General features: G+C 34.1%; 5 protein-coding genes across 9 annotated transcripts; 4 read left to right on the plus strand and 1 right to left on the minus strand.

Moving 5' to 3' along the window:
- Positions 1–9807: 9807 nt before the first annotated feature.
- On the plus strand, positions 9808–19751 carry LOC114409977 (poly(A) polymerase I-like). 3 transcript variants are annotated; one of them, XR_003666253.1, is made up of 14 exons: positions 9808–10074; positions 10192–10302; positions 11171–11268; positions 11824–11907; positions 12068–12201; positions 12394–12466; positions 12558–12603; positions 12736–12845; positions 14198–14305; positions 14381–14440; positions 15161–15222; positions 16752–17064; positions 18786–18878; positions 19104–19229. XR_003666253.1 is itself a non-coding variant. In XM_028373682.1 (13 exons), the coding sequence occupies exons 1-13, from the start codon at positions 9891–9893 to the stop codon at positions 19341–19343; spliced, it is 1623 nt and encodes a 540-aa protein (XP_028229483.1). In that variant the 5' UTR covers positions 9808–9890; the 3' UTR covers positions 19344–19751. The 3 variants fall into 3 exon arrangements, 2 of the variants coding, with proteins under 2 accessions (XP_028229483.1, XP_028229485.1); XM_028373682.1 differs by lacking the exon at positions 18786–18878 and having other exon boundaries at positions 19104–19751; XM_028373684.1 differs by lacking the exons at positions 14381–14440; positions 18786–18878 and having other exon boundaries at positions 19104–19751.
- Positions 19752–24976: 5225 nt separating this feature from the next.
- LOC114409978 (coiled-coil domain-containing protein SCD2-like) lies at positions 24977–33856 on the plus strand. 2 transcript variants are annotated; one of them, XM_028373685.1, is made up of 17 exons: positions 24977–25590; positions 25881–26050; positions 26883–26964; positions 27113–27154; positions 27236–27298; positions 28382–28431; positions 28523–28550; positions 28893–28967; positions 29091–29201; positions 29284–29344; positions 29516–29632; positions 29719–29837; positions 30504–30573; positions 30876–30917; positions 31435–31475; positions 31887–32013; positions 33425–33856. In XM_028373685.1, the coding sequence occupies exons 1-17, from the start codon at positions 25198–25200 to the stop codon at positions 33562–33564; spliced, it is 1731 nt and encodes a 576-aa protein (XP_028229486.1). In that variant the 5' UTR covers positions 24977–25197; the 3' UTR covers positions 33565–33856. The 2 variants fall into 2 exon arrangements, with proteins under 2 accessions (XP_028229486.1, XP_028229487.1); XM_028373686.1 differs by having other exon boundaries at positions 25449–25590; positions 25885–26050; positions 33425–33770.
- Positions 33857–37433: 3577 nt separating this feature from the next.
- LOC114409979 (serine carboxypeptidase-like 45) lies at positions 37434–40969 on the plus strand. The gene is made up of 10 exons (XM_028373687.1): positions 37434–37785; positions 37941–38042; positions 38127–38222; positions 38583–38675; positions 38768–38847; positions 38956–39243; positions 39386–39510; positions 39613–39705; positions 39826–39943; positions 40461–40969. The coding sequence occupies exons 1-10, from the start codon at positions 37521–37523 to the stop codon at positions 40608–40610; spliced, it is 1410 nt and encodes a 469-aa protein (XP_028229488.1). The 5' UTR covers positions 37434–37520; the 3' UTR covers positions 40611–40969.
- A 3990-nt stretch (positions 40970–44959) lies between these two features.
- On the plus strand, positions 44960–51685 carry LOC114409980 (dual specificity protein phosphatase PHS1-like). The gene is made up of 11 exons (XM_028373688.1): positions 44960–45149; positions 45350–45424; positions 45489–45622; positions 46022–46214; positions 46588–46764; positions 46873–47033; positions 47472–48528; positions 49359–49505; positions 49596–49823; positions 50589–50746; positions 51060–51685. The coding sequence occupies exons 1-11, from the start codon at positions 45072–45074 to the stop codon at positions 51418–51420; spliced, it is 2769 nt and encodes a 922-aa protein (XP_028229489.1). The 5' UTR covers positions 44960–45071; the 3' UTR covers positions 51421–51685.
- Positions 51686–54850: 3165 nt separating this feature from the next.
- Positions 54851–61961, minus strand: LOC114409981 (chaperone protein ClpC, chloroplastic-like). Of its 2 annotated transcripts, none has more exons than XM_028373690.1 (10): positions 61861–61961; positions 60144–60725; positions 59402–59517; positions 59167–59289; positions 58895–59080; positions 57969–58184; positions 57275–57492; positions 56877–56952; positions 56704–56793; positions 54851–56439 (listed from the first exon to the last, which is right to left on the minus strand). In XM_028373690.1, the coding sequence occupies exons 2-10, from the start codon at positions 60706–60708 to the stop codon at positions 55261–55263; spliced, it is 2769 nt and encodes a 922-aa protein (XP_028229491.1). In that variant the 5' UTR covers positions 60709–60725; positions 61861–61961; the 3' UTR covers positions 54851–55260. The 2 variants fall into 2 exon arrangements, with proteins under 2 accessions (XP_028229491.1, XP_028229490.1); XM_028373689.1 differs by having other exon boundaries at positions 61739–61894.
- Between the last annotated feature and the right edge of the window lie 8901 nt (positions 61962–70862).

A 70862-nucleotide genomic window follows, 5' to 3' on the forward strand; every position in this document is an offset into this window, starting at 1 on the left:
ACTTGAATTGAAAAAGATAAGGGAAAAAAAAAAACAGTCTGACCAATCTAATCAAGAATCGGTCATAAGATTGGTTTGGTTGATTTTTAAATTGAATTTTGTAAAGAACTGGTGTAGATGAATAGTGTTTAGATTGGCAGAATCTAAAATCACGGTGATGTCGTGAAAAATTAAAAGCAACTTTGTGTTGCTTTGTCTTTAAGAATTTAACATGAAAAATTTGAATTAATTGTGACAAAAATAAAATAAAATCAGACATCCTATAAACAGGTATAAAAAGAAGTAAATTAGTACATAACTATTAACCAGGTCAAAGTGATTCGCTGGAAGAAAATTTTATTATTATTTTTAGTTACAAAACTCAATATTATGCTAATTAATACAAATTTTTTATTATAATAATTCACACACCTTCCTCAATCAACCACTTGAGCTAAACCCTCTTAACTAATATAATTTTGTTTCATGCCTTAAAAAAGGCTATTATTATAATAGACATAAATTATATCAATTTAGTTTTTGATAATAGTTATTATTTCCTTAAAAAATTATAGTTATTAATAGATATTATTGTGTGTATCGTCGAATTTAAATGTTGGTATCATTTTTTTATAGTTATGTTTTCTCAAAAGCAAGAAAAACCTTTACACTAAAACATTTATCGAAAAAAGTATTCATATTTATTTGAAATTATTAATTTTATCCTTTATATATTCATGTTTATATAGAGTTTTTGGTTGTAACAAAAAATTATCGATTTTTCGGTTAATTTTTTATCTTCATTTTTCGTTCACTTTTGAAAAAGGAAATGAAAAAGTTTTGCGCATGGGCTCTCAGAAGGAAAAGATTATTCAGTGCAATGGGACCATAGAAAGCCCAGAATCTTCAATGGATTAAGTCCAGTATATATTCTCATTTTCGTTCTTTCGTATATATCATTGTCCAATATAATGGCCAATGCTGTCATGAACAGCATGTTTATGCAATTATGCTTTTGCTAGACTTTGAAAGTTTATAAGTTTATTAAGTTGTATGGCTAGAACAAGAGCAAAAGATAGCAATGGAAAGGGTATTATCAGTGGATATTCGGATGGGTACTGGATTTATCAGTTTTTTGTCAACAATTTGTTGGTGTTATATTGATCATTATAATTAGAAAGTTTACCCATTTATACGAATTGCAATAAAATATTTTGCAATTCATCAAATAAATTAAATTATCTCCAGTTTTGTGGTAAAAAACAGTTTCATATATAATATTTATGGGTTTTTTTATTTTCTTTATATATATTAAAATGGAGTTTAATTATCATGCAATATAAATATTTTTATGCTGTAAATCAATTAAAAATTATCTTTGTGGTGAATTATAAAATAGTTATTATAAAAGTGAATAAATTTATTACATATGATAATTTATGATTAAATGACTTTGTAAATTATATTATTAATATATTTAAATTAAATTCTTAAAAATAAGGTGAGATGTAATTTATGTATTAAAAAAGGAAAACACCAGTGCTAGATAGGCCAATACACCTTTTTAAATAAATCTTAATTAAAAAATTGAAATATAAAATAAAATTTGATGGAACTACAGTTTTACTAAGTGTTTCTTACTGTTTTTCTAGGGAAACACTAGAGATCCCAGGAAAAAAAATGACGGAAGTCTACCATGTCCCAAGTACATGCAGGGAAGCAATACCTTACTCTTTGAATAATTGAATGTAATGCTTTGTTTTGATTTTAGATTAAGAGTACAATATGGAGAAAAGAAATATGAAGAAAAAAAATAAAAAGGATAAAAATAAAAGACAAATGGAGTGAAAAATGAATAAAAAGAAAAAAGAAAAAAGAAAAAAATGGAGATATTCTTCTCAAATTGTTTGGATGAATTGAAAAGATATGATAAATCAATATATGAATTTTTATTTGGAGAGGTGTCTATATTTTTTAAATACGATTGTCTCCCAAGAAAGATATTCGAGAGATGTGTGTGTGAATCAAGTGCTAAAGTTCCAAAACGACAAAATTAGAATCTCAAGAGAAAGCAATTGAAAATACATCCGTCATAAGTGATACATAAATAAAATATAAAGTAAAATAAAAAAATTTACTCGATCCATCTAAATAAAGACCAAACTTTGATAAAGCATCAACGTCCTAATTTGCTTCACGAAATACATGATTCCAAGAGTAGTTCCCCATCTTTATGAATATATGACTTATTGTTGTTCAAATAGGCGGGCAAATATGATGAGGAAAACACTCATTCTTTAACAATTGTATAGCCAACTTTGAATTATACTCAGCCATCAAAGAATAAACCCTTGAGACCAAGTTGTTTGGATGTTAATAAGAATAGCCCAGAGCTATACCATTAGGACTCGGCAATAACCTAAATTATAACCATATGCTAAGACCATACATAGCACCATTGTGATCTCAAATTACTCCACCACAACCAACTTTGTCTCTGACACTTATCAGACCGTCACATTTAAGTTTTAAGCTCCCATTAGGTTGTTCTTTCCAATGGATAAGTTGAATATGTGGTGTGATGTACATGAGCCACAACTATCTTTTCATTAAGACAACTACACCAAATTTGTTGCACCAATTTGGTATCTTCTAAACACAACCCCACATAGATGGTTGAACTTGGTTGAAAACCAACTCATTTCGTTGGTGTCAAATAAGATAAAGTTTCGCTCTAAAATAATATACAACTATAACTTTGTGATGCAGGAGAGCATTTATTAACTGCCCTGAAGGATTTAAGACTAAATTCACCAAAAATTTTAGCCTCACACATCTCATTGTAAGCAACTGTGTGGACTTTCTTGTTACTATCAAACTCACCTCTCACAAAATTCCTACATTTCTTATCAATCTCATAAAAAACAAAAGATGGCAATGCAATTGTTTGCATTACATAGTTGGTAATAGCTCGAAAGGCCAATTTTGCCAAAGTAATACATCCAACCATAAAAAACATACCATTATTCCAATTGCCAAATCTGCTAGATACCTTGTCTAGTAAAAAAAACAAAAACCTTGCTTGGTGGTCCTCTTTTGGAAAATAGGGACACATTTGGAAATCTCTTCCTTAGCCTGACAATTGACATTCTTTGAAAAGAAAATTGTCATTTTATCATGATTAATTTTCTCACTTAAGTTGCCACAAAAAAGCTTTATCACTAATTTAATCTCCTCCATTTGCTCCATGTCGACTTTTGCAAATAAAATTAAATTATCTACGAAAGTCAAATAAGACAATTGAGTGTTTCCCTCTGACCAACTAAATGGGCTTGCATATCCTCTAGTCAACCAATAAATTTTTTAGGTGAAACAAACACTCAATATAGAGGACAAAAATAAAAAGGGAGATAAGATTGCCTTGTCCTATTTCCTTTGTGGTTTAAACTCTTCCAACTTCTCACTGTTCCAAAGCATTCTCATCTTAGGCAATGTGATACAATGCCTAATGAGTTCAACGAAATTTTTGGGACAATGTGCATCAATAAGGGTATTTAGAACTAACTCCACTTGAGATGATCACACACTTTCTCTAGGTCCACTTTAATCACCACCATGTGTTTATGGTGGAAATTTGTTTAGGTAATTAGCATGTAATTTATCATAATTTTTACACTTGATTCTTATCAATCCCAAACAACTTATTTAGTGTGACATGATCCTAATTGTAAGTTCTTTTTTATTTGAACTAGCAGTTAGTATAACTTTTAATTAAAAGAATTATGATATCAATCAAAAACACATGAAATTTTCATATAATCATGTACTATTATCATAAAAAACAATCACTTTGAGGATTAAAATTTGTAACATAAATGATTTTTAATAATCAATAAATTAACATATTATAAATCAAAAATCCATTTTTGATCAATATCACAAAAGTAGTTTCCTAGTAAGTTTATAATTTTTTTATAACACATGCATTATTAAAATACGTAAATGTAATCAAATTCGATTAAAAGAAAAAGTTATAATGAAATTGGAACAAAAGACCTATAAAAATAAAGTGTTTTGAAAGTAAATCAAATTGAAATACAAACAAAAGTAAAATGATAGAAAAATAAAGTGTTGTTGAAATGTAAATTGAATTGAAATACAAGACATTATAAAAGTTGCAGAAAAGTAAAGAATAACAAGTAAATAAGTATAAGTTTAGAGAAGAAATATAGAAGAAGAGAATTGCATGAAAAATAAATTGATCAATGTAAAGAAATTGTAGAAATTGTAAATTGTATTAAGATATGGGTTTGAACATACACTTTGTCTTAATAACTGATAGTCATTCTCCTTGTGCGACATATTTTTTTTAGAAAAAAGGATTGAGACAACACCAAAAGTAGAGGGGAGGCTCCCAACTAGGTTGGCACCCTCCTCCCTAATTATTCATTTGTTGGCTAGACTTGAATTTATTAGATGAAGTAAAAGATGAACACAAAACAACATGAGAGATTAGGCCAAGACCCATGTCAAAATGAGTTAAACCAATACCCAGGTAGACCCAAAAGATTACGTTTGTAATGGCTTGAACAAAAAACAAGGACAAGATCGCGCCAAAAAGATTGCATGTTATGCACAACAAAGTTAGCAATGGCATCTACACACTGGTTGTCTTCTTTATAAATGTGGGAAGCTCTAAAGCGAATTAGCTTAGTAAAAAATAGACAATTAATCCACCTATTATGTAGCTTCCAAGGGACTAAGTGAGGGTTATGTACAACTTGAATAACCAAGAAAGAGTCTCACTCTAGCCAAAGTGACTGCTAATTTCTATTATAAGCTTGCTCAATAACATTTATCACCCCAATAGCTCAACTTCAAAGGCATTGGCAATTCCAACAAAGTCCGCACAGCTCCCTAAAGCCTAGTTTTTGTCATCTCTGAAGATCCCTCTACACCCTACAAGACCAGGGTTACCTCTTATAGCTCCATCTGAGTTGCATTTTATCCACCCAAGAACTAGAGGCTTTTGAGGCACTTGAATGATGGAGGAGGGCTTGGGTGAGGTTTCTTGCAATGGTAAAGGCTTTAAACACGCATAATTCATCAATAGATCTTCCCATGGTTCCCAAATCAGAATTTCCTACCAAAGAAATGAAGGAGGAGATCATAATTTTAATGTTATGTAGAGGGATAACCACATTGTTGAATCTTTGGTTGTCACGACAATGCCAAATACCCCAAATTACAAAAATAATGGCAACAAGCCTAATTGATCGGAGTTGGGGGCTCACATGCTGCTTGAGAATATATAGAAGATTCTCTAGTGAGTGAAGGTTAAGCGGAGTTTGAAGAGTGCTAGAAATTCAATTCCATAGATAAAAAAAACACAAAGACACTTGAGGATGAAGTGGTCAGTGTCTTCAAAAGATCCAAGACAGAGGCCATAGGTGAAAACGAGAATGCATCCCCTTTTCTTCAGGTTAGAGTCCATAGGAAGCTTACCATGAAGGGCCTATTAGAGAAAGAAAAACCTAGAAAAAGGAATCACTTTAGACCATATAAGCTTCCACCATTGGGAGCTCTGGGTCAACTCCGATAGAAAAACATACGCTTCCCTCAAAGATAGGTTGCCATAGGGGTTACTCATCTAAACAAGCTTGTCCAGAATGTTCTGTCTTAGGATATCATTTTGTCTTAATTGTTGCTCGAGGTTAGGAAGAAGATCAACTAATGATTGTGGAACTTTCCAGCTAGCTAGATGAATAATATTTGCCACATTAGCTTGCATCTTGGAGTGAATAGAAGGTGGGATATGTAATTTGTCCACCAACGCTTTCCCTAACCAATTATCATTCCAAAGATGAATTGTAGCCCCATTGCCAACAAGCCACTTGGATTCCCTCCAAACTACTAGGATAAAATGGTTTAAAGCAACAAAAATCGAGGATTCATGGTACCTAACTTTGTTAGTAGAGTTTGTCAGGAATTTGTTCCTTAGGAAATTGGACCATTGGCTATCAATAGACAATGTTTTCCAAGCCAGGGACAACATTATTGCTTTGTTAATCTTCCTAATGGACCTTAACCCTAGATCCCTTTCTTTTACTGGCTCACAAACCTTTTCCAAGCCACTATAACTATTTTCCTGGTGCTACCATCATCAGACCAAATAATTTTTTTTAATAATCTATCAAACTCCTTCAACAAAGTAATGGGTCATTTGTACATATATAAGTTTTATGAAAGAATACCATACATCGCCGAATGCACCAATTGTAGTTTTTCCATGATGGAGAGGTGTTTTCCTTTCCTTGTAGCCAGTTTCTCTTTAATACCGTCGACAATAGGCTAAAGATGACACTGCCTCGAGTAACCTTTGAAAATAGGGACCTTTAGGTACTGAGAAGAGAAAAAGCCTTCTTGGAACCCCAAGATATACTTGATTATTAGAGCTCTAGCAGAAGTTATCTTTGGACCATAAAACCAACATTTGCTAAGGTTTAGTTGTTGCCCCGACACCTCAACATAGTCTTTAAACAACTTAGGAAACACCTTGAAGTTATTAGAGGTACCCTTGCAAAACAATATAATGTCATCCGTATATAAAGAGTGAGAGGGAACTATGTACCCCTTGGGGCTCGAGATAAGGGACAAAGAACTTGAGTCAACTTGCTGACAAATGCCCCTGTTCAGAACCTCTTTAGCCAATCAAAAGAGAATGTGAGATAACAGATCTCCCTGATGGACTCCATGAAGGCAGGAGAAAAACCCCACATGCCTACCATTTACTAGAAAGGAAAGCTTTCCAAAATTTAGGATCACTCTTATCCAATTGTAGAAAGTATAGTTGAATCCAAAAGACTGAAGAACTTGTAGGAGGAATTCCCAATCAATGGTGTTAAAGGCTTTCCAAACATCAAGTTTTAAAGCAAAATTTCCTCCAAACACTTTTATTATCAATCATATTGGCAGTCTTTGAGGTAATTTCAATGCTTTCAAAGATGTTTCTATTTCTGACAAAAGCTCTCTAGTCACTAGAGATCATGCAGGGAGCAATGATAGCAAGCTTATCCGCAAGAATCTTTGTGATTATCTTGAAATGGAAGCTTGCCAAGGCTATGGGCCAATAATCTTGAATCTTGTTAGCTTCTAGAAATTTTGGTATATGGACCACTAAATTTGAATTAGAGTTGGGGAGCAACCAGGCTTGAAGGAAGAATTGCCTTACCGAGTTTAAAACATCATTTTGAACTATATCCTAAAAATTATGATAAAAGCACCCTCCAAAACCATCTGGTCCATGAGCTCCTTTACCATTTATGGAAAAAACTGCAAACTTAACCTCATTAAGAGAAGGAATGACAATGAGCATGCTATTATCCTGTGTAGACACAAGCTGAGAGAACATCAGAGGACTTAGAGGATTCAATCATTTTTTGAATAATGTTAAGAGATTAACGAGCACCTAAAACCTTCTAGTCCGCATCTCAAATAACTATTTTGTTCCATGATCTTAGCTCCTACTTTAAGGCTTTAAGCTTTTCAAAGACAATGAAAATAGAACATCCCTAAATAGGCCTTTGCCAAACCTGTTGAACAATCTTTTTACAGTTCAGATGCTTTAACCACATGTCAAAAAATTTGAAGGAAGCTTGGAAGGAGGCCAAACCTTTTTTCATAGTGAGCAAAAGAGGGTGATGATTTGAGAAACATCTTGTAAGGGTGCAATAGGCTGGAGTGTCCCAAAAATCCAATCAAGAGTCAGTGCAAATAGCTCTATCAAGCCTAAGCTGAATAATATTGCTCGCCCTTCTAGCATTGGACCATGTGAAGTTAGCTCCACGAGTGTCCAAGTAAGTGAGTGAGCAGGTGTCAGCTAAGAATTAAAGTCATCACAAGAGGTCTTGTTAAGGCAATTCCCCTTAATCTTCCCATGGGCACCTCTAGTAGCATTTAAGTCGCCCGTAAAGAGCCATGGCCTAGTATGAGTACTCTGCAAATCAACAAGCTCTAATATGATTAACATAGTTAAAATAGAAAGCAACACATTGAGAAGAAATATAAATGATGTTAGGTTTGACATTAGGCCTACAAAAAACCTAAATGTTAGGAGTAAGTCTTCCCCCATCATTTGTAGCAACCAATTCTAATCCCAAATGATTCCAAAAAAAAGTCTTGGATCAAATCATGATTGATTGTAGGCTTAACAATTATGAAAATATCTGGTTTGTGCTCCTTGTAGAAGCTTTTGATGACTAGACAAGTATCTAGATTGCCTACCCTTCTAACATTCCAGAATATGCACTTCATTTGGTACCTATAGAAAAGCCAATCCTAGGTCATGATTTTTGGTTGTTCTTCTTTACTGTCCTTGCCTTGGCTTTTTTCTTTGTAGCTTTGGTAACTATTGGCTCAAAAGGTTGCTCCTTCTTATCTCGCACATCAATGAGCTCATCCGTCCACAATCTGGAAACTATCTTCAAGTCCTTGGCCACCACTTAGATAGGGTCATTGTTCGAACCTGAGGGGAAGATAGAGTTTGGAACCACTACCATTGGGTTACAATGTAGAAAGTTACCCCAAGACTCTCTTTCAGCCACATGGGTGAGGCTCCTATTCTATTGAGAGTTAGGGACAAGAAAAGTATCTGCCTCGGAGTCTCCCTCTTACTGTGGATTTGGCTCCCTCGGGGTAGTTATTTTAGGCAACACCTTAGAGGGGGATTCGATTAAGGTTGGGTCTTGGGGTTGATCATTCTATTTTTGTTCCAAAACAGGGGCTATGTCTTTTCCAGACTCCGTTTAAGGCATTTTTTTTCCTGGGTTGTTTCTTGGGCACTTTATATTTCTTGTGTGACATTTTGGTGTAAAGGTTTCTGTGTAATCTTCGTAACAAAAAAAAATGACCACCATTGTGCCTATTTATAGTTTAATTCGACTTAATGACCGATTTACAAGATTTGTACAAGTGTGCAATTTATTCAAATTAATTATCTATGATGTTAACACCTGTATCTTTGCGCTCTCTATCAAAAAACCTTTGATAATTGTCTTTATATACTTGATCAAAATAGCATGCCTTTGATGGAACACATATCTTCAATAACTTGTTTTTATAGATAGTTTTCATCTTATAAGTTATGTCTTCTCGATTTATCATCGAACCAAATCAATTTATGTCATTTTCAATGATTATTTGAATATGACCTCAGTATCATGTTCTTTCATTCCATTTGATCTCAATACTTAGAAATTTTTACTTACACCCTTAATACTATGTTTTACCCTTTTACTTCTATGGAATAAAAGACTTCGTATGCTATAGTAATGTTGTCACCATTGTGACAATTAGTAAGGGCTTACCAATTGTTTCATAACAAGTCTCAACCTCCATGTCAGAATTTTTGTAATAAATTTGTAAGATATTTCAAAGGTTTATGAGCCTAAAATCAAAGTTTAGAAACATCCTTAACTTTATGAGTCTATATAATAATAATGTCTTTAAGTTCTTTGACATGTAAGAGTTGACTAAAAAATGATTATACTAAAAAATAGAAAACAAAAATCATCTCTTCATAAAAGAAAAATACAAAAGTGATCTCCCATAATTTTTTATTATGTTTGATAAGAAATTACTTAAAGCCTCTTTAAATTAAGGACTTTGAAACTCTTCGGATTCTTTAGTTAATTTAACATAGATTCTAAAGGATCTACGAAAAAAAATTTAAATTTACGAAAAACAATCTAAAAAAAATGAAGGAGTAAAAATGTAAAATTATATCTTGGAAAAAAGAAATGAAAAATAGATTTTCCTTAAACCCTAAACCTTATGGGATAGGCTGTGTTCAGATTTCAACAACAACTACATTGCAAAACGAGTAGCTTGTAAACCTTTCTCTGCGCCCGCGTATGACTTTCAACTCTGTTCATTCCCTTGCCATGATCGCTAGCTTAAAATTCGCACGCAAACCCACTCTTCATCTTCGTTCCACTCCCTTCCAATGTGTCCCCAAGGTTGTGCCGAGATTTCTCGCTGCGGTTGAGGCTGAGGCCCCGACAAACGAGCAAACCAGTGTCTCAATTCGTGAAGAAGGCAAGTCAAGACTCAACACAGATGTTGTTCAACTTAGGTTTTATTTTTTAGGAAATTTTGAATTGAAGTTTTGCATTGTGTAATTCTGAAATGGATTGTGTTGTTAAATTGATGAAGAAATCGGGAAGGCCCCGGCATGGAAGAGACTGAATTACGAAGAGCTTGGGATTCGCAATTCAATGATTGGAAGCACTACGAAAAAGGTTCTCAACGGGCTGAGGAAAAAGGGTACATACTCCTGTCACTTTTTTAAGCTGGGTTTTATATGGAAGATGAAAGGAAGAGCACTTTAATGATTTTTTGTTAGTTATGAAGTGACATTGTTGATTGCTGTTGTTTAGATTTATATGGTGATTACATCTATGCTTTGTTGAAAAGTGACAGAAGCTAATGCAAATGAAAGACAAAACCAACACAGCTGAAAAATGGGAGGAGTTTTACTCACTTTATTCGTCAACCATTAGCCTTTAAATAGGCGTACATTAGAAACAAACCAGAAAATTAAAATAGGAATATGATACTCGAAAAACCGAGCCACATACAATCTGAACTTCATGCTAAAGAGTTGGCGAAACATAACATGATTAATGTCTAGTGTCTGTGACTTTACATAGAACCATAAATGAATTCTTTTGTCCAGAAAGTAGTTATACTGCACAATGTATATAGTGATTCAGTGTAATTATACTGCAACTAATGATTCAGTGTAACTGTTTGCATTTCGATTACATTCAGGCTAGAAGACTTTTAAATTTCCCGCTTAAGGATTGCAGCATCAACTAAATAAAAGAATTGGCCTGTAATTGTACTTATTGAACATCTCCTCAGACCTTGCAATAATTTGTGTTGCCTTTGGATGTTAAAAAATAACTGTGACTATGCAATACCTTTATTTTTATTCTCATCGATACAATTACAAGCCAAGTTTCAACCAATTATGGTCCTGGAGGGATTATATCTGCATTGCTATGCTATCATGTCTTGATATATTTCTTTTATTTTTATTGTTAATTATGTTTTCCATTTTTGCTTGATTCCTATATTTTGAATGTCCTGCTTTTGAACTGTCTAATATTTGTTTTTCTTCTCCTTGTAGGATATGATGTATACCTTGTAGGAGGTTGTGTGCGGGATCTTATTCTAAAGAAAACACCAAAGGACTTTGATATTATAACTTCAGCTGAGCTTAAAGAGGTTACCTACTTCTATTTTATTATGTTTTTAAAATTTTATGAATTATATTTTTGAAATGAATTAAATTTTATGTTTTTAAACCTCCTTACAACATACGTTTTGGTTTTGGTGGGACACTATCCCTCCTTTTGTTGTTTCTGATTTTCATGGGAACATATTTTGCATGCCTTCCTACAGGTTTACATAGGCTTTGTTTATCATGGGTTTGGTTGTATGTTCCCCTATGATCTTTGTATATGTTTTCTTTTTAATCTATTTGGTGTGCTGCAGATGATAGCTAGCATTGGGGGTGCTGACATAGTTGGGATCCCCTTTCACTATAGTGATGCTTAGCATGCCTTCTTTTGCTTATAAAAATAATAAATGAAATGACAGTTTACTGGACAGTGCTATAGATTAAACATCATGTTTATTAGAAGGACAACAAATGTGTTTACATTGGCATTTAGCTTTGCATAAAAAGTTAATTTATGGAATCTCTCTTGAAAACGTAAATTTTGGGCTCAATCTCTTAAGATCTTAAAATTACATGATGAATATTGATTTACTTTGCAGGTGACGAGAACATTTTCATGGTCTGAGATAGTTGGTAAACGTTTTCCTGTATGCCATGTTCACATGGATGATACCATTGTTGAGGTTTGATATTCCTGTTAACTTTAAAGAATTTTAGTTTTGGTCTAAATTTTCTCCTCTGAAATGCCTGTTTGAATTTATCTGTATTAAGTGCTGAATTTCTTATATTGCTTTTTATTTTTTTATATATTTATATTGATAATCTTATCTCCATTCCGATTAGGTTTCAAGTTTTGATACTACTAAATGCAAGGCGGGTATGGAATTCTCTCATCATATTGAAGCACCTAGTGGATGTGGCAAGAAGGATCATCTTCGTTGGATGAATTGTTTAAACCGAGACTTTACAATTAATGGGTTGCGCACCAGTCCCTGCAACTTAAAAGATTGAAAATCTCTTTCTCTACTGCTCTATTTGAAGGAGAGAGGGGGGGGGGGGGGGTGCATGTCTGCAATTGGCTTCTCTATAACCGCTCTGCTTTGTTTAAAATTCACATATACTTAGTTTGTACAGCTCTTATGCTGTTAACGAACTTCATGCTCTTGCAGGTTGATGCTTGATCCATATGCAAGAATTGCCTATGATTATTTTGGAGGAATAGAAGATATTAGAAAAGCTAAAGTGTGCATGTATCTCACAACATCTGTGGTTTCTTATATTACTTTTGCTAAGCAGCAGTTTGAGACTTTGTAACAATTTTCTGTGTGAATAGGTGCGAACAGTAATCCCTGCCGAAACTTCATTTCAGGAAGATTGTGGTGAGTTTCCATGATCGATTACTTCATTCTACTTTTCTGTATTTTGTGCATTTTTAGGTGTAAACTGCTTTGAACTCAGCATCTCTCTGGATTCCTTAGGTTTATCTGACAGCATATTTTTTTTTTCTGCAGCTCGCATTCTACGTGCAATTAGAATTGCTGCTCGCTTAGGATTTAGTATTTCAAAGGAAACAGCTCATTTTATTAAAAATCTGTCTTCTTCAGTATTAAGCCTTGATAAGGTATTTGTTAGAACACAAATTTTTTTTCCAATAGTATCTTAATTATTTCTTTAATCAATTTAGGGTATCATATTTTATCTCCTAGGATTGGTTTTAGTTAGGATCATGATATGATATATTAATATAAATAAGGGTTAGTGATTTATGTTCTGTACACATTATAACATATAATATAACATATCATAATACACTGGAGAATATCATTTGAAGTCTCTATTCTCTCAATTTCCCCCTTCAACCCCTAAAATCCTATAATTTAAATGTTATCAGAGTGAAACCATTCTTTGTTGGCTATCACAATTAGTACTCTGTTTCTGAGATCCTTAAAAAATCTGGAGCTTTATTTTGTTACGATGTTTTTTCCGTATGGCAATCTATGCTAAAAGTCAGTATGAAATGGAGCAAGGCTATGAAAAGATAGACTGAAGCATAGCCAGTTTGTGGAAAGATAGGATAAAGTGGAGTCATTAAGCTAAAATGGAGCTAATCTGCTGAAAGATAGGCTCAAACATACCAATTTTTTGAAAGACATGTTGAAATGATAGCAAGGCCTCTCAACTGAACAAGAGCTTGAGGCTAGAACTCAATATGGCAAAACTCACAAAGGAGAGCTTGGGAGCAAATAAAGAATAGAAAAACAAGAAAATGAAATATAGGTTTAGTGGTATGAATCCCACAAGACAAAAGGAAGAAATTATCCATGAATACCATGTCGAAATAATAATTTAAGCAAAGAAGGAATAAAAGAGATAATTTATTTGAATGATATTCTCTTGTGTACAAAGAGAAGATAGAATACATAATGACTATATATGAGCAAAGATTGGTGTGGCACTCATTGAGGAAAAGATGACAAAAAACCGGTTAAGGTGGTTTGGGCATATACAAAAAAGGCCACAAGAGGCACTGGTTGAAAGAATAGATTGCATGATTTTTAGTCGATGAAAAGGAGAAGAGGGAGATCAAAAAGGACAATGGAGGAAATCATTAAGGGAGATCTCAGGCTAAATAATATTTTGAAACTTTGGTTTTTAACCATGCCAAATGATGTCTGTGATCCATGTAACCGATCTCATCTAGTGGGATAAGGCTTTGTTGTTGTTGTTATTCTCTTGTGTACAATGACATGATATAAACGATAAAATACTAATTCTTAGTTTCTTACAAAGAAATAAAGAAATCAATAAACATGATAAAATAGCAAAACCATCCTCCACAAGATCAATCAAGATACTTTAAGATATTCTAAAATACAATAATAATATTGCGAGATGTTTTATAGATATTCTAATTTCTAACAATATGTATACCAATGTCCTGGCTAATTTGTTTTCCTTCTTTAATTGTTTCAGGGCAGGCTCTTGATGGAAATGAATTATATGCTAGCATTTGGTTCTGGGGAAGCTTCTTTGAGGCTATTATGGAAATTCGGTCTTCTAGATATACTTCTTCCCTTTCAGGTAGATGTTGATTTTTCCTTTAATTTCTGAATCCCAATCATGGAATGCAAGTTTAATTTAGGTTTAGTATTACAGGCTGCTTATTTTGCTCAACATGGATTTCAAAGACGGGATAGAAGAACCAATATGCTTCTGGTAACCCCAAACCAACCTCTTTGTGGAGTTTAGACTTATGACATTTGCAGGATATAGATTAACTTACCGGCATTAATCTACATGGAATAGCATACTAGAGATCAAGTTTCCTAAGCTAACTCAGTAACTTGTTTGTTATCCTGTCTGTCAAGTTGTGCATTAAAAACATGTACGTGTTAGGAAATTAATTCAAGCCCTCCCCCAATTTCACATAATCCTTGCATATGCTATATAAACTAGACTGTGCAATATGATGAGTTCCTTGGTTACTGAGGACATGGATTTTTTTTTCTGGGGGTGGGGTGGGGAGGGGGTATTTAACTCAGTTTGAATACCTTGACTAAGAATTAGCACAATTAGGAATTCATTCTTATTTTAATCATTAAAGTCTACCAAATCCTTCTTGCATATAAGAATGGGCTGCATACTGTGTGTACCTTATTTTCCTACATATTCATTAAAGCTTTTCATACTAGTCTTATAATATAAACATATGACCGAAGTCTAAGAATTCCAACTTTCGTGTGGCTTAGACTTATCTCAGCATAATAATATTTGTTTCTTGGGTATTATTTTAAAATGCATAAGATAATATCACCACTTTGACATTTTACTTGTTTGATCTTTTGTAATTTCATTGCAGTCTTTCTTCTCCAATTTGGATAAACTTTTGACACCTAATTGACCTTTCTTGTTGGATCTTTTGTAATTTCATTGCAGTCTTTGTTCTCCAATTTGGATAAACTTTTGGCACCTAATCGACCATGTCATAATAGCTTATGGTAAGATCTATTATGCAACAACAATGCCTTTATCTCCCTTGTTTTACTTTTTTAGCCATATGTCATAAACATAATTGTAATGCTGGCATTGCTGCGTGAAAAAAAATGCATTAGAATACTTCTGTAGTTAGCGGAAGAACTGCAGTTAAGCCTTCTTTGAGGATCATGCTATACACCAACATATGTTTGAAGACATGAATTAAGATTATTTGTCTTTGCCCATCAAAAAAAAAAGTTTGTCTTTTCTCTCTTCCTGTTTTAGAGTGAATGTCTCACAAAGAACCTCTATTTCCTGATTCATTTATCATCAATTGAAGCCCATGGTTTACTTTAATTTTTTTTCTTTTATGAAGCAGTTTATATAACAATCCATTTGGGCTTTAAACTTTTTTTTGATCCTTGCAAATATATCTGTTTTTGTTTTTAGTCTCTGTAATTGCTTTTTTGTTTTTGTTTTTGATGCCTTGACGTCACCTGTTTTTCTCCTTGCCGGTTACTTTCCATTAGCAACATGTTTTACATCCCTGCAAATATAGTAGTTTTAATTTTATATCCTTGTAAAATATTGCAATTTTTGTTTTTAGTCATTGTAAATATAGCGCGATTTTTTTAGTCCATGCCATTACGTTGCTGCAAAATACAATAGTTTCTGTTTTTAGTCCTTGTTGTCACGGCACAGACCAAAACAAGTGATGACAAATATTGCAGGGATAAAAAACCACAATTTTTCTTATAGGGTCTAAGTACAAAAATCATTGTAATTTGCAGGGACATAATGGCATGAAGGCAAGGACGATTCAATGCATGATGCTCCCACCTAGTGGGCTTGGGGTGGGTATATGTAAGCAACCTTACCCCTGCAAGTGGAGGAAGTGTTTTTAAAATTTGAATCCATGACCTCGAAGTCACAAGGCAGCAACCTTATTGTTGTGCCAAGTCTCGCACTCTTTCAGTGCCTGTCACTGGTCTATGGACAATTCATTTTTCTTTTTTGGGATCTAGAACTAGAACCTGAGAATGGGTCGGGGGAATGGGAATAAAGATTCTTTCCTCTGAAAAGGAGAGGTGGGGAGGGGGATCTTGTTATCAGTCCTAAATAAGATAGAATTGAAGACCTCATAATCGTACCAAAGACACGGTCTATGACTATTTAAAGAAAATGCCATGCTCACAGTCTTCTATGCTAATCTTGTCTTGGGTGAAACTATAATCTAAACTCAGAGTTGCCTTAGGTGAAATCAAGTGCCCCACACCAGTGTGTCTGGGAAACATCTATATCATTTCTGATTTTTTTTTTAATTTTCTTTGTAACAGTTTTTGTTCATAAAAAACAAAAATCTCATACTTTTGGAGCCCTTGTATATTTAATTTGATCATTTAGCAACCTTCACACTTTGAGTATGTTTGAAGTTTTCTTTTCTTAATTTTCTTCGATGGTTAAAATTATTTATAAACATTGTTTTTATTTCTACCCATTATTCTGAGGCTGGGTGGACAAAGCTAAGTACATCTGGAATCTATGTTTTCAGGGTTGGTATCCTAGCATTACATAAAGCATTGAGTGATCGACCAAGGAACCCTTTGGCTGTTGCTGCATTTAGCCTTGCAGTTCATAATGGTGGAAATTTGTTGGAAGCGGTAAGCATGGCAGGGATGATCAACAAACCACATGATGTCAGATTTCCTGAATTATTAGATCCTTCAGGTCTGGATGCTGAGGCATTGGAAGCTGAGATTCTGGATCTTGCTGAGTCTGTTAGAGGGACAATATTGCAGATGACAAATGAATATTTTGTGTCTCAGGCTATGGCTGACTATCCTCAAGCCCCTCGTTCGAATCTGGTGAGCATCTTTTTCCTTGATTTTTATGTATACTTGAGGACAATGTTGTCCAGTTACTCCAGTAGATGGATTACACTGGATATTTCAAACTTCCATTAAAAACAAAACTTGCAATTTTCCCCACCAATAGCACACATTTTCACGAGCAAACCATGCAGAGAGAGAGAGAGAGAATGTTTACAGCCGTTGGGTTTCTTATAATTTAAATTATATTTCATGTGAAGTTGTGAACAAGGAAGGTTCCTTAATCCTTACTAGTCTGTGATTCTGTATCTTCTTAATAGTTATGAATTTAATCCATTTCCATTCCCAAGTGCCAGCCAGGGAATTTTCTTTTTCAAGTACATAAACCGTAATAAGATAAGGCCTAGAAATTGAAACCTTAAAGGATGTGTATGTATTTTTTTCAACAAATTCTTGAAAAAAATAGTTCATTTCATTTAGATAGTGAGAAATTGAGTTGTATACTTGGAATGTTAACTTATTATTTTATAATTTATGGATTACTTGGGCAATTATTGATGATGTTATTAGGCAGTTCAAATTGCAAATCAACCAGATATTTGATATTTTTTAGAGCAAATTACACTCGTCCCCTTGAAGTTAGTGTTTATTACACTTACACCCCTTCGCTAAAATCACATTTCTTTTATCTCCCCTGAACAGTCACCATTACTAACGGTGTTAATTTTTTGTGAAATACCCTAAGAACCCCTATCATTCTCGTGTAAATCTGCTCCCAGCCCAAGTTCACGCCGGGTTTTACCTACGAAAACACCGTCAACACGCTCCTCACCTCCCTCGTCAACTCCGTCTCCTTTGCCAACCACAACAACTTCACCTTCCCCGCTTCCTCTGACGTCATCTACGGCCTCTTCCAGTGTCGCAGCGACCTCACCAATGACCGGTGCTCTCACTGCTTGTCGCATGCGGTCACCCATCTCGGCAACCTCTACTTCATCTCCTGCGACGGCGTGTTGCAGCTCGACAACTGTTTCGTCAAGTACGACAATGCCACCTTCATCGGGTCAAGGACGTGATGGCGGTGCCACCAAATCCTCACTCCTCCTTTTTCTCGTTATCTTTGACAGTGTTAGTGGGTCTAGGGGTCACAGTGTAATGGATGGTAAAAAAAAACAAGGGAGTCTTGTGTATGATAAAAAAAAGGAGTGAGATTGAGTGTAATAAGCACTAATCTCAAAGGGTATAAGTGTAATTTGCTCTTTTTTATTGTTTAGGAGTCCATGTTATAGTCCTTAGAATTGCAAGATTCAATATGATTCAGCAAGCTAGTTATTCATATCATATGTTAAGTTAGAGATGGCTTTGAATTGTGCTATTCCTGCATAAGTGATTCTGTACTACCTATGCAAATTACACAAACCATTGATTCTTTTTTTCTTTCTATTATGCATCTCTTTCACCAATCCTCAGGCAAGAAATAAAAAGTCAGATAAGCTCAAATGATTAATTGAAAAGGAACTAAAGGAATGCTCTTAAACACATCGTATTTGATTCTTTCGATTGCTCTAATTTCATTCAGGCTTCACACAAACACTTCTTCACTCTATGCACCCTATTTGGCTCATTGGCTGGTCTGTTGTTCCATATTTATTATTTTGAAACAAAGTGTTCATGCAGTTGCTTGATTACTCTCTATGGCTTTATTTGGCTATATCATTGCTTCATTTTCATTCTTCTTAAACTTGGGCTTTCTGCAGTCAACTTTATGTGTCTCCTAAGGCAAAGAAGGGGAAGATAGATGTTACCAACGTTGTGCACTTGAGTATTGGCACGTTCAATGTACATACAATGTGGGGTATTCTTAGGCTGAACTACCATTTAGTGAAGAACTAAACTAAGACTTGTGATATGATATTAGTGGAAATCTGGGATATCACTCAAGGACTATATTTTGCTTTAAAATTAATTTGACGATGTAGATTCCATTTCTGTGCCATGTCTTGTTTTGACTGATAAGTGTAATACACTACAATAACTTTCTTGATTTTTTTCTTAATCTTTTGTCAATTTTACAGGTATTCATCCCGATAACATTATATGTAAAAGTATACAACATGTTCGACTGTGTGAGAAGGAGTACCGTTAAGAAATTTTTGTCAAAGCAACACAGGAAAATTGATTACCAGTCCTTAGCTCTGGGTAACCTGCAAGAAGTACGACATGTTTTCGCAAGGATTGTATTTGATACCGTATACCCACTTTGCCCTAATCAAAATCAATCATTAAGAAGCAATTGTATTTCACAGGGAGGCTAGTTTAGTTTGAAATTTTTATCAGAAATCATGAGAAACATGCTGCTGAAGTAGGCATTTTATCAAAAGGGAACTGTCCTAAATTCCAGGCTCAAAGCAGTGGCTTGCAGGAATTATCATCAATTTCTTGTCAACTTTTGAGAGGAAGTTGCACTAGTGCACCACCCTACCCTGGTATGCAATGTGTCAGACTCGCTACATAGTCAGAGGATAATAGAGATTAGAGGGAGCGCTTTTTCGAGTGTAAAGGAAAGCTTAAATCCAAGCTATGCTGTGAAGCATTCTGTACTGAATAATGTATTGTATTTAGCAATTTCAAATGTCCTCGTCATAGAATTGTGAGTTATTGCGGAATTCACCAAGTAAAAACGAGTTCTTTTTTGTTAGCGAATGAAACACAGAATTTTGGTGGAATCGACTGCTCTACTCTACAGCTTTGAAATATTGTTCATTTGTTTAATAACATTTTTTTTATTACATTAGTCTTGAGTTTCCTTCATTTGTCACTGCAAGAGATTTGTTTTATTTGAGTGTTATTTAACACATTAGGGCAGATTGAATATGGGTTAAACTATTTTCATTTTTTTTTAAAAACTACTTTTATAAAACATTCAAACAACGAAATTTGAGCTTCATTTCTTTTTTTCGTCTTAGATTTCTTTGTCTCTTTGAACCCCAATTATTGAGTCGAGCCGGGTGAATTTGTTAAGACTTTTTGTGCCTATTTTGGGGGAGTTATTTGATTCTTAAATTATGAGTTTGGATGTCCGTATGCTAAGGGTATATATAACTAGTATTAAAATTTTGTTTACGATATTTTAAAGTTGTTTATTCATTAGTTATTAATGATTTTAAGTCATGAGTATAGAGTAATATTTTTTTAGTATAACCAGGGAATCAAACTTCTGTCTTTGTTAAAAGACACAAATATTGAATTACTTGTGTTAGCAATTTTATTTATAATTATTTTTATAGACATTTTTTAGTTATTTTCTTTATTATAATAATTATTTATATATATAATTTTATATTAATATTATACTTGAAATTTTTGTTTTTGAAAATATCATACTTATAGCTAATTTTAAGAATTGTTGAACTCCAATATCATCCATTCATTGGCATTATTGATTGACACCCACAATGTTATTTAACACCTAATGAGATAGTAAAAAGAGAGAAAAATAGTATGACAAAATTTATGATATAAGAGAAAAAAAAAACAAATGAGAAATATTGGTAGGATTTCAAATAATAAAGTGCTTATATATCACTATTCTTATAAAACTTATACAAAGGTATCATATAAATAGTATAATTTTATTTTTTAATTATGTATCCATCTCCCAATGCTTTGCTGGCCCGGGGTGCCCCCTATATATCAAAGCCAATTCCTATAAGCACAAGTTGCATCCGATGTTGACCGTACAAGTAACTGCCACGTTAGCTTTAGATAGGCTGTGCCTCTGACATACAATGCTCAATAGTCAATATTGTTACTTGGTGGTCGTGGGATATGACAAAGCTTACTACTACCACTTGTAATATCAATTTCTTTGGTCCAAATATTGAAAACTGCTTCATGAATAGTTTCAGTGAATGCATGAAAATGACTCTTAATAAGTACATTTGTCAAATTCCTAATACTCTATACATCCCGTTGATGTGCATTGGTAAAGACAGCACCCCGACGAGTGATGTGTATTACAGATAATTAGATGGCTACACTACACCTGCGACTCGGCCAATGATTTTGAATCTGTTTTTGGATAGGTCTGATAGCATAAGATATTGCTCGAACTATAAGGGCCTATGGCTAAGACATAATAATTAAAAACAGCCAATTGTCAGAGAAATTAGATGGAAAAATGATAAGATATTGTAGAGTAAATTCACTAATTGTACATAACATTATGAAAGGTTTAAGTAATGTCACTATGGATAAACACTGCCAATATGTTCAAACCACTTTGAAATTCCTGGCCAAATTGTGATGTTCTACAGGTAATGCAATATTTGCTCAGTTTATTACGCTGACCCATTAATTTGGGGAAAAACTTAGATGCAATTTCTTGTGATGTTTTTGGTCCTATTTTCTATTAAGAATTGGAGTTTTATTTCGACAATCTACGAAATAAAGATTTACATTAAAGGTCAACATAAATTAGTGAGGTAAAACTCAAATTTTGATCAGAGAACAACACTAAAGTCTAAAAAATACCTATATAACTGTATGCAAGTTTTTTCTTTTATGAAATAATCAAGTGGTGAAAAATTGGAGGGATGTTTAAAAATGCAGGCTTTTTGTAGAATTTCAAGTTTGAGAACAGACTTTGTGCGGTGGGCCAGAAGGAGTTTTCCTTCTTTGAGAACATCTGACTTTCGCATCTCTTGTGCAGTAATTCATTTCCAGCTAAATAATTTTTTCCCATCAAATTTTGCATGCATGGAAAAAGAACTCGAAAATTCGCCACATGAAACTCTTGTAATGATCCAGGCAGAATCTGAGACAGTGCAAGTTTATGAGATTGTGAGAAAAATACTTACTCTGGCACTTGAATCTGAGCTTACCCCAGAAACCAAGTTAGAAAGATTCTTATTCACAAAGCATAAAATTGGGAATTACTGAGGAAAGGACTAGTTTTTTTTTTTTATATTTTTTGTTTTATTTAGAAAATTTAAGTCTGTGCAGTTTATGAAGCTTTGGTTTGGACACATGAATATATAATTGTGGCTGCTATGGAAATAGTGATGACTATGGAGGAAGAATTCGGCATCATCGTTGAGTAGAAGAACTCTAAATTAATAACAATCGTCCAAGAAGCAGCAGAGTAAATAGACAAAGTGGTTCAAAAGAATGATGGAGACTAGGAGGTGAGCTGAATGCAAATTCATACGGTTTTCTGAAGTGATAGTAGAAGTATCTAGTATAACTGAAAAGTGTTCATCATTCAACCAAGTTATTTGGCCTCGTTTTTATACTAATAAATGCTCTTTAATAAGCAGATTAGTTTTTCTTTTATTTTTTAATGCAACTTAGTTGTGTAACTTGCTATTCCTATTTGTGTAAGTGGCATGTTCTTGTACTCTGCTCTCTCTCTTTTTCCTAGAAGATATGTATCCCATTTATTACTTTTGTAGGGCAAGACCAAGACTAAAGTTTAATCTAATAGGTGTTTAGTGTTATTGGTCAAGTTTACCACTGAGGGGTGTCACTGGACATAGGGTGTCTGGTTTTTCATATTAAATATTACATTGTACAGGTAGCTATGTTTTCATCGCTTTGACGAAATCATTTGGTACTTTGGGTGTTTATATCCACTCCTTGTGGTTTAATCATTGTGCTTGGCTTCTACTTTTTTGTGGGGTATTAAAAAGTTAAAGTTATGCCTTGATTAATACGTACAGCAAATTGATCAAATGATACAAGCTTGATTCAGATGGTGGTATCCTAACACATCATGAATATGAACTTGATTATATCTGGAGAGTGGCCACTTTGAAGGTTTGTCGTGTTTTTCAGTTTTCTTGTGCTCATGTCACGGTACTAGGGTTTTCTTTCTTTTTTACTGTACTTGGCATAAGGTTAGAATCTGTAATCATAAATAAATGAGTGATTATAAAACACTCCTTAACACATTTTTTTTTTCATTATAAATTTTTTATTATTAGTTAAAATTTATTAAAAAAATTATTAGATTATAAGTGAAATTGTTAAATTATGATGAAGGAATAAGACTTATAAAATTTTGTGATTTCTAATAAAATTTAATTAATAATCAAGAGTGTGTTGTTTAAAAGAATGTATTGTATTATTAATAGATGTAGCTAAATAATAAATGAGTTTGGGAATGGTATATTGGAGAAGATGTTAAGCTTAGTTCTTTTTTATATTTGATTTGTTTGGGCAAAATGTTGATGAATAGTTGAGAAAAAAATTTGACATGGTTTAAATTTATTTAAATAAATCAATAAATCCTTCAATTTTGTTGTTCAAGATTCAAATATACATTATAACTTCGTTGAATATTTTAAAATAAAACACTGCATGTGATTTTCATCTAAAAGACACAGATGTTATCTTGTATCTGAAATTTGTCTTCTATTCTATGAAGAAACACAATAATGATGAGAGTCATTGTCCTAGACTAATTCATATAAAGGGAAAAACAGGGAGATATGATATGAGCAAATAAAGTAGCAAACAAAGCACCAGAAAAAGTTGTGTTTTTTTGTTGTATTCTCCACAAAATAAAATGACTAATAGTAGTTTGGGTTTTGTGTTACTTGAAAAATTGATTCATTTTTCCACGATAATAATTCTGTATAGCTTTACTTTTTTTTATGTTTCTTACCCATGTTAAGTGATTTCAACGCAAAATCAAACATAGTTATATATGACCCAAGTTGGATCGATGAAGTAATGCATTAAGCGTGCATTCAGTCAATTCGAACAGTTATATAAAGATTGGATAATTATATTTTATCTCGTAAATCAAACTTAAATAATAAAATATGTATTTTAAGATTTAAATTATCCAATTTTCATCCAATAATTAATACCAATTCATGGTTGTGTAAATGTATGTTCTGGCATGAGACTTTTCACCATCCGCTGTAAGTTGATGTATTTTTTAATATCAAAGAACTTCAAGATTATATGATAAATATAATGACGGTAATTATTATAGGAGTAAAAGAATGTAATTAAAAAAAAATGACACATCTAAGGATTCACAGATTTTGGAAATAATGTGATAATATTTACTCGCACACTTATTAGTTCATGTGCACATTCTAGTATTTTATGAATATTTAAATCTTTATACCCAAACTCATTACCAAGGTTAAAAAAGTACTATTCTATATCTTAGTTATGAAGAAGAAAAAAGCTAGACGGTCAACCAGCAATTAATGTTCCTTGACTAGTAAGTAAACTTGAAAAATGGAGTATTGTAGCATTGATACAACTAAAAATATTCAGATGTTAGAGAGGATACTAGAGAGTTCAGGAGGCGTTTATTTTTTGTTTTTATTTTCTTTTTTACTTTTTAATAAAAAAAAATGTTACCTCGTTTTCAATCTATTTTCTAGTTTTAAAGATTTGTATAAGAAATAGAGAAAAAAAGAGAGTTATGCTCAATGTTTTCTATATAAATATTTGGGAAAAACAGATTGAAAACAATGTACGTTTATCTTGTGTACTTGGTTTTGTTTTTGGTGCATGTCTATAAATGTATACTTCATGTATGAGTTTTAATTTACTTTAAAATTTAAATACTTAAAAAAAATTAAAAACACAAAATAAACATTTTTTTAAAAGTCGATTTAGACCGGTTCATTACAATCATTCTTTCTTGTTTTTAACTCGTTTTGACTTTTTTTTTTTATCAAGATTTTATTATTTGGCCAATTTCTTAAATTATTCATACCACCAAGGTAACTGATAGTCAATCAAACTTACCGAATCAATCCATTTTTTTCAAAAAATGTGGTTGACTTGAACCAAATTGAATTGTTTCCTCCCCTATTCAATCCGGTAACAATATATGTTTGTGCTTCCAATTTCCAAGTTCTCCTCAAACGACGCCGTTCTCACGCCGCCAAAACTCGAAGAAAACCAAATATAAGAAGCTCTCTGACAAAAAATAAAAAGCCACGTATTCTCCTCGGTCTATTCTCTGCCGCGGACCCATTACGACGAAGCGGCGTCGTTTTATCCCACACAGCCGCGCACGATTCGAACGGAACAGAGACTCTCCGACCTTTCCTCCCAATTTTCCCGAGAAAATTTCGCTTCGAGAAAATCTAGCTCAATCTCTCCGCAACACTCATATATCCACGACACCTCACACTTATGGATCGGAGGAGAAACGCGAGTCCGGTGTACGCCCGGCAGTGGAGCGGCGGTTCCAGCAGCACCGGTTCCTCGTCGCCGGCGATGTCGCCGGCTCATCCTCAGTCGCGCCTCGGTCCTACTTCTGCCACCGGTCTCTCCACCGTCAAGCGCACGCAAAACGTGGCCGCCAAAGCCGCCGCGCAGCGACTTGCTCGCGTGATGGCGTCTCAGAATACCACCGCCGACGACGGCGAGGACGACGACGATCTCGATTTCCGGTTCAGCGCTCCGTCTCCTGCCTCTCTTTCTTCCTTCTCCAGCAACTCCGGCAGTAACCGGAGTGCCAGCGCTAATGCCACCGCCATTCCTCCGATTTCGGTCGCCAGGCCTAACAGATCTCCTTCTCCTGCGGTAATTCTCACTTCAATTGTTGTTCTGACGCTTTTGCGTGTTTATTTGCGTGGATTCACTTGTTGAATTGTGAAAAATAAAATAAAACTGAAGATGATGCGTATTCGATACGATTTTGATCTTAGGAACTTTTTTTGCTGGTTCGTGGTTATTAATTTTTTATTTCGTTAATAATGATTAAGCGAGATCGTAAGTTTAGGATTGCTACTGTTGTTGCATCGTTTGTGGATTGATTCAATTTGTGTCATCGAGTTTTTGTTGAGCTAATACGGCTTTGATGTTTTTATTAGTTAGGTCGGAACTTTGTAGAGCATACTCATTCGGTTCGTTCAACATCAGCTGGAAGACCAGCGGTTTCAGTTCGCTCAGCGGCAGTGGTGCCACCGAACAAATCCACACTCCGGACGCCTATGGCTATACCTCCTATTGACCCTCCTACCAATCGGAATAGAGAGAAAAGGTACTGTGTAGTTCTGTTCTACCTTAATTCTTATGGTTTTGTAGCTGTGGTAGTAATTGACTTGTAAGCTTTACGTCTTGGAGCCTTTCCAGGTTGAGTGGATAATACTGTAATGCTGAAGCTGAATTTGTCATAAATTTTAAAGAAGGCAAATGCAAAGGAATGTCATAAGGGTGCTTGTTAAGATTTGAAAATAAAATTATCAAAAGAAAATTAAAGCTTTTTTAAGTTTATAATTTATGAATTGGGTGTTTAGGAATAACTTCTTTCCCAGAAATAATATTTTTCCCACCCTTCTAGAGCACCTCATGAAGCTAGCAAAAATGAGCTAAACCAGACCTGCCTACGCTCTATTTTTCATTAAATTATTTAGTTCCATTTTTGACGTCTTGGACCCTTTACAGAAATAAAGATATATACATGTAAAACATTTGTAAGACTACTTCTGTGACTTGTTTGGTCGTGTTACCTCTCCACAATTTAAAAATTACCCCAAAAGATAGGAAGTTGTCATAAAATACTTATGTGTGTGAAGTCATCACTAAAGTTCAAGGCCCTATTCCTACAAAATCATCATGATACTATCTCGTGCCCCCCCCCCCCCCCCCCCCCCCCCACCCCCCACACACACACACACACATTTAATTGGTTCTGATTTATGCAGGAATGAGTTTTTAATCCTTATTTTATTTATTGAGGTCATATATCTATCTATATCTTTGTGTATGTATGCAGACTGAATGAAGAGATAACCTAGATAATTATAGTTTGTTGGCCATTAGGAATATTGATGACCCACTCTTTGAATTATAATCATTAGAGATGGTTTCAGGTTTACATCAGATATGTCCATCAGACCACTTAACTCAAAAGACACAGGAGATCAGCGTGAAGCTTCTGCACTCCGTGATGAAGTATAATATTTACATTCACCAATTTCAGTCTCCAAAAACTAAATATGATGATCCTTATATTGGCTATGCTAATTTTTAAGCTTTAAGTAGGTTTTTAAAGTAATTTATAAAGGATGAGTTTTGAAGCTGATTCATACTGATATTGCAGCTTGATATGCTACAAGAAGAGAATGAGGATTTATTAGAAAAGGTATGTTCATTCACACCCAAACAAAGTCGGCTTTTTGCTCGTGTTATGTGATGTTGAACACAATGCCTGATTATATTCCAGCTAAGACAAGCAGAGGAAAAACGCCAAGAAGTGGAGGCAAGAACTAGGGAACTTGAGAAACAGGTAATTTTTTTCCTAGATATTAACTAAATTATGAAACAACATAGTTACCATATTTTGCGTATTTAGGATCATAGTATGCTTTCATTTACAACAGTCTGCGACTATCCAAGTTTAGATAAACTTCTCAATAGACATTTATAGGAGAAGAAAATAAGGAAGTAAAATGAATCAAACTTCTAGTTCTTTCTCTCATAAGTTCAACTTATGCTCCTTGACTCTTCTAGAAACTCTCTCAACTACTACAAAAATTGAGTGCATAACCTAATTTTAACTTTGGAAGAAGTGTGTTTTAGGATCCAATTGCAAGTCATGGGACTTGAGTCCCAAATTGGAAGTATGAGATTTTAGTGTGGGGTTTATCTTAGAATTTGGGTTTAGGATCTAATTCAACCCCACAAAACTGGCTTGTGAGGTGAGTTTGCCCATGCTTTATAAGCTCTATTTAAGTCATATCTCTAGTTGATGTGGGACTAAACCATCACCCTTGAGGCCACAATTTAGGCAGCTCCCAAAGAGGCTGCAACTAAGGTGGGCAAGGAGTGACCGCAAATAAGGTGGTTTTCCAACAATTTATATCACCATGGGCTTTCCAACTACAATGGCTAGCTTTTATGGTGTGGCTTTCTGAAGGTTCTTCGTGTCTCAACTGCAAATGAGCAGTGTGGTTGGCAACACTGATATTGCAGTGTTTGCTCATGACTATCCAAAGTGCCAGTGCACAACCAGCCTGCATGGTGTTAGCGCTGTGAAGTGTGGTAGGATGTTAGGATCAAATTGCAAGATATGGGACTTGAGTTTGACATTAGAAGTGTGAGATTCCAGTGTGTTAATATCTAGTGTGGGTTTTATAAGGCCCTGGGATCTCCGACTACAACAGCCAGCTTTTATGGCATGATTCTCCCAAGGTTCTTATTAGTAAGATTCATTTTACCTCCCTATTCCCCCCCACCCCCCATTAGTGCTTGTGGAGAAATTTATCCAAATTGGGCCTATATGCGCTAAGATCTATTTGACTATGCACAACTATATAGTTGTCATTCAGTGTGCTGATATCTGTATCCTTGTTCATTTTGACTTTGTTAGGTTGCTTCTCTTGGAGAAGGTGTATCCCTGGAAGCTAAACTGCTAAGCAGGTAAACTAGCTTTAAATTCTCTTGTATGCTGACTGGTATTGAAACTATTTATTTTATTTAAGGTTATGATTTTTGTGTGATATATTTGCAGGAAGGAAGCTGCTCTGCGTCAAAGAGAGGTATACTGAAACAATGGACATTAGATGTGGCATAAATATGAAATTAATGATGGTTGGAAGTTTGAAGTTCTGTGATCACCCTTGATTGATAATGCACTATTCTATCTCCTTTAAGTATTAATCTCAAAAACGTTTTTGACTTACTGTATTATTGAGAAAAATGCATAAGTGCATATTTGTGCAAAGGAGCATGAATCAGAGGCAGTTATGCTGCTTGATTGTTTGTAAAACTGTTTCCAGTTACAATTTTCTTCTTAAATTGTGGCATTTGAGCAAGAGGCTCATCAATGTCAGTCCATTCTTTCAAAGATTGTCCTTGGAGTACTCAATATTTTTATACAGGCTGCTCTCAAGGCTGCTCAACAAACACAGAGTGGGAGAGATGAGGATATCACAGCCCTTCGAGTGGAAATTCAGGTAGTTTTGAAAAAAGCATGCATTCCACCCCCCCCCCCCCCCTCTCTTTATTCTACCATATGTATCAGCTCTGATCAATTATTCTCCGGTGTAAGTTTTAGCTATCTTCTTTGTATTTGTCAGAACCTAAAAGATGATGCTACAGCAGCTTTGGAACAACAGCAAGAAGCTGAAGCTGAAGCAAAGTCTCTTCGCACAATGACACAGAGAATGATTTTGACCCAAGAAGAAATGGTTTGTGTTTACCATTGAAATAAGATTTAACAAGTCTTCATTTTCCCATTTGTCTTAATTCATCTTCTTATCTGTCTTTTAGGAGGAAGTTGTCCTGAAGAGATGTTGGCTAGCCCGCTACTGGGGTCTTGCTGTAAAACATGGTAATGAAATTGCTACTGCTCTTTACTTTCTGTGAAAAGAAGACATTTTCCAATCTTTATTTTTCCATTGATCTGAAAAATCACGACTTAAAAAAATGAGAAGTATATTTTGTAAAAGGCAGTTCATCCATCCTTATAATTCTTGTGACATGTTTCTTCTATGCTTTTTAGGCATATGTGCAGATATAGCACAATCCAAGCATGAGCATTGGTCTTCTCTAGCTCCTCTTCCTTTTGAACTTGTCATCTCTGCTGGACAGAAGGCTAAGGAGGAATCTTGGAACAAAAGTACGAGTTGGTACTCAAAAAATTCATTTGAATTATATATGTCTGAAAATTTTCACAATGATGTCTAATTAAAGTGCATGGACCAGGTGCTGATGGTCCAGATAGAAGCAAACTTGTTCGTGATTTGAATGATCTTGCTGGGGAAGGAAATATTGAGAGTATGCTCTCAGTTGAGATGGGTTTGAGGGAACTTGCTTCCTTAAAGGTTCTCCTTGATTAATTTTTTTTATTTAAAATTAGTGTTTTGTTTGTTCAGTTCCTTATCACACTTTTGTCTTGGGCATTTTAGATACATAGAATTATATTTTAAACTTTCACTCCTTTTAAAGCACAGATTACAAGAACCCAAATTTCTATAGTACAAGTCCAGTTGAAATTTGACTTCCTTCCTATCTTTTATATCATTCCATGTTATATTCATCCTTTTCCTTATTGAGTTCTAAAAGATATTTGATACATCCATACCACATGTTTATGCTATAAAAAGAAACATGGGCTGAATAAGAGTGATGGGCTACATGGGTATGAAAGGATGCAACGGAGGAATTGGGGAAAATGAGATTGTGCTACTTCAGAGGAAATGCCAGAGGTCCAGTATGTTAGAAGGGAGTGGAATGGCTGTAACAACATCAACAGCTTTCACATGTTGGGTGGTGAAGGGTTTTTTGTTTTTTGGTGTGTGGGTGGGTGGGTGGGGGGGCGGGGGGGAGGGGTATCTCTTCATTGTTTTTTTGCAACATTTTCATTTCTGTCTGTTGCTGCTTGTGTTCTGTACAGAGGGCTTCCTCTGGTTGTAAGGAGCTGGCATTCTCCACAATTACTCTTCTATAGTAAATTGCTGCTCCGATCATTATTTTTATAAATTTTGTAGGTTGAGGATGCTGTTGTGCTCGCATTAGCCCAACACAGACGGCCAAATTCGGTTCGACAATCCGTTTTAGGTATTTAATTTAACATGTATCTTTTTCAATGTTAGTTTTCTACTTCTTTTAATCAATTTGGTTACTCACAATTCTCTCATTTTATCGGTGACTTCTGTCTACCTTCTATTAGTATAGTTCATACCATATTAATTGTGTTTTGTCTAATTTGTGATAAGAATTCTATTTGAATAGTTTTGTTTCATTTACACATTTTTTAGTAATTTCCTCAAAACTGTTATTTTGAAACTATTCCAAAATAAGTTGTTTAGAAGAAGATGATTTGATTTATAATGTTCACATTTTTATTCATTTATTTTCAGATTCCAAATCACGTGGTGATGCCAAATATTCAGAAGCATTTGGTAAGAATTAAGTTGTCAGCTTTTATTTTAGTCTTTAATGGGATGTTTATCTATTCTAAGCTTAGGTAAGAAATAGGTTCAGTTTTTATTTTGGTGTATGTGATCTGTATAGGAGGGTGATATCACATTTATATTGTAAATTGCATAGTGATGTAGTCATTTTTACCCTTTTCACTGTCTGAGAAATGCAAAACCACTCTTGCCTTCTACAAGCTAAAATGCTTAAAATATTTGGTGTATACCCCAAGATAATAGAGAAATATATTTGGCAATACTAGTATACTATATACTATATGTGACAATAACGACATTTGATTGAACTGTTTAAACTTTATTGATTATGGGCTGACCTCCATCTGTGGGATAGGCTTTATGTGGGCCAATGACTTCACGTGTATTTATGCTAATACATGACACAGACATGGCTGCATTTAGCCATCTTCTTTTCTGAATGGAAATTTGTCTGGCAGATGACCTGATGATTCTTGTTAATTTTCTGTTTCTTTGTTTCCTCCAGAATTAAGTGAAGAGGAAGCAGAAGATGTTCTTTTCAAAGAGGTCAATTGCTTTTTATTTGAAGATTCTGAAATTTGGCACTATTCATGGTCTTATTTGTATGAAATTGTGATATCTTCCTCCATATTAAAGTTATAGAATGTTCATTTCTACTATTATTTGTCTCATGTTCATAACATCTGTCTAAATCTTCTCAAATCAGCAATCAGTTATCTTGGCAGAGATTTGTGTTCTTTGTTGCACTTTTATTTATAAGGAAAATCAGTTCAATTGTTTTATTGCACTTTTATTTGATAGCCATAATCCTTTTTAGATGAAATCTCGCACTGGAGGCTCCCAAGTAGCTGTGGCTATTGATGAACAGTTTGTGTCAAAGTTTGAATTTAAAAGTATAACAATTCTGAAAATAGTTTGTGTGCATAATTTGATATGATATACTAATAAACATTACAGGCATGGTTAACTTATTTCTGGAGAAGAGCTTTGTTTCATGGTGTGGAAGAAGATATTGCAGAAGAACGCCTTCAGTTTTGGATTGCCCGCAGTGGACAGTCACCAAGTTCACATGATGCTGTTGATGGTAAGCTCTTGTCTTTCTTATCATGATCTTTTGTTGTTTTTTCCTAAGTTAAAAGTGCACAGTCTTGAAACTACAGATGGTTTAATATATACGTGTTTTTTTGAATCGTGTCTTGATTGGCATAATCTTCCCAATGGAAGTTTCCTCTATGGATCGTAACGGGATTTTAAAAATATTTTGTATAATAGGTCAATGTTTGTGGTTGTATTTTTTAGACTAAAAGTAATTTTAGTATTTTCTTTATAATATTTATATACATCTTTTAGATTGTGAAAACTAGGTATGCTTGAAAAATCTGCTACTCTAGAAGGTCAGGCATACACTTCTAAAATATTTGCTATTAATTTTTCAAAATTCCTGCTGTTTTATCCCAGTTCATAAGTAATTGGGTGCGTCCACTCATGCAAAATTAACTCCAAAACAACCCCACTTTTAGGTTTTACCTAAACTTGAAGTACCTCGTAAGATATTCAAATGAATGAATGATGATCTTTGGGTCTGACTCTGAACCTTAGAAGTGGTCGTAACTGCTATATAAATATCAAGCTCCTTAAATTTGTCTAATTATCTATACCTTTTTCATATTGAGGAAAATGCTAAGCAACACTATTTTTTGTTTAGGAAAGAAAGTGAAAAGAAATAAAATAAAAAGGAAGGAAAAGATTAGAAAGTAAGATAATTTTTAAGTTGTTTGGTAAAAAGAAAATGGAAGGACAGATGGGAAAATATTTTCTTTCCTCTTATTTAGTTGTGTAAAAAGTGAATATATATATATATATATATATATATATATGGAGGGATCAAATTACATCCGTGTAACTTTGACAACTATTATATTATTCTATAACTTTCAATTGAATAATATTTTGTTAAAATTCATAGTTAAATTAAAAGTTTTTTCACATAGATCACATATGTAAAATTTTATATTAATTCAAAATCATTTTCGTTCATATAAATTAAAGCAGATGTAATATAAATTTTTCAAAATATAATAAAATATGACATATAAACCCGAAATAAAAAAATGAGATGTCATATAATAAAGTATTTTGTTTTTATATAAAGGAGCTCCAATAGTTTCCTTTCTTCAACTGTTTCAAATGACGGAGGGATGAAAATATTTACAGCTCTTGTCCGTCTTTCGTAAATCCTCCCCCTCTTCCTATGAAACAAATACAACATCATATGATTACAAATTACTTTAATTTAAATGTTTTTTTAATAAAAAATATAATGATGTAGCTATGACTTTAGATGTATACGGGAAAAATTTAAAGAGAGTAGTAGGGTGTTGTTTTTAAATGTTTATTTTTTATTGCTTTTGATGTCTTAATGGTTCAATTTTTATTGCTTTTAATGTACTGGAGTGTTTTGTGTATGAACTACGCTCATTTTGCTTCTTATTTAGTTGAGCGAGGCTTGTTGGAGTTGAGGAAGCTGAGTATAGAACAGCAACTTTGGGAAGCATCACGGAAGGGAATTGATCAGCTTCAGGGGTCAGCAGATGCTAATCATAAGCATGCCTCTGACTCTGATGCCTCATCCTGATTGTCTGAGCCCCCTTTAGTTCTTAATCGATTCTTTGTCCTATATGTATATTTTTGTTTTTGTTTTGTTTTCTACACAAGTTTTCCAATCTGTAAACATCTCAAACATTATATTCGGGAATACAAAGAAAGCAAGAATCTTTACGTTGCACGAGACATAGTGGGTTGTAATAATTAACAATCTACATAGGACTGAATTTTTCCCTATTCTTTTAAATTAAATTTTGTAATTTGGGAATCTGAGCTTTTGTTTGGTATCAAATGAAGATGCATGAGAATTGAAGCCACTATTATTTATTTTTCCTCTTTTTGGTTTGATACATTTTTTCCGTTTAGTTATGTTGATATCAATTGAAGCTTGAAAAGCTTCCTGCCCCCGAAAAATGGAATGTAAAGTTCAATAGTTTGATGTTATTTTATTTGACATGTTAGTTCCTTTGTCCCTATTTCTGCGTCGGAATTTAATTAAGCCAGTGGCATATATGACAACTAGCGAGAGTTGAAGAATATTTCTGGGATGTAATCTTTTTTATTTTAAGAGAAAAAAGGTTATGCATAATAGTGTAAAAAAAATTACACAAATTATTATATATAATAAATTTATTAATTTTTAAAATAATTATTTTAAAATATTTAAATAATGATTTGTGATTAGATCAATATAAAATTAAAACTATTTTATACTTTGCATAGACATTAAAATCTTATTTAATAGCCATCTCCTCAAATTAAATTAAAATAAAAAATACCTCTCCTATCCGAAAATAATAATCATGGTAATAGTAGTAACAGTAATAGTGTATAAAATAACCAATCCAAGTTCATATCTTCAACGGAAGATTTATGAGGAGCGTGCTTTTGCTTACAGAAAACATAGATACTCTAGTCGTCAATATATATTTATGGATTCTGAGAATATAGTTCAGAACTCAGATGGTGCTCTATACTCACGCGGGGTCCTGTTTATTCTGCTTTGTGGAGTGTGGAGGCCAATAGTGGCTGGTGCATAGCAACCGGGATCATAAAAAGAAGAAAAGCCTGCATAATTTAATAGTAAAAGTTGACGAGCTTTTTCTCCACTTGTTGTGTATTTAATGAATCGTGAAAAGGACCCAAATTCTGAGGTGAAAAACGAAATAAAAAAAATACCCAAGATTACTCAACCAAAAAGGCATGCCTTTGCTCTACTTGCAAGAATTCAAAAGCAGAATATAGGCTTCACTCGCACTCTTTCACACATTTTCCAACTCTGATGCTCAAAAGTCATTCTAACCACTTCTACATGCTTATAATAATATTCAGTCATACCCTTGTGTTGTGACATAAAATTTTCCTTAACATTATGAGCACCTACTCTTCTTTTCGCTTTGTGTTTAGGAGTTGGATAGGAATAGAATTCGGGTCTGAGAGGCAATAGTATATTTTGACAATGAGGAGATGAACGCCAAAATCAGTGACACTAGTGCTAGTAATGATGAAAAACCTGAAATCTTTTGCAAAAGCTGTAAAAGGTAGGGACCATTTTTTTTCTCTCCTTTACCAGTTCTTTGAGCTGCAAATACAACAGAAGCACAGAATCCACCATATAAAATGTTGATCAAATTTGTCATTTTATAGTTTGTTCTTTTTTTGGCATTCATTATCTTGCATTTTTTTCTGCCCTGTCTTGTGGAAATAAAATAAGAACCTATCTACCCCTTGTGGGTTAGAGTGGTCCGGTGACACGGCTTTGTAGTAATTATTATAAGCCTGACTACATCATCCTAGTTAGATGGGGTCGATTCAAATCACTCCAAATGTTTTCCAAGTCATAAACATCCATGAATTGCGCTGTTACATAGCTAACAAGCAACATATATTATACAACCCAGCTTGCATAGTTGAAAATTGAAATGGTGAATGAAGGATGGCCCCACTTGAAGCTAGCGTGGAAAGGTTTGTGGCCCCAATGGGGGGAACATGTGGCTCCTTGGAGGCTAGCATGTGAGTTTGTAAGCAAAATGAAATATACTATATATTGTTGATGAATGGAGGTGGGGTTGTATTTGCTTTTGTATCACTAGGACAAAAAGATTTTGAAAAAAAAAAATCAAAGAGTTACCTTATAATTATAAGAAAAGCCTTTTCACATCTGGTCAAAGGGAACAAGTTCATTCCCACATAAGTACATAAAGATAAGTCTTTAACCACTACAAGGAAAAGATTAGACTTTATGGGACTTGGCTGATTTGATTTCCACTTCCACTTAAAAATGTTTGGTTTTTTAATCTATTCAAAAACATACTTATTATGGGCATGAAAAAACATCATCCCAGATCTCACTCATTACTTAAATAAAGATTCTTTGAATGAAAGTGAAGCAGGAAATAAAATAAAAAGGAAAAGGTATACCCCCTTCATCACTCAAGCTCTTTAGTGAGTATTGTTTGTGGTTAATGAGGCATTTTGAGTATTCTTCAGATTTTCTAGCTTCTCTGACAAGCCACAGATACATTTAAAATTAAATGGCCATTAGAGAAATAAGATGGCTCTATTTTTCATTGGAATCTCCATTCTGTAACCACTTATCTTGTCGATGTGCAAATCTTGCCCGTACTTGCTGATCAAGAAAAACCAATGAATCAAACATTTTTCTTTGAAAAAACAAAAAAGTAACTGTGCATCATCTGTTTTACACCCTGCATGTTTACAGCATTTAACCAAGATTCTGTGAAGTGCTAATTTTTCTCTTGGCCTATGATAATAATTGAGAAATAAAAAATTTCTTTCATCTGAATTTTTTAAATAAAAGAAAATCGTAAAAATATCCATTTTTCTAAGGTGTGAAAAGTAACCCCGGCAAAGCCATTTTCCATGGAAGCGACACATTCCTGTTGATGCAGTCAAAAGGATACAAAATTTCTCTGTTTTTTCCCAAGTGCAAAAAGGATACAGAGGCAAGGTCTTTGTTGTTAATGCATCTAGAGAGAAAAAAAAAACAAAAATGAAAACAGAAACAAAATGTAAAGAAGAAGATCATTTAAACACTGTAATTTTTTTGAGAAGGAATATTGTTCAAGGCAGAGCCCATATTCCAAAAACTAATTTCCTTTTCTTGACAGAAAATTCGAGCTGACTCAGCACAAACCATTCCAACCCTTTTCATAATTATCTTTTTGCCACTGCGTATAGAAAGACCCGGCACACCGAGGTCATTGCCTCTGTCACATCTCTTTCAACACCATTTTTCAGGCCTGCCATTAAAAAGCTAATTTTGTAATGATAATTAGAATGGAACAGATAAAATTTTCAGCCACCTTAGGGGCCCACCCTTAAATCAATATTGCTGCCACGAATGTCAAGATTCAAAAATACATTCTATATATATATTTTTAAAAACTTTTTTATTATTTGTTAAAATTTATTAAAACTCATAAAATTATGAAAGATTCGTTAAATATCAAATGAAACCTACTTCATCTTTTATGTTTGAAATTTTTTAACTAATAATAAATAATTTTCATATTAATAAGAAGTTATCTTGAGCTTGACTTTAAAATAGTTACTATAAACTCAAGAAATTTACCATACTTAACTTTCATACTATCACTAAGGTTTTAAAAAATGATATACAATTGCAATTCTGGTTTGCAGCATCAAGATTTTTGGAATTGCAATCACATTCATAACCACTATTAGAATCACATTGCAACCACAACAATTGCATTTATCTGTAATTTTCTGCAACATCAAGGATCATAACAAAACCGCAAATGAGACCACAATTTAAAACTATTGTATATAAATTAAATTCTAAGGAATTGACCAAAAAGTGTTTTTTTTTGGTGGAAAAAGCGTTTAAAAAGTCTCACTGGCATTTCTCATATTGCTATTCATGTTCTCACTAGGTAACACTTTAAATACAGCACCCTATCACTCTTTCTCTGTGTTAGTCCTCCTCTCCCCATTTGTGAAACCATGAAGTGGCCAACATGGAAGTCCAAGTCCAACACCATGGCAATATCTGTGGTGTTTCTTCACCTGAGTTTCTCCATGGAGGTGTTCTGTCACCCTTCTCATGCAGACACAATTGCTGCGCTTCCTGGCCAACCCCACGTAGGCTTTCAACAGTTCTCAGGATATGTCACAGTTGATGACAAGAAACAAAAGTCTCTCTTTTACTATTTTGCTGAGGCAGAAACTGATCCAGCATCAAAGCCTCTTGTTCTGTGGCTCAATGGAGGTCTGCAATATTCTCTTTGCTTCAAAATTTGATATTAAGAAAATTTTCAAGACTTAGGATAAAAAAAAAAGAAAAAAAAAAAAGAATAGCTAGCAGCAGCAGTATTCACTAGTCATCATGGAATATTAAATTTGACTAATATTTACTTTACTCAGGACCTGGTTGTTCTTCTCTGGGAGTTGGAGCATTCTCAGAAAATGGACCCTTCAGACCAAATGGAGAATTTCTGATTAAAAATTATTATAGTTGGAATAAAGGTACTCTTTTGCCACATTCCATTATATCTGCCAGAATGGCCTGCATTTCATTCTTCCACTGATTGAGTTACTTTTATGCTGCAGAGGCAAACATGCTGTATTTGGAGACACCAGTTGGAGTGGGGTTCTCTTATGCTAAAGGTAGCTCCTCCTATATGACTGTGAATGACGAGGCAACAGGTATTCTTCATTAATATTATTAGACTTTTTTTTTTTTAATCTTTTGGGACAAAAACGTTTCTCTTTAGAAAGCTTCTTTAAAATTTATCTTCTATGGGAAAAGGCACGTATCATTTCATTTGTATGCTTCTTAGGCTTTTAAAAAGTTGAGACAAAACAGTGATCAATGTTAAAATTCCATGCTAACTTTAGTGTGGCACTTTACACGATTATTCTTCATCTCTTATTCTCTACGCAAGCATTAGAAGAATGGTATTCTTTTTTATTTATTTTGGCATGATTGTACTGTCCTTGAATAATGAGATGTTTACATGCATATATTTTGTCAACTGAAGCAGTGCTTTTGTTTGATTTCTTAAGCCAGGGACAACCTTATATTCCTGCTACGCTGGTTCAACAAGTTCCCTCAATACAGGAGCAGAGACTTGTTTCTAACGGGGGAAAGCTATGCAGGTAAACATGTCATTCTTGGAAATTCCATTTCAAAAGAAAGTTAGTTAGAGCAATTATTTGTTCTTACACATTGAAAAAGTTGCATGTATCAGGTCATTATGTTCCTCAACTTGCAAAGCTCATAATTGAAATGAACACAAAGAACAAGATATTCAATCTGAAAGGCATTGCCGTGAGTGACATTAACTTTTATTCTTTCTTCAATACATATTACTATTTGGTTTTTGCTGATGCTAAAATGGAAATTATGGAATGAATGATCTCTTGTATTGAACTGCAGTTGGGTAATCCAGTTCTAGAATATGCCACCGACTTCAATTCAAGGGCTGAGTTCTTCTGGTCTCATGGACTAATATCAGATTCAACCTACAACATGTTCACCACAGTGTGTAACTATTCTAGGTACGTGAGTGAGTACTATAGGGACTCGGTTTCACCTCTTTGTTCAAAGGTAATGGGCCAAGTGAGCAGAGAAACCAGCAAATTTGTGGACAAATATGATGTCACACTTGATGTTTGCATTTCCTCCGTGCTATCACAATCCAAGGTTATTTGTCCTCAATCCCAAGTGAGTCTTCTCTTTTGGACTTGCCCTTCTCATGCTTCTCCAATTTCCACATCATTTCCACTAACTATTTTACTTCAGATCAATGCTTCTCAAGTTTGGCTTGTTAATTAAAATTCTTGCCTTTTATATCATGGCATGGCAGGAAGCAAATGAGAGCATAGATGTGTGTGTAGATGACAAGGTTACAAACTACTTAAACCGGAGAGATGTACAAGAGGCACTTCATGCAAAGCTCGTTGGCATTCGCAAGTGGGATGTTTGCAGCAAGTAATTTCTTCATACTACATGTCTTGTGGTTTGGCTTTTCTTGGTTTTGAAAATTGAAAGATCAAAAGTCAGAATCACTGACCTGCATTTTGTTGGTAACAGCATACTGGACTATGATATGCTAAACCTGGAAGTGCCTACACTCCCTGTTGTTGGATCACTGATAAAAGCTGGAGTTAAGGTCCTAATTTATAGGTAACTCTAACCAAAACCTTTTCTTCTCCTTTTGACTTATTTGGTCTCTTGAACTTTATGGCTCATACGTATGTTTCTTAGTGCTGATTAACATAACCGCGTGCATTGTTATTGCTACAGTGGAGATCAAGATTCTGTAATTCCACTGACTGGAAGCCGTACCTTAGTTCAGAAGTTGGCAAGACAATTAGGACTGAATTCAACAGTCCCTTACAGAGTATGGTTTGAAGGCCAACAGGTATGTATATTATTTACTAAGGTAGCTTTTGGCCCAGTTCTTTTTCTCTTCTTTTGGTTTCTTTTCTCCTTAATCCAATTAGTTTCTGCCTTCCAAAAAAAAAAATACAACTAGTTTCTATGGAAGTTATGCTTTTTAGCTTATTCTTAATTAAAAAAGGCTACTTCTATTTTTTAAAATATCATTAAAGTTATGTTTGACATAAGTTCTTTTAAAAAGATAATCAAGAATCTGAGTCAAATGCTGCCTGATTAACATCTTACAAGTTTGAATGAGTGAGAAGCCATCGTAAAAATATTGGTTTGTAAGAGGCCAGAAGCCTTCATTGGACTGATTAGTGACTATATTTTTGTCCATTATTAGGTGCTGTGTAGATTTTTTTTTTAATCATATTATGTCTGCATTCACAACAATAGTAGAAAGCATTTTCTTTGGAAATAGCACCATTTTTTTGACATAAATCCAAATTGTATCATGTATTATACATCAGAAACTAATCCAAGTCAATGAAACTTAGGTTGGTGGGTGGACTCAAGTATATGGCAATATCCTCTCGTTTGCCACTGTTAGAGGTGCCTCCCATGAAGCCCCTTTCTCACAACCTGAAAGATCACTTGTGCTATTCAAGTCATTCTTGGAAGGCAGGCCCTTACCTGACGCTTTCTGACACACCCTTTGTGTTTTCACATTTAGTTTAGATTGTAAGTAAGCATAGCATTATCCTTAATTAATAACATATCATTAGCAAATGAATGTATTAACTGTGCAGAATGTCAAAAGAAAAGTTGGGAAAAACATTTTTTTTTTGGGGGTTTTCAACCTCTGTATGTGAGTTTTTGTGTGCTTGGTTGTTCTGGAGCTGTCAAATGTAATGGACCCTTGGGTTGAAGAGATTCTGTAAAAATGTTGTGAGAGATAACCGCTGCGTTCTTCGATATAAATTCTAGGCAAACAATGAGGATTATACTGTTATGTAAATTCTGCCCCTGCATGCAAACATCAGTATGTGACATCTCTTGTGTCAAATGGTACAGGGACTATAGACAAATATATAATGTCACTTAGAAACAACTCTAGAAAAGCACCTACAAAAGTAATTCTTATCAAGTAGCGACCATATTTTAAAGAATTGTATTATTAGTATATCACTTGTTTACGACACTACTTTTTCTCATTATCTCTTAAATTCATCTTATTCAACACTTTTTTTCTTTTCTCTACTTATGTACCAAAAAATTGCACAAATTTTTTTGTACAAATATAATTTCTCTGTTTTAAAATCAGTTTTCATTAATGGAACAGCAATTATATTTACCTTCACCCACCTCAATTTACGGCAACTAAAGTCATATAGTGTCCATCTGCAGTTTTCATTAAATTTTGAAGTACTATTCGCTGTTAAACACTGTGCTGGCTATACCAATTACCAAGGGCCTATTCATAACAGCTTATATAGTGATCTTTATAATGTCAGGGTGGCACTAACTAAGCTAATTAAGGATCTATATGCTCTCACACATTGGTGTTTTCTCCATTAGACATTATTGGCTTTCGAAACCATGCTATATATGTAGGAAATTACATGTCAACAATGACGTAAACCAGGGATTATTCCGGGTTCATCAAAAGACAAAAAACCATCTCTACAGGAGAGCTTGTACTTAAGTACTAACTCTTCGGCTAAGGGAACAACTTTTTGTTCAGAAAGGTGGATTCTGATCCCATTTGTCCTCTCTGCTGCTACTGCACATATTCTAAAGAAACAGTATAAAACATGCACAAGTTCTAAAAAAAAAAAAATAACATGTTGTACTACAGGTGAGGTGAGGTGAAATTCTACGTGAGATACAAATAAAAATATTGAATATCATGTAAATAAGAATAATCAAAACACAAATTTAAGCCTTAATATTTTGAATTAAAATATAAAATCAAGTCATTCCGGCTTATCAATACATCCGGTCTATCAACACATGTTCAAGATTTCAATCCAACCCCTTCAAATCAACAAAGTATTATCACTTCATTTTAAAGCTCATGTATATTTTTATTCTTTATTGTTATACTAATTTTTAGTTTTAATTTCTTTAAAATTTGAGTTTTGGTTTGTGTTTGTGAACACTTTTTAAGTCTATTATCATATGTTCATTGTAGGTTGATTTGTCACAAATACTAAAAGTTTATAATTTATGAATATAAAATATTAAGAAAAAAACTAACAATTAAAAAAAACATTTTAAAGACATTACATTTTAAATGGGATAAATGAGACATAAAATGAAATAGTAATTTCTATCAATTTATAAATATAACATTAAATAATATAAAAAATTGTTGCACAACTCAATAAAATGAATTTTTGGACCCTTCTTTTACAGTATAGAAATGTGTTTAGTTTCTTTACTTCTCTACAAGTTTCTTTTCCATCGTAATTTTAGATGACTAGAGTTCTTTGCCCTGATGATGCTTTTTCAAAAGAAAAACCAGAAGTTCAAACTCTACCTTGTTCTCTTGCAATTTCATCCCATCATTGCATATTTATAAACGTAGGGTATTCAACTATATTTTTTTCATATTCATCTTTTACTTTTGTTTGGAATACAAGGTTAGAGTCATCCATAATAGTATGTTAAGACCAGAATCTCAAGTGGATCAAAAGGCTAAGTTGAAGTTTTATTTTCGCGCGCACACACACAATTTGATAAGTTTTATAACTCATTTAAAAAGTTGTAGGAAAATTAAATTACATTTACTTTGAATTAAAAAAAATAGTATTGAAATAATATAGAAATTAAATTTCATAAAAATAATATGATCAATAAAAAATCATTTTGATGGATAGAAAATTTGCCTAAAGCCTCAACATTTCTACACACGTCCACGTAATTATTATTTTTTTTTAAAATCAAAATTAATTTTAAGCTTATCATATTTGTGACTTATTGATTATAGTTCTTGCGTTTATGGGTTTCATTCGCACTACAACAGCACATATATTGCTTATCATATATGTGACTTATTGTTTGCATTGATTAGGAGATCTAGTGTCGTATCATAGATCACATTGGATGGTCTATTATAATGTAATTTCAATTTATGTATTTTTTTGGCCCAAAACAAAATATGAGGAAGGATTTCGAATTATGACAAGCCCTTGGGATTTATTATGTAGCTACATTAACATCTTCCTCACAAAGAAATGAGAGGTGAGAGAGCTAGGTGGGAAGGAAGAAATGAAAGGAGAGAAACATTTCTACTTTCTTCTTCTCTAGGGTTCTGATGGAGTATAAGCAAATGGATTTATGGAAAATTTTCTAGAGATGGGAGAGAGTATGGGAAGTATTCATTGCCAATAGCAAAAACAAATGGGGATATAGATATGGTTTTGTGAGATTCCTGGGGTAAAAAACGTTAAGAAGCTGGAGATGAAACTAGATAGTATTATGATTGGTAATAAGTTACGTGTTAATATACCCAAGTATGCATAGATGAGAGTAGAATTTCTTTTTTGGATAAGCCCATAAAAAACAAACAGTTCCGTGTACATTATTTTGAGAAGTTTGACTTTGTAATGTCCATAGATTTGTAATACTTAACATATAAAAATATAGTGTCCGTTTTTATTTATTTCTAAACTCTTGATTAATCTCTTCAGGTTAGTTAGTCGTGAAATTTTTGGATAATAATAAAAAAATTTAGTCACAACAATTTAACGAATTTATATTTTTATTTTTGTAAAATTATTTTTTTTATTATTTTTAGTTATTATAGATTATATTTATTTTGTTTTTAGATCTTAAAGTACGTCAAATAACATTTTGAACAGTGAAAAAATGTTATGTGAGTGTTATAAAAATAAAAAATAAAACAAACATAATTTCTCATAAAAAAAATAATTTTATAAAAATGAAAAATAAAAAACAATTATAAGCACTAAAAATATACTTAAACCTATAAAAAAAAATATTACATGTGAGCTACCGCCTACTGGTCCAAAAGTCATGCTTTAGTGTCCTTAATTTAGTCCAGAAAACATGCATTATATTGTATATAAGCTTTGCCATATAATAATCCCTTAAGATATTATTGACTTGTTCACTTTAAGTAATAAGATAACATCACCGTCCCACGCTAACTTACTGTATAGTCAGAGACTGAGAGTCATGATTTGCTGAAACCTTAAGCCAGCCTCCTTTCATTTCCATGGCCCTATCCACGGCCTCAACTTTTCTAATTTAATTCCATTTATTTTTACTTCCACATCCATAATATCATACACTTATTTATGATCTTAAACACTATTGTCATCATAAATATGACTATCTCCCAAGAAAAAAAAAAACAAATTAGAATAATGACACTCGTTCCAAACTTTCATTCAACAAATTATACGATAACTAACTTGATTAAAAAACTACTTATTTTAAAGATTAATTGGATTGCGATTAAACTTTAAGGTGTTTATTTACTAAAAAGTTAAACTTTAAAGATCATTCATAATAAATTTAAAATTCACTGTATTTATTTATAAAAGAGATAAACTATAAGAATTAATTTGGCAAAAATTAAAGTTTAGAATGTTTATCATAAAAGAAATAAAGTTTAGGATAACTTCATATATACTCATTTATCTATAAAGATATATTTTTTCCATCTCAAAATATTAATTATTGTCTTAGATTATTTTATATAGATTAAGAAAAAATAATGAATAAATATAAGAGAGTGATAATTTTATAAAATTAATTTTATATTGTCATTAATTTATTTTTAAATTTTGTAGTTTATTATTAATATGTAAGAAATATAAATAAAAAAAATAACTAATGTTATATTAAAAATTTAAAATGTTGGGATAATTTTTTTTCTTCCATTATGATTATAATGACACGGAGAGAGTATATTATTTATTACATGTTCTTGGAATATTTAAAAAAGTCCATAATAGATTATCATATATTTTTTTGACGACCTTTCTTTCTTAGGGCACCTATTAATATTATCTTATTCGGTCTATTTACCTGTTTGTAGACACACACACACTCTGTTTCCCTCCATTCTTGAGAAAGACATTCCGAGCAGTTTTTCGCACTCTCACCAAAACCATTTTTTTTTAATACCAAACAAGATGGCCAAAGAGCAGCAAAAGCAGGATCCCGCGGCAATCACCAACTCCTTCCAAAACCAAAACCAAAACCAAACGCAGGTTTAAACCCTTTTTTTTTTCTTTTCTTTTCACTCTCATTTGCTTATATAAATGAAAAACAAAAAAAGAAACTCGTGTTAATCTAGATCGTGTTTACATAGATGCATTGAGTGTGTGTGTGTGTGTGTGTGTGTGTGTGTGTGATCATCAAATTCACTCGTAGTCCTAACCCATGTTTTGAAATTTACTTGTGGGAGTAGGAATTGCAGGGTAAAGGTGAAGTGGAAAAGGAGGAGGAGGCTGAGGCCCCTTTAGCTCTAAGCGTTACATACAAGGTATTTTTTTCAATTGGGTTCTCTCTGCATTGAAAAAGATTAAAACTTGTTTTGGTGAATGCAGGTTTTGCACATGTTGGGAGACATCACAGCAGGGCCTGCATCTATGTTCGCGCAATGGCTCCAATTAGTTCGTAAACGCACTTCCAACTGTCGCACTTCTGGCTTCCCTCACCGTTCTTCGAGCATGCCTTCTAGGTTCCCTTCTCTTTCTTCTCCATCAATTGCATTTGTACAGTTTTTCATAATTGTCATTGAGCATGAAATGTAATAGGCTGATACCAAGGAGATGTTTGGTTTTGAGAAAAATGGTTTTTTGGTTATATTTCTCCTTTTCATAAATAATTACAAAAATGTCACGTTGATATCACTTTTGTTTACTATGTTCAAAATTTTGAATAGGAAGCAGCCAAATCAATTTGTCATTATTTGTTAAAATGAGAAGTAAAACTAGAAACATGCTTTCTCAAATTAACCGGACTTGAAGTTTTTTTGGAAGGGGAGTGGTAAACGGGGTATGTTGGAGGAGTTTCCTTTTTTTATGAATTTAGTATGCTTTCTGAAGTGGTTGTTAAGGATGATTTAATTTTTGTTCAGCCCGGGAGAATCTATTGAGGACACGAAGAATGATCAGCAAACAGAGATTAGTTTGTGGGAGAGGCTTGGTAAAGCTGAAATGTTGGACATTGAGTCGAGCTCATTTTCTTGGGACAGACTCTCTTCACTTCACCACACTGAGCACACTAGCAGCAATGAACATTCTGAGGATGAAATGAACCGTGTTCTTGAGGTTTGTGTCAACATGCAAATAGCTTCAATGTTCAAGCTCCAAAGAGTTAGATATACAGATGAAAAGCATGTGATTTTTATTTCAGCATGTTAATGATCATTGTTTTTTTTTTAATGTTTATAAAGAAATATAGTTATGTCCAATATATTTTTTGTTAGCTGCTTCCATATAACATCAACACCTGTTCTGATAATTGATTTTTTTTTTGTTGCATCAAGCATTTCCTGTGTGATGGTTTGACTTGAAAAAATCAATGTTATGTTGTAATAATTGTGTTTTATTTTTCTTTTGAAGTACACGAGCGTCTGCATAAATGGTTTATTTTATTTTTCTTTACCTGTGGCTCTGTCTCTTCTCATTTGTCTGTGCATAGGTAACAGTAAATTCTGGAGGGGTAGTCTTCTTTGCCTTTTTCAATGGTCTTGGGAACGACGATGCCTCTTCAAAAGAAGCAGCCGCTGTTATAAAGATATCGTCTTCAAGAATGGCAACACAATCCGAACGTCTTGGTTACGAATTTGCCAAATGGTTGGGAGTCCAAACTCCGCAGGTTAGTTTTTATATTTTTTTATCTAATTGACATTCTGAATTGTGTAGGCTTAGAGTGTCAATCTATATTTCTGCTAAATTCATTCTTTACTTTTATTGGGAATACAAGGCTAGAGTCATCCACAATACAAGTTTAGAGTGGACCCAGATAAAGGAAGCTACAGAAAAAGCAAGGGATGCTGCAAGTTCTACAACCGATGAAGTTGGTGAAATGACATGCACAGAACTTTTGGAAGCACTTGAACTTAGCCGATGTCTCATGTTTATGAGGTATGATTCAAATCTAGTGCCAATAAGGTTTATACCATGGCAGCAGAAGACATCTTGCTTGCCTTGTTCTATTTGTTTCATGGAACAAATCATGATTGGGCTTGATGGGATAATTTCAAATTGTGGCGTGCTATGTTATCATCTTAATTCTTATATCCGAGATAATGCAACAATCCAAGAAATAACATTGCCATATAAATCTCAATAAATAATGGCAGCTTTTGGTAATCAGCAAGATATAACTATTTCTTTTTGTGTCCTTCATATGTGGTGGAGTGAAATATAGCGGAAGTTGGAGTAGTATTTAAACTATGACACTTTTGTTGTCATTTTTAAGTTAAATCAAATCCCATCTTTTTTTTATAAAAAAAATTCAAATCAAATCCATTATCTCTATTTCACAGAAAAGCAATTAACATGGTAATCATCTTCTTGCAGTTATGTGCACGGTTCACCCTTGCTTGAAAGCTCTAGAGCATTTGAATCACAGGAATTTGCAGAACGAACATCAGCAGCCCTTGGCAGGATAATGTTGCTGGACCTTGTCATCAGAAATGAAGATAGGCTCCCTTGCCGGCAGCTTAGATGGCGTGGGAACTCTGCAAATTTATTATTGGCTGAGAAGATTATCTCAAATACAGATACAGCAGGAGAAACTCCTGATTCTGCAATGAACACATATGGACAGCGAGTGAGTAGGACACCTCAAAAAGAAAAAAGGTCAACTTCAATGGATGGTAGATTGAATTCTCATAATTCTGGACTGGTATCACAATGCTCTGGTCTTTCTGACATGAGTTTTAAAAGTCAAATGTCATTAGAATTAATGCTTACTGACTTTATTGTGGCCATTGATTCTGGTGTTCCTCGTCGACCCCCTGCTGGAAAACGTGCAGATGACCAGGTTAATTATCCTAAGTTGGTCGAGTTACTACTCAATAGCTCAGAGTTTTCCTCTAACCTGTTACATGATATAACCGGAGGGAGACTAGGATTCCCTCATCCAGAAGACACAAATACAATCATTGATGTTCATACTACTGATGTAACATCAGTAGTTCATGCGTTCCGTAGTGGTTTTCGTGCTGCTCTTAGGGATCTGCAGGGATTCCACATATTCCTACTCACACTGCATCAAAAACTTGATAATTTGTTAAGATCATTTATGAATACTATAGGCAAAATATCATCAGGGGAGTCTGAAAAAGAGGATGCAGTGGTTCCTGACTCACCTTCACCCACAGTTGTGGGTAGTTGTCCCTCTCCATCTAGTAAGGAAAGGCTTTCTAATGATGTCCATCAAGATTGTAGTGATTCAGAATCTCAGAGAACCGCTCCAAGGACATCATCGTCTTCAGGCAATAGAGATTGTTGCGACTCTGCTTCTTCCATGTCAAGAGAAGGTTGGCATGGAAAACACTCTAAAGGAAGCGTGGAGTCACATCGTGGTCTCCGCTTGACAACTAAGCTCCGTGACTTACATAAATTTGCCAAGGTTGGTCTCTAGGTAGCATAATTCATGGTTTTGGTTCCAATGATGCAGTGAAGTTGTTTTGGTGCATTTCTTTCTTTTTTTATGGATAGATCATAAATAATCAGCAATTGTCATATTGGTTGTTGTGTGAAGTAAAGATAATTTTATTGCAATTCTATCTGCACAAAATCAATTAGAGTAAATTACACTAACTATCCCTGATGTTTTGTGAAATTACACAAACACTTCCTTTTTTCTACTCATACACTAACCCCCTTAATTTTTGAAAAATATACTCTGATATTCCTTTATACATTACACTAACTCCCCTTAATTGTGTGAAAAATATTATACCAGACTCCCCTAAAGGAAGGTTATTGTAAAGGTTAAAAAAGCAGGGGGTGTTTGTGTAAATTCACAAAACCTTCAGGGGTGGTTAGTGTAAATTCACAAAACATAGGACAGTATTTAAGATTCTGACAAGGATGTACTCTTGTCGCTTTTGAGAATGTGAGCATGAATTTTGGTGAATCAGTTTCAGTTATTTTGGAGAAACAGGTTACTCTGACCTTTTGCTCTTGTTGTTATCTTCTAATTGATGTAATTACAGTGTGACATAGATGATGTCATAAATTACCAGTACATTGAAAACGTGGGTTTCCTCGAAATATAATGTCTTCTAGTTTTCTTATGTCCTGCATGTGCAAATGTCATACACAATCATGTATCTCAAGTGATTGACAAAAAAGGTGATAGAAGTGTTGTAACTACCCTGTCTTTGCCAAGTAAAACTGCATTTTACCACACATTCCCTTTTTATCTCCTGTCCTATACTTTATCATGATTTTCAGGTTGACTCAGAATCCAATAAAGAATTGGAACAGTGGAATGAAATGCTTAAAAATGATGCTGTCAAGTTATGTTTGGAGCACAATTTTAACACAGGATTTTTCGAGGGTAGTGATAACAACACTGTTGTTGATGCATACGAACTGAAGGTATGCCAATTTAAATTAGTATGCAGAAATAATATGTTGGACTCATTATGGAGGATACATGAATAAAGAATTTACTCCATTGACCTTCAGGTCAGACTTGAGCATATCCTTGAGAGGATTGCCTTGATATCTGAGGCTGCAAATACAGAGAGACCATCTGCGGTTACAAATAGTCTGTTCATTGGTGGAGCACTGGCTGCAAGATCTACATACACACTGCAACGCTTGGGAATCACGCATATTTTATGTTTGTGTACAAATGAAATTGGCCAATCAGATTCTCAATTTCCTGATCTATTCACGTACAAAAATTTCTCTGTAAGTTGTACTCTCATGTCTACTTTTTACCCCATTATTAGAGGTTAAGTTTGTGTCAGAATCAATTGACTTAATGCTTAATGTCCGACTGTGCATTTTTATTAATCATACATGCATTTTTGGGCAGGATTAATCCAGTTTTTGTGTTGGATTGGAGCTTTAAGCTTCTATTTGCTTCTTGCTTTAATTACTTCATGAGTTTCCAAATACAATTTGATGTTCCATTCATTCAAAAAGTCCAAGTTTAAGATGCATGCTCACGAATATTTTTCATCTCCAACACAACCCTTACATGAGATATCTTTAGGCTTCAAGTGTAGACAAGGCTCTAGTTTTTATCTTAGTTTGTGCTAAAATTTAATGTTCTTTTGGTCTTTAAGTGGGAATCCTTACGAAATATGAGATAAACCCTTGGGCCAAGGGTGCAAGTTACATAAACCCTCCTCAAATGCTTGAGCTGTTAGGTGCTACTGCCTGCCCATGGGACCACGGGTGGTCTTATCTTTAGTCCAGTATATATGGTTCATTTTCTCTTTTAATCATGATATAATTTATGCTTGTAATTGTGATTATTTATAATGTTTTTTTTTCTGATAATTAAGTTATCGTGTTACATAAGACAAATATTGTATAATTGTTCGGTTTTCCGTTATTTTTTCCATTCCTGCATAAATAACCCAATATTGGTCAATTGCATTTTTAAAATAAGGTTCTGTTCAAGAATAATTGTTAACATTGGTTCTCTTCAATCTCCCATTTGAACAGGTATGTGACGATGAAGATTCTAACATCAGCAGCATATTTGAAGAGGCCTGTGATTTTATAGATTATGTTGAACAAGCTGGTCACAGTGTTTTAGTTCATTGCTTCGAGGGGAAAAGCAGAAGTGCTACTTTGGTCCTTGCTTACCTGATGCTTAGAAAGTAAGTAAAAATATAAATAATCATATGTGATTATTGAAACTGAGGTTGCTATGGAGCTGACCCTCCATAACCAATCAACATGATAATTGTAATTAAATAATCAAACCTTAATAGCAAATATTATTACGGTTTTTCAGTTAGTAAACTATTTTTTTTCATGATTATAGATTATCTACATGGTTAGGTGCAATGAAGTATTATTATTCAGCATGTGGAACAATTGCAACTCTAAGTTTGTGTTCCTTGATAGTTAAAGAGTATCACTGCTTCTAACACTTGGGACAGTTTAGGAACTAAAAGCTTTTGTCTGTAGGAAATTCACTTTGTTAGAAGCATGGAATGCTCTAAAACGAGTTCATCGCCGATCTCAGCCTAACGATGGTTTTGCAAAGATCTTACTTGATCTGGACCAGAAACTGCACGGGAAGGTTTCAATGGAATGGCAGCAACGGAAACCAATGATGAAAAATTGCCCCATCTGTGGCAAGAATACTGGACTAAGCAGTAGCTCGCTTAAACTACATCTTCAGAAATCACACAAAAAGCTGTCATCAGGGAGCGTAGATAGTGCCATGACAATCGAGATCCAGAAGGCATTAACAACTTTGAAGATTAGCCATGGTGGGAGTGTCAGTCCCAAACCAAGGAAGTCTCATTCAACGATAGAAGCATAGATTTCTCTTGCAAATATTAAGGAACATTCCTTCAATATTTTATTTTTCATGTTATAGATTGAGTGGGAGTAAAATAGTTGTTTGGAAGTGGGATTGATTGATTGCTTAGTTTAGTTAGTGATTTCATTTAGATGGATATTAGGATTCCATTTCTTGATGTATAAATGGAAAACACTTTATTAAGAAAGGTAAAACTTGCTTTGTTGATCTCTTCCTCATTAGTTTTGAATCATTGAATTGAAGGGGAAAAATTCATTACATATATTACAATTTTTTTTTTTTACAGGATAGACAAGATTTCCCCTGTTACAGGTTTATGTTAGAATCCATTAATTATAAGGATTAGATATGATTTGAATTTAAATTCCTATATATTTTCTCCTTTTTTTATTTTGTGATTCTGTTTTGATATTTTGTTCTCAATAATCATGGAAAGATGATAGAGAGGATTATGTATTTATTCGCTGTTTCATATCAATGAAAATTACCAAATTTCATTTTCTTTACATGGCATCAGAGTCAGGTTGAGGGAATAAGGAAAAACCGTCCCTCATTGGGGACCGATTATCCCTGGTGAGCCCTTTTGCTCGCTGCCTTTCTTCTATCATTCTTTTTCCAGTTTTTGGTATACCATTCAACTCGTTGCCCTTCCTCCAACGAACTGTTTCTGTTTTCCAACAACTTTTCTGGCGAGTGTTCTTATCCGGGGAATCATATTTCGTTGTGCAGAAGCTGTCATTGCTAGTACCATCAAACTCGTCTCTTCATCGTCGATCAAGCCCACTTTTCTCCCGCGCCATCAGAGCTACCACGTGCAACCACCTTCTTTGGCCATCTTTGTTAATCTTTTCACATTTTGTCAAATCTGCTCCTCTCCGGTGCAATCTAAGTGCACCCACTACCACCATGGTGCTTGTTTTCCTCCGATTTTGTTTCTGTTGTTCTTTTTTCTCTATTCCCCTGTTGAGTCTCCACCATTGGTTCTGAAGCTTCCGCCTCTTGGTTTTAAGAAAGTCGGAACTTGCTTTGAACCTTCTAAGACTGATGTGTTTTCTAGCTCTATCTTTTTCAAGCAATATTCCCCAACTTCGTCAACATCCCTGAGTTGTCCTTCAAATGTTTATTTGTGAAACTCCATTTTTGTTGTTTTTTTGTTTATTAGTGGGAATAAATTTTCTTGTAACAAGTTGATTGCTTAGTAAACTTCAGCTTGAGGGGGAGTGTTGAAAATTAGAATTAATATTCTGATTTTAGTATTAATTACAATTTATAGGAATATTATCTTTGATTTAGTGGAAACAAAAAATCCTCTATTTATGTATAATTAATGTAATTATTATGATACCATTTTCTTAATATGGTATCAGAGCCAACTCCAATTATCTCTCTTCTTTAGGAATTGGATATTAGCTTCTGACTATGAAAATGAAGGATGAGTCAAATAAATCAGATTCTACTCCACATATGCAGGATCTGTCTTCAATCCTTACACCTGAATATCTTGATGGTACAAATTATAATGAATGGGCCCTAAATGCAAAGAACAAGATCAGAGGTCATAGGCATTGGGGTTACACTCAATCCTTTGAGGTTGATTACCAAGAAACCTTTGCACCAGTTGCAAGGGGTTACACTCAATCTTTTGGGGTTGATTTGGGATTGATTACCAAGAAACATTTGCACCAATTGCAAGGGATTACACTCAATCCTTTGGGGTTGATTACCAAGAAACCTTTGCACCAGTTGCAAAGCTCAATACGGTGAGGGTGTTATTATCATTAGCAGCAAATCAAGATTGGTCACTTCTTCAATTCGATGTAAAAATGATTTTTCACATGGAGATTTAATGGAAGAAGTTTATATGGATCCTCCTCCCGGTATACCAAAGTACTCAAATATTTCTTTGGTGTGTAAGTTTAAAAAGACCCTTAGTAATTTTCTTGACAAGTTGAGAGTATGTGACATCCATATACCAACTTGAGAGGGGGTGTTAGAATCGATTAATTGTAGGGATTAGATATGATTTGAATTTAAATTGTAATTGATCTAAATTCCTATATATTTCCTCCTTTTTTTATTTTGTGATTCTGTTTTGATATTTTATCCTCAATAATCATGAAAAGATGGTAGAGAGGATTATGTATTTATTCACTATTTCATATCAATGAAAATTATCAGATTTCATTTTCTTAACAGTTTAGTTAGAACTTTGCCTTTTCTACCAAGGGTTAGGTTATCCACCCCCCCCCCCCCCCCCTTCCTTTTCTTGTATGGTCTTTTCTTCTCTCTTTCGATTAATGCATTCGTTCTGTACAGGACTTCGTTGGTGGTTGTTGTGATGCCAACCTGATTGGGATCACAACCGTTAGTTTCTGTCACGATTTCTTATCTAAAAAATAATCAATAATGCTATGTAGTATAAAATTCTAGAATGTAAAACACACGAAAGATGACATGTAGTTATTTTATAAAATATTTAAAGAAAAAAAATTGAAACACATAACTCTTTTGTAATTAAATCCTGCTTATCCTGAAAGGTATCCCACCAAAACAAACCTGATAATAATTACTCCCAGCAAAATGGTAAATTTTCTCGTTAGGCGTTGTGTTGCATATTGCCTTTTCAAAGCTTTCTAATCTTTCTTTCACAAATTTGAGATCTAAGTCTAACTTTGCTTCTTAATTGGTTAAAATTTGACAGCATAAATAGGTTGAGAAGGCAGAGATCTAAATCTAACTTTGTCTAACTGCTTCTCAACCGTATGAACGCATCGATTGGAATTCTAATTGTTGAAGGGGAAAGCACAATAGGCAAATAATCGCATGAAGGGGCTTACGGGTTGCTATTGCTTAGGGGTTTACGGTAGTGCTATTGCTTACTGTGTTTCGATATTAACCAACGAAGATTGCGAGACCTGAAGAAGATTGCCTTCCACATCAGACAAATCATGTCATTCGTGTATTTAGTACGAATTTCCATTCATACTAAATAACATTTTCCATATTATAATTGAAGGATTTCAAATTGATATTGTTTTTTGTTTATTTTTGGTCCAAGAGGTTAGGACGTAGGAGATAGCGAAAAAGGGACTAGGGAAGTTACTTAAGGATTGTGCTGGCTTAAGGCATGTTTGGGGTACCGTTGAGGCCCCTCGAAACTCAGTTTGCCCACAACAGCCTTAGTATATCTTTTCCGTTTAGACGCATTGGAATTCATGCGGCCAAGGTTTTATCGGGAAACAAACATGCACAAAATCTTGCATCTTGGTCTTGGCCTTCATTTGTTAGTTATATTTTTTAAGCTCTAGTATTGCATTACCCGTCCTTGGAACGTTTACAGATATAATACATGAATCACATTGGTTCACTCCGCATCCACACTACATTTTAAACTTGTGTATAGGATGATTTGGGCGAGTGTCGTTTCAAATTGATCTAATACCCTAAACCTGTCATTATTATGCAAGAATCCTGTCATTACATGTTGCAATCTCAAGCAATGAACGCGCCACAAGGAACATTTACAGTAATGCTAGGATATTACATCGTAGTCAAACTAGTGGAAACATAAAAGCACCCCAGCTTCCGACAGAATAGTTCATTGATGCCAAAGTTATACCAAATACGGCACTATTTTCACCTTCCCCACAGATCATTTTTCAGTTTTTCCTTATCCCCCCCCCCCCCCCCCTTTTTCTGAATTGATTTGCTTGACTATAGGCAAACATGATGAGGCCTACCAGTATCCAATTGAAAATTTTAGGTACATTGACAAGTAAAGCATACTATGACTATGGTTTAAACAAATTAAGTACATAGTATTGGCCAATTAACCGCACCTTATACAGGAAGTGCCTCTGGCAAGGACTCGGGGGCTCCGCTGCTACCATTGAGCACAATCACATTACCGTCAGAATCAACATCCACTATAACAGAGTCACCCTCTTTGATCTCTCTGGCAAGCATCTTCTCAGCCATGCTGTCCTCCAAAAGTCGCATTATGGCTCTTCTTAGAGGTCTAGCTCCATAACTAGGGTTATAACCTTCCTCCACCACTCTGTCCCTAAATCTTTCTGTCACTTGAAGTTCAATATCTTTCACCTTCAGTCTTTCAAACACCTCTTTGAGCATTATGTCAGCAATCTCCTTCACCTCCAGTTTTGTGAGCTGCCTGAAGACGATCATTTCATCCAACCTATTCAAAAATTCTGGCCTGAAGTATTGTTTTAGCTCCTCGGTTACCAGGCTCTTGATTCTGTTATAACTGCTATCCTTCTCATCATAATCCAGATCAAATCCAATTTTGCGGCCTCCTTTCTCAATCACACTGCTTCCAACATTTGATGTCATTATAAGAAGTGTGTTCTTGAAATCCACCGTTCTGCCCTTACTGTCTGTTAGTCTTCCATCTTCCAGGATCTGAAGCATCATGTTGAACACATCAGGATGGGCTTTCTCAATCTCATCAAATAGTACAACAGTGTAAGGACGACGCCGAACTGCCTCGGTCAATTGACCACCTTCAGTGTAACCAACATATCCAGGAGGTGAACCAATAAGTTTGGAGACAGTGTGCCTTTCCATGAATTCACTCATGTCAAGCCGGATCATAGCTTCTTCGGAGCCGAAGTAGTATGCAGCCAATGCTTTGGCCAACTCAGACTTCCCCACACCAGTTGGACCAGAAAAGATGAAGCTGGCAATAGGACGATTAGGGTTCTTTAATCCAACCCGAGCTCGACGGATAGCCCGACTAATGGCTTTAACTGCTTCATCCTGACCAATGACCCGCTTATGTAAAGTCTCTTCCATCTTGAGGAGGCGATCTGATTCATCTGTTGAGACTTTCTCAACAGGAATACCAGTCCAAGATGAGACAATATGCTGTATGTCAGCTTCAGTCACAACAGGACTTGCATCCCCTGCCTCACTCTCTGCCTTGCTCATCTCCTTACCTTTCTCTACAAGTGTTGAGATCTGTGCCTTAAGATCCATCTCTCTATCTCGTAGCTCTCCAGCCTATTCAGAAAATCACATACATCAACCTACAAACTATTGGCAAAAAAATTGTACAGTTGACAAAGGAAACAACCATTAGACTGTTCTTTTCTTTTTTGGGGAGTAGGGGGGCTTATACTACTACAACATTTTTTAAAACCAACAAGCTTACTAGCATCAGAAGCCAATTTATAATTATAATTGATAAAAAGCTGATCATTCTCTTAGGGTTTGCTCATGTTTCAGTAAAACTCTACATGTTAAGTTTTCAGTTAGAGACATTACCTTTTCAAAATCTTGGTTGCGAACAGCTTCTTCTTTCTCCTTAATAATCTGCCTGACCTCCTTGTCAAGTTCTCTTGCTTCTTCAGGTAACTGGAAGTACATAAAGTTACAGCCCAAATTAGCTCAATTATAGAAGCTAGAACTGCTAGTTGAAGGGTAGACAAATGATATACCTGTGCATGTTGAAGCCGGACTCGTGAACCAGCTTCATCAATCAAATCTATAGCTTTGTCGGGCAAAAATCGATCACTGCAGGGGCAACATTATCATATAAGGGGAAATATTTGGTTAAGATATACAGGTAGTATTAAAAAGGATAGCATGAGCATTTTAATTAACCTAGATATCAATCGAACGGCTATAATATATTCCAACACAAATAACTAATGTAAAACAATTCAAAGTGGGCTGCTGCTGATGCAAAATTCCAGAAGTCTAACAAACACATCAGCTTAATTCAGTGGAAAACTTCCAATTTAAACATGCAATGTTGAAAATAAATTAAAATGTCTATAGCAGTACAAAGACATTTAATGTTAGAGAAGGAGCAGAGAAATGAATAATGACAAACCTGATATACTGGTACGACAGCTGTGCAGCAGCTACAAGAGCCTCATCAGTATAGCGGAGCTTGTGGTGAATTTCATATCGCTCTCTAAGTCCCTTCAGTATTTGTATGGTTTCATCTACAGTTGGCTCTGGCACTTTAACGGGCTGGAATCGTCTCTCCAAAGCAGGATCTTTTTCAATGTGCTTCCTATACTCGTCTAATGTTGTGGCTCCAATACACTACAAAAATATTTAAACACATGAGTACAATGCCAGCAGTAGCAATTGAATTAAAAATATAGTTTAATAATCTACATTCTACAAGATGTTCATTAAAGTGAGTTCAGTATAGGCATAAAAACCTTTAATTAGCTTTACAACAACAATTATGTAATATATTATCGACCCACAGATTGAAACTGTCGGAAATGCCAAACTTGAATTTTCAGATTAAAAATTGCAATACTAGTTTTGAACCTTCAGCATATTATTTAATTCTGACTACAAGCCAGCAATAACTCCTGACTATATGTTAGAACTGAGATTTGCTAGCTAACCCATAGCATACCTATTAAATATCTCCCAACAGCTTTAACTGTTTATGAACATTGAATGACCAGACTCATTCTTTCTCCCTCTTTACATATTATATTGACTTCAAGGTCAGAATCAGCAAGCAGAAAACCCATTTTGAACATGTCAGGGGAGAGTACTACCTGTAGTTCACCTCTTGCAAGAGCTGGCTTTAGTATGTTAGCAGCATCAATAGCCCCTTCCGCTGCTCCTGCTCCAATCAAAGTGTGCACTTCATCGATAAAAAGTATTATCTCATCACTTTGTTTGATTTCTTCCATCAGTTTCTTCAACCTCTCCTCAAACTCACCACGATATTTAGTTCCGGCAACAAGCAGACCCATGTCAAGGGTTATGACCTAATCCAATCAGAACAAAGTACACTATTAATATGTTGGATATCAAACCATTCATATGCCTTCACCCAACAGTTTATGGTAAAATTGGGGGCTTCCTTAGTCAAATAATTAGGACTTTGGGCCTTGCTGGCCTCATTATTTTATATTAAAAATAAATTTTCAGGCTATGGTGAAAATTTGCCAGTGCATTGCCCACCCTTCAAGCCTTTGCATGGGGAGAGGGAGGGGGGCTTCGATAATCCTGAACAATGGCTAAAAGACAAGTGATTACCAACTTATGTGCCATTACCTTAAACATGTCCAAAACAGACTATTGTATGCCAAATATAATTGAGCAAAGAACAGATTCACATTATTCAAGAGTTAGGACTTGTCAAATCATACTGAACACCCACATAACCAATAATTTTAAATAACACCTGTTGTAACCTGAAATGCCAGCATGAAATTAATATCATACAACCATCTATGATTGAAAATGAGACAGCATGCCCTAGATACTGGTTTGACCATCTTGTTGCCATAAAAAATCATTGTTGTCAACATGTAATAAAAGTCCACAAATATATATAAAAAAAAATGAGACTGTTTTAGAATGACTTTACACAAATCCAGCAAGTTGAACATGTAAATAGCAGCCAAAAGGAGACCATGAAACCCCAAAACTTAACACCAATTTTAAGAACAGAGGTAAAATGATTTCTACAAACCTTTTTTCCCTCTATGGTTTCAGGTACATCACCATTAGCAATCCGCTGAGCAAGACCTTCAGCAATTGCTGTCTTCCCAACACCAGGTTCTCCAATAAGACAAGGATTATTTTTGGTCCGACGACCTAAAATTTGAGTCACGCGTTCAATTTGCGGCTGCCTTCCCACAACAGGATCCAATTTTCCCTGGGGAGCAGGCAAGAAATTAAGCTTTTATGCACAATAAAGCATAATCTACCATCTTCATGAAGAAAACTGTGACCTTTCATTACCTCTTCTGCTAGCTTGGTCAAATTGGTACCATACTCCTCCAAAGTTGGCATCTTATTACCACTACTTCCTGAGCCAACAGTAGCAGTAACACTGTCAGCACTCTCACCCACCATGCGAATAACCTGTACCCGTGCAGTAAAAAATGTAAGTAACATCAAATTTCAGATTAAAAGAGAATGTCTCCATGTAAACAGAAGTTTGTGGTAAAAAGGTAAATGAAGGCATAATACTAGCCTGTGTGCGAATATTAGTAGGATCAGCACCCAGATTTTCCAGAACACGTGCTGCTACACCCTCGCCCTCTCGAAGAAGACCCAGAAGCAGGTGCTCAGATCCAATATAATTGTGACCTGATAATATCAAGGGTTAAAGCTCAGGGTTCCAGCAAGTTCAAATATTACAACTTAATATAACTTTTTATCCCAAAAAAAAAAGAAGCATTAAGCCACCAAAAAAAAAACATTGCCTCCAACTCAATTTCAAATGCTGAAATGCATTTAAAGCAAGAGAGTACCATTTAATGGTGGCACACACGCTGCATGAACAGGTTTGGTGCAATTGACTAGATAGATGTACTAGAAGTATTAAGCAAAAAATTATGACAAGATAGGAGGAGAAGTGTTTTGCATCATTATGGGTCATGATTTTTTCTCCCTTTTCTGTAACTTGCAGTGTGATAATAATAGGGTAGGTTATTCAATCCTCCACTCCATCCTTTGTTCTTCCTCTTCTATAAGTAGTCAAAACATAAGATGACTCCATGAGTAAAATAGATATACATAACAGACCCAATATAGCCACATCACTTCTACCTTATTTCGAGTAACAATTACACCAGAGAAACATTGAGAAAACTAATAAGAATAGGCAGATGGATAAAAAGGAGGAAAATCCTCTGTTGAAGATACTAATGCTTTTTGCCATGTATAAATTAGGTAATATGAAAAGAATGGAAGAAGGTGAAAAAGATGTTTACCAAGTTGGCGAGCTTCCTCCAGTGAAAGTTCTAAAACACGCTTTGCCCGGGGAGTAAACGGAATTTCAACAGCCACAAATCCACTACCCCTTCCAATTATTTTTTCTACTTCCACTCGTGCATCTTTGAGGTTGATCCCCATTGACTTTAGCACCTTAGCAGCAATACCAGTTCCTTCGCCGATAAGACCCAATAGAATTTGCTCTGTTCCAACAAAATTGTGACCAAGACGTCTTGCTTCCTCCTGGGCTAGCATAATTACTTTGATTGCTTTCTCAGTGAAACGCTCAAACATGGCTTTGGGCACGCATCTGGTAGCTCTTGCTCGCCGTGAAGAAGTTGCAATGGATACCTTAGAATGAAAATCTATTCCAGGTCTCAACATAGTATCCAAAGGATTGAAAGTACGAAGCCCTGAGAAACCTGACATTCTTAATCCATTTGTTCGTAAAGCACTCATCATTTTGGTCGATCTTTTTAATTTTCCTGATTCCTTTTGCTGACCATGCCTATGCTCAGCCAATAGACCAGGGACATTAATAGACTGAGCCAAAACCCTAGCCATGATTCCTGAATAGCCGGCTGCATGTTTTGATGAAACATATTAGCCAATAAGTAACACACCAGAAGCAACAGAATGCAATCAGATAGGCATGCAAACAAGTTTTATGCTTACAGAATCAGAACATCAATATTTAGGACAAAATTTCATAATGTGTGCTGGACATAAAAGATAGCATTTCAGAACATACATGAATGAACAACAAAGACATATATGACAAGGATCAATATCCTAAAATACAGAAATCCCAAAGTTCACAGGAACAATATATTGGCTAAATAGTTTAACAAACAAATGCCAAGAATCAAACTAATTTCAAAATGAATCCAAACTTATAGGAATGAAGTTCAAATAAACATGGTACAGTGCCAATATTAAGATAGATATATCTAAGAGGAATCAAGGGTTACTTCAAATGATCTCTTGAGACATTTTTTCAAGTTCATTATAACAAAAGACAAAAATATCCTGGGCAAGAGTTGAGTGCCATGCAATGACACTTCAAAGATTAAAAAAAAAAAAAAATCCTCATTCTGCTTCCTAACTTGTCAACCTTCCATTTCCTCTCTTTTAAGTAAAACCTAACCGACAAGAAGGGAAACCATGGCTGATACCCACTTTAATAACCTGAAAAAGATAACAAGCCTGAGGAGTGGAATGCAGTACTAACAGATCAACACCAGCAGCAAAGGACTCACCACAACAAAATCATAACAACATATAGTTTGAGCTCGGAAAAGTGAATGATTAAAATCGACAAACAAAAAAATGGAAAGAAAAGAGTAGCGGATGACAAAACAATTAACAAGAACAAACCAACAGTTATGCTGAGAAAACCAAAAAGCTCAATAAATGAATCGACAAGCTGAATAAACTGCAGTTGCACGTGCAAGAACAATTGAACAAACACATGGTGGTCTAAACAGTACCTACCAAAAGGATAATTCTAAAACCTAATTGAAGCAGCTTTCGAACCAACAAACTTAACAGTAACACACAACAGTGGATGCAAATTACAAAAAAAGGAGCTCACCGGAAGTAGTGCACAAATAAACCGATAACAATATCGAACCCAGAAATATAAAAGGGGAAAGAAAGAAAGAAAGATAAAAAAGACGAATTAAGTATTAAAGAAAAGAAGAAAGAGAGAGAGACCTAAAGTAGCTGAAAAGAGAAAAGAGAGAGATGAATGAATTATATAGTGAGCGAAGAAGAGAAGAGGAAGGAATAAAATTGTGGTGAGGAATAGGCGCTAACCTTCCCCTGCCCTCCTTTCCAAGATATCTCTATCTCTAATCGATAACTCAATCTTAAAATATCTACCGTAACATTTCGTGCACCCTCTCCCACCCGATCATTTCTCCTTGCTTCTTTCATCTGATCTCATGCGTCCATTGTTTCCAGGTTGTGTCTTCAAACGTGACACGTGGGCGCCTGCTACAGGACCCCACCCCCAAACCCTTGATTTTTTTCACTCGCCCTCATGACTATTTTGTCCCGCCGCCTTAATAAAACGCCAATTCATGAATCAAACGCGCTTAAATGCCGTTCATAAAATTAATTTTGAAATAACATGATGATTTATGTGTGAATGTTTTATTATAAAATTAAGTTATGAATAAAATTTATTAAAAATTTTGATCCAATATATAAACAATTCAAAATTATTAATTAATTTTAAATTTTACTCCAATCTAAAATCAAATCTATAAAAATATATCTAAAATTAATTCTAAATTTAAAATCAATTTTGCAGTATCAAAGCAAAACCAAGCCGGACTTATGAGTTGATGATTTTAAGTAAATGCAAGTAATAATATCTACGTTGCTGTAGCAAAGACGTAGACGATACCACTTTACTTTACTTAAGCGAGTTTATTTGGAGTGAGTTTGTTTTTGTTTCCGTGGTCAAATGGTGCAGGTGCGAATTAACGTGCTTAATTGGTTCATGTTTTGCTCCTTCCTATTATTTCTTTTATATTTTGATCGTTTCCGGCAAAACAAGGGTCAAGAAAAAGCTGAGGTTAGCATTGAACAACCCTCGAAAAACCTTTGTTGCCGGCGATGTCTGGTAGTATGTATAGAAACTTGGACTCGTGGATCCAATGCAAAGAACAAAAATAGTTTAAAATAATAGAAAAAATTGAAAAGCTAAAATGCGATAATTATTTACAAATGTTTTCTTTTACACGATCATTATAAGAAACAGAATAAATAATGTATATTTCTGTTAAATTTTAAAATAATAGAAAAAAATATTAAAAATCAAATTTAAATTATTTTTTGTTATTATAATTTAGTATTTTATTTTCATTTTTTGTCTTTACAAAACTATTATTTTTATTTTTAGTCCTTCCTAATTAATTATGTTTATTTTAATTTTAATCTTTAAAACATTTTAAACAAATAAAAAAAATTATCTAAAGCGTTATAAAACAAAATAAATATAATTTATAAAGATTAAAAAAATTAAAAGGACTGAAAGCAAAAAATAGGAAATTGTGAGGACAAAAATATTTAATTCTAAAAAATATATTGATGTGAAATTCTATACAACATGGGCAATGACTTATTAAAAAAAACATATATTTCTCTTGAACTACTTGTTTTAATTTTATCAAGTCATTTTTTGCTTCTTCATTATCACTGGATTCTATAATACAAAAAAGCATTACTGTTATTGTTATTAGAGGTTATATAAGATCAATAATTCAGCTAGGTAGTTAGTTAGAGATAATATATTCTATAAATAAGAGTCTTCATTGTTAGTTTTGATTTTTTTCAATCAATTCAATATGTTGTTACATGAGTATTTATATGCTCTCGATCTCTCTTATCATTTTGATCTTCATTCCTTTGATCCAAGGATTCGTAACCGTTGTTGCTTCAGAGCTTCACGGTTCTATCATCTCGAAATCTCCTTAGTTTTCTGGTGCCCCATCAAGTGGTCATTTTACTGTTGTTTTCAAAGACCACTCATACATTGCTCATAACATTGGCGATGGATAATCCTTTAACAAAAACTAAACTTTTCCTTTTTCATCTTCCTCTTCTTGACTCTTCTTCTACCTTCATTTTGTCATTATTATTTTTAAAGTTAGCTCTGAAATCGCATTATATTTCAACTTTCCAAAAACTTGATCCTCGAACTTTGATGACTCAATTAGATTTATCCTTTATGTTAATTTTAAACTTTTATAAAATATTATTGCAAGCAACTTTTAAGGAAAAATATACAAGTTGTCCATATAATTTTTAACTTTATTTTAAAGTTTTGTTTAAATTTAAATTAAATTTTAAATAAAAAGTCAAGTCAAACATTAACTCAATCAAGTATATTATCATTTATCTCTAACATATTCTGCGGATAAAACCTTAAGGATCGGAAGAAAGTTTACCATAAAACAACTTTGCGTCTTTGTTTTTCTTGTTACTTACTGCAGCCTCATTTGTTTTATGATGGAAAGTTGCAAAAATTTAAATGGTAAATTTATATTTTTCATTTATTTCTTTTTTGTAAATTACTACACTTAAGCAGAATATTATGTTTTTGCAATTAACCTGCAGATCAACGGGAGAGAGAAAACTTGAGTTTAGCACCGTTGATTGATAAAATAGTACTGACAAACAAAATGAGGGAAGGTGTTATGGATAACGAGGTTTGTAATGATTAGGTCAATAACCTAAAATAACACTTAATCTTTTTGTAAGGTGAGTCGTGATCTCTATTAGTAGGAAGGACTAAAGGAATATTAAGATGACCTATTGTTGCTAAGGTAGGAACATGCTGATGTAGTTGGCAACTTTTATTATTGGGGCGATAAAAGGAGAATTATTACGCTCACTATTTGTTTTGCTGATACATCCAACACAATATAAAAATTATATATGTTGTGTTGGATGTATCAGCAAAACGAAAAACTAATGATGCACCTAACAATTCTCCTATAAAAGCTATGATGTGAGTCAAGAATTGTTGGGTCAGCTTATTGAGTTGGGCCTGTGGAGCTATGATGTGAGTCAAGAATTGTTGGGTCAGCTTATTGAGTTGGGCCTGTGGATTTCAAATGTCTAGCTACATAATCCTTGGTAATTGCTATTTACACTCCACTCTTTGTTTAGTTGCTCCCCTTTTTAATATGTTTTTAAAAAATGTTCTAAAATACACTGCCTGTTAATATTAACTAGTAGGTTGTAGCAAAAGATGTCCCCAACAGCAGTTTCATAATAATACAAACATCAAAAATCAATAGAAAATATCTATAGGAATGTAACCTTTTATTCCATATTACTACCACGAGAGAAAAATAAAAAGATAATCGTTAAAAGCACATCCTCCCTATTGTCATCGAGTTCACGATATACCTTTTGTTCTAAAACCCAATTACCCATCCAAATGTCCCCTTTCCTAAGCTTATACAGGACCGAAAAACAATATAAAAGCATACAAAAACTGTGGACCTTGAACACTCATGTGCTCCTTGCTACTAGCGCCATCCATTCGGAATTGTTGATTATCCTTGGAAAATGTTTTCATTTGAGTGTATTGCATCCCAAGTCAATAGATAATAAATATCCTATGTCATCCACCTCACCAAGATTGTTTTCTAGATCCAATTGGTTATGTCAGTCAATCATAAAAAGGCATGAGACCAGCACAAGGTGTGATAATCCCCACGATCAAAACCAATGCAAGGCTATAATCTATATGCACATTACATTGCAACCCCCCATCTGAAATGATGTCAAATGATAAACATAAAACAAAACACCTGCACCTATAACAACTAGAATCCTTCCGAAAAGCAAAAAAACAATCAAAAAAGTGTCTCCCAAATTTAAAAGACAAGATTAATATTACATAACTTTTCACAATTAAATTTATATTACTAATCTTTTATGGATGAATTTGTTATTATATCACACTTTCGAGTAGAGGTGTAAGCTAATCCAACTCAATCCAAGTAGACTTTTATGTATTGAGTTGGATCATCATATTGGATTGATTTTAGTTTAATAAATCCAATTAAAATTGGATTCGGTAACGTGTATGAAAATTTTTTATCCAACCAAATCAAACTCAATTTAATCCAACCTGCATACAATTAAATTACTAATATAGAAACCCTAAACATCTCATTCTCAAGACAATACATTATTTTTGAGTTTATCTTTTTCTATTTATTTTAAGGAGATATATTTTTTTATGAATGATATTGTGAATATATATTTATGATTTTTTTATCATATGAATCGTATAATGTTTTATGAATACTGATTTTTAAAAATTATCCTTCCTATTCTGTAAAAAAAATATCCTTACTATTTTTCAATTTGAGAATTTCTTTAACTTTTTTTCCAAAACTTAAAGAGATAACATTTTTTTAATGGCCCAACACAATAACCAATTCAATCCAATCTAATTGAAATTGGATTAGTTGGAATGAATTGATAAAATAAAAAAAAGATAAACTCAATCAAATCCAACACAATTAAGTTTCATTGGATTGGGTTGAAAAATAGACAAAACTAAATCTAACTCATGTATCGACCCCAAATACTATTACATTAAACACTAAGGCTTTAACACTCAAAGATTCATTTTTAATCCTTTTAAAACTCTTGAATTAGTTTAACTAATGAAAATACACATAATTTTTTTAAAACAAGCATGTCATGTAAATTCACCCATAAAAGGTCATCGAATCATAAAACATAAATGTACATGTACCTTAAGGCATTGTAACACTCTGTTTTTCATAAAATAAATGAAGAGTTTTATTTAAAAATTAATAGGGTTTTTAGAAATTAAATAAATGATAGAAAATGATTTTTGTTAATTAAAATAAGAGTTTCATAGTATTAAAAAATACATAGAGTAAAATGATATTTTTGAAAATAAAGAGATGTTTTAATTGATTATTTATTTAATGAAATTGTAAAATAGAGATCATTTTCATAAAAAAAAATAGAGAAAAATAGAGTACATAATAGGCTTAGAGTACCATAGTTATAAATAGAGATATATTAGGTTAGTTTTTATATTTACGATATTTTTTACTTTCTCTATTTCTCCCAAATTCGTTCTCTGTTCTTTCTCTCCTAAAACCTTCTTTTTCCGCATACACTCAAATTTGTTGTAGTACAACTATAATTCGAGACTCTTTAACCGTTGGATCGTCCTTAAATTTTGGCAACACCTTTGGAGCTCACTCCCAGACACTCCCACCGTAGGGATTTGCAAAATAATATTTGTAGAGTTATAAATTCTCCTCTCATGGAAATGGTGAAATTGAGACTTCAATACCTTCTCGTTCTCTCTAACGCTTGGAAACTCTAGCATAGAACCCAAAGGAAAATCTTGAGAAACCTCAGGGAACCACTAGAGATATCGTTATCACTGTTGGACTAAACACCTGAGCCCGCTTAGAGGTAAGGGATGAGTTTATCGCAATTGAGGTTAGAGCGAACATGTGTAGGGATCCTTAGAAGATCAAATTGAGGTTAATTTTGGGGTGTTTTTATGCGTTTTAATTTTTCTTGTATAATGATAACTATGAATTACTCATGTTTGGCGGGTCAATTGATGTCCCAATGCGAATTGAATGATTTAATTGAGTGTTTGGCTTTGAATGTTAGAAACCTAAAAATTTGAGAATTCTTGATTCTTGCATATTTTCTTAAAATGGATTGAGGTGTGGGATTAATATGTTCCTCAATGTGATTATACATGTTATTGTGAAATATAAAGTGATGACATTGAGTTGTGAACTATGAATTGTACAATCACACAACTATAAGACCATTTAAGAACGACAAGTTTTTACGCGATAAGTATTGCGATGAGATCCATTGTGGGAACCCAATAAATTGAATCACTTTGAGACACAACGAGTTAAAATGATTTTGAAAATAATTGAGTAGTTGTGTGTATTGAAAAGTTAATAAGTAAAGTTTGTGTTGTGCCATGTATATATTAATAATGTGTGATATGTATATGATTCATGAGGTGTGATAACATGTTGCTTTAGGATTATAACATTGTGATTGAGAATAGGTGTATGTGATAAATTGAGTATGTGTTAAATTCTGAAATCACACATGTATTAAGATGTTGTGTGCATTGAGTTGTAAGATATGAATCGTACAATCACATGACTATAAGACCCTTTAAGAGTGACGAGTTAATGAACAACAGTGTTGTGATTCACTGTGGGAACCCAACGAGTTCAATCACTTTGAGGCACAAAAAGTTAAAAATTATTTTTGAGAATAATTGAAGAGTTATATGTTTTGTATAGTTCATATTGCATGTTAAAATATTTATTGGGTTGGACTTGAATCAAGAGGAAGAGACCCTGACAGACTCTTCAGAGTCTAAACCTTGGGGGTAAATACACCTGGTTTGAATGTTCCTTTAAGTCTATGTCGATCTCACATGGTTGAAGCATTCTCGCAAAACAATATGACTTTGACTGGTCTCCCTATGATTTTACCTAGTGAGAGTAACATGATTTACCAGTATATGGTATGTCTTGTCATGTACTCCTAGGCTCCCAATGAAATTTTTCACTAGTATAGTACCACATTACATATAGAATTGAGTCTTAGTGTATCTATTACATAACATCTGTGTAATGATCATTGTGACTTGTTACATGATGGTGGGTAATGAATTGTGTGAGTGTAAGATGTTGTGTTGTACTTGAGATTTTTTGTTTTGAACACATGATTAATGTGAAGATGTGGAATGTGATTTTGTGATTAAACCCTTGGGACAAATGATGTTACGCAATGAATGGTAAAATGATGCGAATTATGTTGAGTTTAGCTTGTTATACCTATACTATATATATGTGTCTCCAGTTATCTTTACCTGTTTAGAAATGTGATAACTCACTCCTTGTGTGTTGTTTGTATTTGGATCATGTGATGACCTCAAACCTTATGTTCGTGGGAGCAGATGACTAGGTGGATTGCTTTAAAAAAACCTTGTGCTGAAGAACATCAGGACACAATGTTTATGATAGGATGTGACATTGAGACATTGGTTTCTGTTTTAATTGCATGATGTTCCAAACATGTCATTTTACTTTATTTTATTATGTTACTTAACTTGAGTTCTTTTGTAAACTAGAACGACCTTGTTTTGAGCCGAAAATGTTTTCATACCCTTAATTGATAAGTTTTTAATTTGATGATTAACACGAATGTGAACCTTTTACCCATATTAGTTCATTTATGCTTATTGAATAAAATTACTTTATGTAATTCCGCATTTTCATGTATTTTATTATATAAATATGTATATCGGGGTAGAGGGTGTCACAAGCACTACATTACCAAACATCATAAATAAATCTCCAAACAAAACTCAAGGTTTTCATTCAGGGAATAAATACAACATAAGTTCATAAAGATACATAAACTCTAAGTTGGTTCCACTTAGACAAAACATAAATAAATGACGAAGGGTTGAATCTCACCCCTAAGTGTTGGGGAGATTCGAGGGGTACACCTGTGGACCACGAGCCACCACATAAGGAGACCTGACACCACACTCTAACCCAAAACCTTAAGGCTCAGGTTTATGGGTCTTCTCCTCACTTATATGGTGCTCAACCTTTCCACTTCTACTCGATGTGGGACTTCACCTCACACTTGTAACCCAACACATCTCCCCCTCAAGTGTGAGTCTCTTCCACATGGTAGTCTCCCCCTCTAGCGGAAGTCTTTTATCATCCACGAGTATAGCCATGGCCACCTGCGGTACTTGCCCTGCCCGCTAGCCATTCTGGCCACCCCGCTCCACCTGCGGGGCACGCTGTACCGCTAACCATTCTGGCCACCTGCGGTACTTGCATACTCGTCTGAGCCGGTCACCAACTTGAACCATCGGCTCTGATACCAATTGTTGGGGAGATTCGAGGGGTACACTTGTGGACCACGAGCCACCACATAAGGAGACCTGACACCACACTCTAACCCAAAACCTTAAGGCTCAGGTTTATGGGTCTTCTCCTCACTTATATGGTGCTCAACCTTTCCACTTCTACTCGATGTGGGACTTCACCTCACACTTGTAACCCAACACTAAGTCCATCACCAAGTTCACATCAACCACGAGTGGCATGCTCCTTAGAAGCTACATCATAATCTGCTTCCGTATCAAGTGACACAATCATCACAGTTCAACAAAAAATACAAGGGTAAGTTCATTTTAAAAGAAAACATATAAAAGAAATATAAAATCAATATATTAAAAGAGATATAGAAATCTTCCATTTTTCCAATAGTCATGTACTAATATAATTCCTCAAGTAACACATCATTCTCAAGTCACAATTATAAATGCACATGTCTAACTATCTTGTTATGTCAACTTTTTACTCTTGAAGATTTCACCTTTTGAGTGATTAACCAAAGTACATCATTTAACATAGTCGTACTCTATGATCTGACAATTCAGAGAGACTTAAATGAATCCTACAGAAGAAATGTGGTTTTATTGAAAATGAATGAGTGTGGGTTATAGCTTACCTCGCTAAGGCTAGCAAAGACCTTCACCTATCTAGGAATTTGCCTACTCATCAATTCTATAGGCTCATTCGGCGTTAGCCACCACGACAACCTCCATCACTAGGTTGAGGGTCTTCTTAGCCCCTTTGACTAGCATGCCTACTCACATGTAATGACATTCATTAATGCATGTATGTTATGATCATTCAAATCAGTATCATACATCATCACAAATTCATTCACCAATCTCAACATCATAAGAGGTTATAACATCGTAGATTCATCATTCATAAATTCATCACACATATAGTTCAATAAACATAGCAAGACATTTCAACACCTTGAATTTTTGCAAACAACTCACCAAAAACTCATATGAATATGAATCTCATGATATCAACATAAAATCAACTCTAATAATAAAATAACAGCATCTCAATCACATCTCATATCATCATAAATTCATTAAGATCTCAAAATAGTTAATTTATGCAAGGAAAACAAACATTAATCACATCCACATCAAAACTGGTCAATGGACTCAAAATGATCTTTGGACTCAAAATAGTCATTGGACTCAAAACTGATCATCGGACTCAAAACTGATTACTAGACTTAAAATAATCATTGGACTCAAA

The sequence above is a fragment of the Glycine soja genome, chromosome 4 (assembly GCF_004193775.1).
Source record: "Glycine soja cultivar W05 chromosome 4, ASM419377v2, whole genome shotgun sequence".
Lineage (NCBI taxonomy): Eukaryota > Viridiplantae > Streptophyta > Magnoliopsida > Fabales > Fabaceae > Glycine > Glycine soja.

What these genes read in the sequence shown, in the direction of transcription:
- LOC114409977 (XM_028373682.1), top strand. Translation starts at nt 9,891, where the DNA reads ATGACTTTCAACTCTGTTCATTCCCTTGCCATGATCGCTAGCTTAAAA. An exon ending in TGGATGATACCATTGTTGAG is followed by an intron (nt 11,908 to 12,067) that starts GTTTGATATTCC and finishes CATTCCGATTAG; the next exon opens with GTTTCAAGTTTTGATACTAC. An exon ending in CGAGACTTTACAATTAATGG is followed by an intron (nt 12,202 to 12,393) that starts GTTGCGCACCAG and finishes ATGCTCTTGCAG; the next exon opens with GTTGATGCTTGATCCATATG.
- LOC114409978 (XM_028373685.1), top strand. Translation starts at nt 25,198, where the DNA reads ATGGATCGGAGGAGAAACGCGAGTCCGGTGTACGCCCGGCAGTGGAGC. An exon ending in CCCTTCGAGTGGAAATTCAG is followed by an intron (nt 28,968 to 29,090) that starts GTAGTTTTGAAA and finishes TGTATTTGTCAG; the next exon opens with AACCTAAAAGATGATGCTAC. An exon ending in TTCACATGATGCTGTTGATG is followed by an intron (nt 32,014 to 33,424) that starts GTAAGCTCTTGT and finishes CTTCTTATTTAG; the next exon opens with TTGAGCGAGGCTTGTTGGAG.
- LOC114409979 (XM_028373687.1), top strand. Translation starts at nt 37,521, where the DNA reads ATGAAGTGGCCAACATGGAAGTCCAAGTCCAACACCATGGCAATATCT. An exon ending in TGTTCTGTGGCTCAATGGAG is followed by an intron (nt 37,786 to 37,940) that starts GTCTGCAATATT and finishes TACTTTACTCAG; the next exon opens with GACCTGGTTGTTCTTCTCTG. An exon ending in GTTAAGGTCCTAATTTATAG is followed by an intron (nt 39,706 to 39,825) that starts GTAACTCTAACC and finishes TTATTGCTACAG; the next exon opens with TGGAGATCAAGATTCTGTAA.
- LOC114409980 (XM_028373688.1), top strand. Translation starts at nt 45,072, where the DNA reads ATGGCCAAAGAGCAGCAAAAGCAGGATCCCGCGGCAATCACCAACTCC. An exon ending in AAATGAACCGTGTTCTTGAG is followed by an intron (nt 46,215 to 46,587) that starts GTTTGTGTCAAC and finishes GTCTGTGCATAG; the next exon opens with GTAACAGTAAATTCTGGAGG. An exon ending in TGGGAGTCCAAACTCCGCAG is followed by an intron (nt 46,765 to 46,872) that starts GTTAGTTTTTAT and finishes TGGGAATACAAG; the next exon opens with GCTAGAGTCATCCACAATAC.
- LOC114409981 (XM_028373690.1), bottom strand. Translation starts at nt 60,708, where the DNA reads ATGGCTAGGGTTTTGGCTCAGTCTATTAATGTCCCTGGTCTATTGGCT. An exon ending in GGAGGAAGCTCGCCAACTTG is followed by an intron (nt 59,518 to 60,143) that starts GTAAACATCTTT and finishes TGATATTATCAG; the next exon opens with GTCACAATTATATTGGATCT. An exon ending in GCAACCAAGATTTTGAAAAG is followed by an intron (nt 56,440 to 56,703) that starts GTAATGTCTCTA and finishes TTTTCTGAATAG; the next exon opens with GCTGGAGAGCTACGAGATAG.